The sequence below is a fragment of the Mustela lutreola genome, chromosome 6 (genome assembly GCF_030435805.1).
Source record: "Mustela lutreola isolate mMusLut2 chromosome 6, mMusLut2.pri, whole genome shotgun sequence".
NCBI lineage: Eukaryota > Metazoa > Chordata > Mammalia > Carnivora > Mustelidae > Mustela > Mustela lutreola.
In genome coordinates this window covers 109,690,254-109,762,342 of record NC_081295.1, presented here as the reverse complement: position 1 = coordinate 109,762,342, position 72,089 = coordinate 109,690,254, and the positions used below count along the sequence as shown (strand labels likewise).

General features: G+C 35.8%; 1 protein-coding gene across 1 annotated transcript; it reads right to left on the bottom strand.

The window, feature by feature from the left end:
* Positions 1–37,629: 37,629 nt before the first annotated feature.
* Positions 37,630–40,684, bottom strand: LOC131834152 (vacuolar protein sorting-associated protein 4B-like). Its single transcript, XM_059178362.1, is given in 3 exon segments — positions 37,630–39,599; positions 39,602–39,705; positions 39,852–40,684. Coding segments are annotated over 3 exon segments (1,332 nt in total). The 5' UTR covers positions 40,499–40,684; the 3' UTR covers positions 37,630–39,018.
* Between the last annotated feature and the right edge of the window lie 31,405 nt (positions 40,685–72,089).

Sequence of the window (72,089 nt, the reverse complement as noted above, 5' to 3'; positions counted from 1 at the left end):
CATTCATCTTTATTTCTTACTAATGCCGCAATGACAGTTTGACATTTTTTTTTCTTTTTCTCTTGTTGATATTCCATTATTTTTACTTTTTTAAAAGATTTTATTTATTTATTTGGCATAGATCACAAGTAGGAAGAGAGGCAAGTGGGGGGGGGGAGCAGGCTCCCCGCTGAGCAGAGAGCCCGATGTGGGGCTCGATCCCAAGACCCTGGGATCATGACTTGAGCAGAAGGCAGAGGCTTTAACCCACTGAGCCACCCAGGTGCCCCTATTTTTACTTTTTAGGGAGAGCAATCCAAATTATAAATCTGAGGTCTCGTTAACACCACATGAAATGAAAGAGAATAAGTTAAATTACATTTCTGTTTAACTTAGAACAATATAATTCCCAAGAACTCATCTTAATCTAAGTAAGTTATTTATGAGAAATATATTGACCTATATTGACTCTAAAAACTTTGTAACTAAATTTACAGTTTTGAATTTATAAAGATTTATATGAGATCAAAATCTAATTCACTTCACAGATGGAAAGCCAGCAAACAGAAACAAATGAAAATATGTTACAAGCAGGTCACACTTTGCATACTTCTTTTTCCATTTCATCTTATTTTACAGATGTTTAACTTTCATCTTCTCATCTCCTAACAAATTACATTCGTGAATCTTATCAAATATATAAATTATAGTTTCCATATAAACAGTTCCCAAAGTCATGTACCAATGATGTGAAAGTTTTGATAGTAAGATTCCATTCCTGAATTTGATTTCAAGAAAAATAAAATTAAGGTGAAAGCTGGGATAAAAATGGTTATGTTTCTTACCTGGATATATTTAGGAATGTACATTGTATTTGACAGGGGAACTCTTTCTGCAAAACAGAAGGCATGTAAATCTGCCCTTCAAGCAATATTTATTGAGCATGTCACATAGGAAAAAAAGGTTTCCTGAGACCCTACAGTGTAGAATAGAGGGTAGAGTGCCGGCACAAATTCTCTGCTTGATATCTCCATATAGTGTTTAGACTGGTGCTTATTGGGAAAAAGCCCGAGAGCACCTTCAAAGACAATAGCTGGAACTTTGCCCTAGAGATTTTCCATTTGAGGGCCAATTACCAGCTTGCTATCAGACACTAATTGAAACTTCCCCTATCACTGAAGGATATCAAACTATCTTGAAATCTGAAACACATACGATGTCTTGGGTGATACTAGAAAAAAATTCTAACGGGAAAAACAATGCCCAGAATATTTCTATAATAAAATGAAAATGGTATATGCAGGATCATGCTACCAAGGGAAAGCAAGGAAGAGATTATTTATGAGTATGGAGTATCTTTTCCCCTAAGACTGACTTTGGAATGGTGTGAGGAGCTGCCAGATTCTATCATTTGGACTATACTCTATAGACAGCACTCAACTGATCAACAAGAAGCTGCTTGGTCTGTGGACAGCAGTTCCAAGGTATATAGACACCACTCTAATCAAAGAAGGTGGGCTAACTTGCATGCTTTTTCATATGTTGTCTTGGTTTTTACAAACTTGTGGGAAATGGCCAAGGATCTGACCATATTGACAGGCTGAAGGGGGTTGGAAACAGCCCCATAAAAATCACTATGGGAATTAGTAAGATGTGTTAAAGTAAAACATGCCAATGTTCACCAGGAAAAACCCCTTCAGTATCAGAAGGTGATTGAATGATACAATTTATAGTTACTGTATCAAATACTTCCCAAAGTTATGTACCAAAGATGTGAAAGTTTTAATAATAATATTCAATTCTAATTTAATCTCAATGTATGAGAAAAATAAAATTATCATACTTAAACATTAATTTTGTTTCAAATTTTTGTTATACTTTAACATTAGTTTGGTGTATTTTAATTGTATGATAATAGAACTTAGATCATTATTAAAGTTTCCTTTATTTAAAAAACACATTATTGGAATAGAGATGCATTTTATTTCAGAAATGTCATAATCATGACAATTCAGTTCCATCCATAACTGAAGTTTTGCTTATTTATTCAAGAAGCCTTTTTGAGGTACAGTTATGGGGAATGTATTTGTAGGCAATTGACTATAGATATATAAAAATGGTGACAGGAAGATCAGTTATTAGATGATTCAGATATGACTGTCAGGACAGTATCAGAAAAAAAAATAAGTTTTGGGAAAACAGCAGTTTCATATATGTACTGGGTGCCATTCTTGGCACTGATGATTTCTCATTAAAAAAAAAAAAAATCCTAATTGCATGGAGCTTACATTCCAGTAAGAAAGAAAGATAATTTAAAAAAATAATAAGCAAATTAAAATAGATGTTAAGATAAAAAAAGTAACAAAGCAAAATACAAAGCAAGGAAACTGTCAGAGATTGGAGAGAGGTGGTAATTTGAATGATATGGTCAAGGAAGACTTTATCCATAATACTGAGTAAAGACATAAAGTAATGAGGAGATAATCCTGCAGATATCTGAAGGGAGAACATTCCAGACACAGCATACAGTCAGTGCAGAGGACCAGAGGCAGAAGTATACCTGAAGTTTAAGCAACAGTGAGGAATATGTGAGCCTTGATAAGAGTAAGCCAAGAGTAATAAATGCACTCAGGAAGGTTGTAAAGAGTTGCGCCTGACTGGCTCAATGGGTTAAAGTCTCTGCCTTCAGCTCAGGTCATGATCCCAGGGTCCTGGGATCAAGCCCCACCTTGGGCTCTCTGCTCAGCAGAAAGCCTGTTTCCCTCTCTCTCTCTGCCTGCCTCTCTGCCTATTTGTGACCTCTGCCTATCAAATAAATAAAATCAGTCTTAAAAAAAAAAAAAAAAAAGGTTATAAAGAGACAGAGTGGTTGCTTTAAGTCTGTAAGATTTACTGTTAGTGATAGGGTGTCCAAAGGGAGAGGTTTGAGTAGAAGGGTTAGTGATGTGTGTTTTAATCAGTTTTAACTACTAATTTGTGAATAAAGTATAAAGGCAAACAAAAGGAACAATAGGTTATAGCAATAACCTTGCCACAAGATAATGGTAACTTGGACCACAGGGGTATCGACTCAAATAATAAGTGCTTCAATTTTGTAATTTAAAAATAAATAAAGATGACCTTATTTCCTGACTAAATAGATGTAGATTTTAAGATAAGTCTTCATTTCAATTCAACATTTTTTGAGTACCTACGATACATAAAACATTTTCCAAGTCATAGAGATATATCAGTGAATAAAAGACACAAAATTTCTGCTTTCTTGGAGCTTACATTCTAAAATATAAGGATCAGTTTTGACTCAAGAGATATTTGTCCTGAGCAACAGGATAGGTGGAAGATCCACCAAAGAGGATCCACTAACTGAGATTGGGGAGGTCATAGGTAGACATCTTTTGGAGAGGGAGTTTAGGATTTTGTTTTCAAACATATTAATTCCAAGATACTGCAATGTGGAGGAGGCAGTTCATTATAAAACCAGAAGCCTGAGTTTAGGAGAGAAGACTAAATTGAAGTTTTAAACTCACTAGTCTGGAGCACCTAGGTGGCTCAATCTGTTGTGTCTTCTTAGGCTCATGATCCCAGAGTCCTGGGATTAATCCCCGCATTGGACTCCCTGCTCAGCAGGGAGCTTGCTTCTCCCTTTCCCCCTGATGGCTCCCCCTGCTTGAGCATTCTCTTTCTGAAATAAATAAGTGAAATCTTAAAAACAAAATAAATAAATAAATTCATGGGGCATTATCTATAAAGGACAAGGAAGGACTTAAGACAGCATAAAAATACCAAAGAAGTGAATACAGATAGAAGAAAGAAATTAGTTCACAAAGCCATGAGAAACTCAACATCAGAGGTCTGGGAAATGAGGATGCCCCAGTAAAGACGAAAAAGAAAGAAGCACCAGTGTATTAGAAATAACAAGAGAGTGTTGGTTCCTAGTAGCCAACTGAAGAAAGTTGCTAAGAAGATGAAAGTGATCAAATGTATCAAATGCATCTGTAAAGTTAGATGAAAATTTGAATATTGAATAACTGGGTTTCAGAAAAAAATAAGAAAGAAATATAGATTATAAGAATAGATCATTCCTTCAGTTTGTGGTAAAATAGATGAGGTAGATTGAAGGGAAAATACAGGCAGGAGAGTCCTTGGCTTATTTTTAATAACTATCTAGAATGTATCATCTGCAATGTCTCTGTGCTCTTTGCCAAATGTACATGTTTTTGGGTTTCTTCTTGGTTTCCATTTCGTCTTTGCCTCTCGTAGACATTCATTGACTTCAAAAGAATGCTTTCGGCTCATCAGCCGAGGCTCTTCACAATCTGTTCACTCTACATTTCTCCAGCGTCTGGCCTTGATGCCCAATCCCACCCACTCCACCCCACCGTGATCAACTCTTCATGTATCACAGTCCAGAAATTATGAGCAATTGTCTGTGCTTTCTTTCATTCCTCTGTGTTGGCTCATACTATTTCTTTCAGCCAAAATATTATTTTTCTCATTTTTTTTGGTTAAGCTAATCCTGCTTCAGTTTTGCAGGAAAGCTGAAGAACAGGTAGCTTTCTCCACACCTCAGTATCAGTTTTTCTCTTCTGTGAGGTAATAGCACCAAGCACAAATTTCTGTTATAATGTACATTGCAATATAATGAAACTTCCCCTTCAAGTTTACGAAATCCTTTAACAAATTAAGCTTCCTTTGATGAAAATGGCTACATCCTCCATTTAGTTAATATTGGCATCTGGCACACATAAGACCTCAATAATGATGAATGGATGAATGGGAAGAGCTAAAAATTACTCAAGGAATCATTCTAGAAAGATTTAACCTTTGGCCACCCTGAAACCTCAATGATATGTCCCAGAGCAGGAGAGCTGGGACTCTGAGAGGGAATTTAAGCTTAGTTAGAATATAATATTTTTCATCAAAGTCTGTGCATAATATCATATTGGAATATGATGGGTTTAATGAAAACGGTATACAATCTTATCAAAATACAGGTGCTTTAAAGTGTGCTTTAACATATATAAAATAACACATATATATGTACAGACATAAATGTATAATTTTCAGCATTCTATTTGTATCTATTTCACTAAAGACTTATGCTCAGTAAGAGACTATAGAAACATCAGAATTGTAATATGTACTTTAAAAATGAAACCTTAAATAATGTACCTTAAAAAAGAAAAGAACATACTTGTAGCAGTAAAGTGAGATAAAATGTGAATTTATTTGGACTGAAACAAAGTTTTCCAGACAGACTAATAATATGGTGTCATTCAGAACTAGTATTTTTTCAATAAAATGTTGATTTTTGTTTATGTAGTTTATTTCCTCTCCATTTCAAGTTTTCCCTAACTCCAATGTTTAGGTTGCAGACTAAAATATTTAAAGTTTTGGGGCACCTGGGTGGCTCAGTCAAACATCTGACTCTTGATTTCAACTCAAGTCATGATCTCAGGGTTATGAGATAGAGCCCCGCACCGGGCTCCTCACTGGGTGTAGAGCCTGCTTCAGATTCACTCTCTCCTTCTCTATCTGCTGCTGCCCACTCCTGTCTCTCTTTAAAAAAAAAAAAAAAATGTTTAAAGTTCATAAAAGAAAATAAGTCACTCATTCACTATAAGCATCATTAAACAATGAAATATTCATCCAGAATGAAGGAGCTTAAAAAGGAATCACAATTTAATTTTAGACAATAAATAAGGGAGAATGCCTCTAAAGGAAAGAGGGATAAAACATTAGTGATAAAAAGAAAAGAAATGGGGAAAATCCAGAAAGGATGTAGCTTAGAAAAAACAGAGAGAAACTGAAAATAGATTTCTTTTAAAATGACCAAGTCTCAGGAGTTGTATGACACCATCTCTTGTGTAATGGGTTGTATTTCAGGTACATATCAGGACTTGAAAGAGCATGAGTGAGATTAAAAGGACTATTGACATTTTATAAGGACATTCTTAATAGAAAAAGATTGGTTTTAAAAAATCATTCAAATAAAATACTTTATTGTAAAATATACAAAGTTTTAGAGGAATATAAAGAGATATTAACATTTTGATATATAATATAGTCTTTGTTAACCCAGATGAGAACTGAATACAAAAGTGTTCAGCTCAACTTTTAAAAGACCATAATCAATAAATCCAATGTTAGATAAAAGTTTTATTTTTCAATCTAATTCTCTCTCTTTAGAAGAATATACCAGAAAATAAATATATATCTTCTTTTGGTATATGGAATTGGATGAGCAACTGCTGATCCAGTATTGGAACCCTATTTTTGACCTGGAACAACTGAGAGAATATTAGCATGTAGAAATCCATAAGTATGTGCAAGATTCAGCAGTATCTGTGCTAGCAATGGTCTGCTTTTCTTTCCTGGTTAAAGCCTATGTCAAGTCTTGTCCCTCAGTCCATAGCTCAAATGCACAGAAATAGGGAAAGAAGTGTGCAAAGGATCCTTGAACATCCCCCTTGTTATCCTCTAGATGATGAATGCAGCCTGGACTGAATGACTATCCCTTGTCCTCCATAGCATAAGTAAGCATCATTATCAGTTAATTCCGCACATCTGTGAGAGCTACTCAGAAGTAATACACCACAAATTTATCTTTCTCCCTCAGAAGGATTAATCTCCTTGAAATAAAACCTACAGTGACCCATGGCAAAAGATGCTTTCTGTAGTAAAATAACCCAGAGCCACAGCTCTTTTATGCAGTTGCAGTCATTCAGAAGAGGCTAGTGCCCTCTGTTCATCCATCAGAGGAAAAATAAAGATGTTAAAATTACTCGTATCAACAATGAGGGCATTTGATTTACCCCCTGTAATATGTGTGGCTGAGAGGCTGGGCATAGCCTCCCTGATGCTGTACTTGAGACGTTTCCCAAGGGTTTCTGAATAGACAGGCAAGAAGGCTGCTGAAGAGGGACAGGAAGGTCATCACCATTCTTATGCACATTAACGTGCCTGTCATTATCAACCTAAGACAGTAAGCAGAGAACCAAGTTGTTTGTAAGCTTCCCTACCATTTGTCTATTTATTCTCTCTCATCTATCTAACCATCTATCTATCGTCAATCATTTCTCTATCTTCTATCATCCATTATCATCTGTATCCTGCTCTCTTTTTTCTCATTCCAGTTCACTCTCTCTTTCTACTCTTCCCTTCAAATCCCTTTTTATGACATCATTGTTAAGAGCACAGATTCGGACTGGATGGTCTAGGACTAAATCTAAGCTCCTACCTTAATAAATATGTTTCCTTGTACAAATTACACAACTTCACTGCCCTCAGTTTTCTCTTCTTTAAACTGGGATTGGTGAAGAGTCTTAAGTTAAGTTAGGTACTTAGGTACTTAGAGTTTTATTAGGTACTTAGAGTTTTTTTTTTTTTTTAATTTATTTATTTGACAGACAGAGATTACAAGTAGGCAGAGAGGAAGTCAGAGAGAGGAGGAAGCAGGCTCCCTGTTGAGCAGAGAGCCCGATGCGGGGCTCGATCCCAGGACCCTGGGATCATGACCTGGGCCGAAGGCAGAGGCTTTAACCCACTGAGCCACCCAGGCGTCCCAGGTACTTAGAGTTTTTTAAGAGCTATGGAAGTGTTTGTTACTCTTACCAGACTCCATTACTCACTGATATATAACAAATTACTACTTCTCTTGTTCTTTTTTAGTAGCATTACTACAATAAAAGTCAGACCTTTATATATGGTTTATAATTAGATTTTGAGGAATACAATTTGCAAGTAAAATGGTATATCACCCATGACTTATTTAATAATATAAATGAATTCTAGTTGTTGAGAATTTTATTTCCACAAATGACTTTAAATATTCTCTATAAAATTTCATTTTTTGAAATGTGAATAGTTCTTTTTTTAATTTAAATTCAATTGGACAACATATAGTACATAATTATTTTCAGATGTAGAGTTCAATAATTCATCCATTGCATATAACACTTAACTCATCAAAGTACCATAAAAAAAGACTTTAGGAGCTGTGCAGAATACACAGAACTTTTCTTTCTGGTCAAGTCAACCTGTGGGCAAAGCTTTATTTTGCTTCTGTATAGTCATCTTCATTGATCTAGTACAAAATTAATAAGGCTATGTGAAGGCATATTGAAGAGAAGAGGCAGATATGGAAGAAGGTAGCACACTAGGATATGCTCTAAATTATAATTATCAGTGATGTAATTAACTATCTTTGTCATTCTTTGGTTTACCATGTTATATCTCACACTCAAATTTTGATTTTGGATTTTGTTTTTCATACTCACAGTTATTTTTCTCTGAAGCAGCTTTATTTTCCTTATATATTTTGTCTTTCTTTAAACATTACAGTGGCCAACATGTGTTATAAAAATATAAGTAGATAATATTAATAAGTATAATAAAATGTAATTTCTAAAGAATAAAAAAGAAGGATATCTTATTATGATATTATTTCAATACTTACAAACTCCATGGCTAAACTGAGAGAGGAAGTGTCAGACTAATATTGGCCAGCTTCATCTAGGATTTTATTTTTGTCATGCCTCTTGTTTAAAACAAGTTACCAAATGATCTTAAATGCCCTTTACTATGTGAAATGAAGAGTTATTTTAATTTTTTCCTGAAATGTATGCCTTCTTACAATCAGCAACCATATATTAATCACATTTCTATATTCTATACCTGTTTTTACTTTATATGCACACTAAAGAGTGATATGAGAATTCTAGTGTCTGCTTAGTAATAATATATGGGTTGGGATAAGTCTGATAAAGTTCTGGATACAGGACATGGACACAAGTGATGACTGAGTACATTCATGACCCCAAGCCCTGTTTTGTATTTTCTCTTCTTCCTACTGTATTTTCAGAGAAATGTGCCAGGTTCTTCAGCTGCAAACATTAAAGAATCTTGGAAATTAAAAAGAAAAAAAAAAGAAATTTCAACTAAAATGAAGGAAAGCACAATGAAATCATGTAGTATTATTCAACATTCACTATACAATGCAATGACTGTGCATGGACTCTATTTTGTGTTTATTTCAGTCACAGACTACCTTTGATCAAAGCTAAAAAGTAAGAATGGTTATTGAAAGATTAACTAAAGGTGTTTTTCTTCTTGGTTTTTAGTTGATGATCTATTCTTTAACTAAAAGTTGTGACATTCCCATTGAAGCAAATAAGAAATTTTAGATAGCTGATTCCTATTCAGGATACTAAATAATAGGCTTTTTTGTTTCTTGATTGTTTTTCCTAAGGAAAACCAGTTTTATTACACACAGCTTTAGAATACTTAAATTTTCCTAGGTGAAAATTTGACTGTCACCATTTAAAGTGATAAATAAATCTATTTTCATATGAAACATATAAACATGACATTTTAAGTACGCTCTTATAAGATATTCTTTTTTTGCTACGTGATGAGATGTTGAAATCAGACATTTTTTTGTTGTTGTTGAAAGTCAGACCAGTAACAATAATAACCATTTATGAGATTGTTTTCTTTTAGTAAAAAACCTATTGTGAAGTTAATATAGTTAGCTTTTGACAGCTATGTAGTTCAGACTTTTGTTTTTGGTATTAATTAAATTATCATATCATAATTTTTGAACAAAATTTACTTTACTTAACAATCTCCAACACAATGACTGACCCATTGTAGGCTCACAAATATATTTCCTGAACGATAATACTCAAGCTATGTGATATCCACATCTATTTTAAATAACCAATAGTATTAATCTATAGCCCCATTAAATAGAAAATTAAGAAATTTTTTAAAAAGACCAGTGTCGAGGGCAGATGCTCCAGGGACCCAGAGATCCATCAACTGCAGAGCTTTGCAAAATGGCGCCTGGCGATTTGCCAGAAGGTGTGTCTAGAGTGACCGATCGTAAACAGGAACTACTGCCTATTGGCTGTTGAACTATTGCTATGCTGTGGATACTTGGTAACAAGCTCAAGATTGGTGGATGCATATCACTGTCTATGCTGATTGGCTTAGCTCCCCTATATAAGTGATGGCCATATGAAATAAAGGAGTGCCCTTTTTTGAAACCCAACCGCATGGAGGGTCGTTATTATCGCTGTTGGACGGCAATAGACCAGAAAGTTTTCTCCATGAAACTTTAGTTTATGTATTATTATACACATGACAGGAAAAAAAAGAAAAAAACAAACAAACAAACTCCCTCCCCCACACACACACAGACCAAAACCCACTAGCTAAATGTCTGCTAAATTATTACTACTTGAGGACAACTCTAAAATAAGTGTTTTGCAGAAAGCAAAGAATTTAAAGATTTTGTAGCACAGACAGGGGAAATTTGGTCAGAGTACACCTTGTTCTGAAAATTGTTTCTCATTGAGTTCTTCAGTAGATTTAGGAAAATTGAGGTTATATTAATCATGTGCCAGGATAAAAAGGTAGCAAAGCTAATGTCTCAGATAGACATTGGTGGGACAATATGAACTTAACAAAAGTGTTATAAATTAACAATTAAGGGCAGCCATGGACTGCATATTTGTGTCTCCCCCCAAATTCATATGTTGAAACCTTAATCTCCAATATAATGGTATGATAGGGCTCTCAGGAAGTAATTAGGTCATGAGGCTGAGCCCTCACAATGGAATGACTGCACTTATAAGAAGAGACACCAGAAAGTGTGTTTCTCCCTCTGCTCTCCTCAGTGTGAGGAAATAACAAAAAAAGAGCCATCTGCAAATAAGAAGGTGAGCTCTTACCAGACACCAGATCTGACAGCACCTTGATCTCGGACATCTCAGCCTCTAGAATTGTAGAAATCAATTTATTTTATTTAACCCACCCAGTCTGTGTGTGTATTTTTGTGATAGCAGACAGAACCAACCATAAGACAGGGTTAAAGTCCTCTAAGTCTCAGTGGAAAGTTTTAGTCCTTCAAGGTCTTTCTCAGTCTTTCTTTCCATGCAGCATTGGATTCAGGGCCTACATGCTTAAGCAAAAGTCAAAAGTCCAGATTTTTGCTTTTGGATAGCATATACGTTTGAAAAAACTGATGAGGTCCATAAGCTTAAGAATGGTTGAGTTTTGAGTGAGATCTTTTTTGTGTTTGATTTCATTTGTGTGTGTCTGTGTGTTTAACTTCAATCATATGTTGTATTAGCTGTTGTGTAGAAGCAGAACAGAATGTGACATGGTACTAAGATGTCAAAGACAGCAAGAAATTGATTTGCTAAAAAGTTCTAAAATGCTTCTCTTAGCCACACACCTACATTATGTGTTCTGAGCAAAGAACACCAACTCCATCCTTCATCTGAACTTATTAACCAGATGACTCAGTTGTCAGTTTTCCAAGCTTAATTATATTTTTGTTTTAGTCTTTATCCTATTTGTTGGATGTTGACAAAATACCAAAGATTAGACTTTGAAAGTCAAATCACAGAATTAAAGGTAAAACAACCTAAAGGTTCATATCATTGATAAATGATAATCTAGAAATCTAAATTGTAAAAAAAAAAAAAAAAAACTAAAAGATACCTATAAAAAGGAGGAGATAGACACAAAGAAATTGTGTGATAGATGGTGGCTCCTGGCATTGGAATGTCTTTGTCTGGGAATCTTGGGTGGAAGCTGTCTACATATGGGTGTCTGCTGCTTAATTTGAGTTTTTTGGGGGAAATTGTCTCCTTCATGATGCCATCTGTTCCCAGAGAATCTTGAGAGAGCTTCAGCACAGTCATACCTCATTTTATTGCACTTCACAGATATTGCATTTTTTACAAATGAAGTTTCAAGACATCAGTGGAGGAAGTAAGTGCAGATGTGGTGGAAATAGCAAGAGAACTAGAATTAGAAGTGGAGCCTGAAGCCGTGACTGAATTGCACGATAATGGATGAGGAAGTTGCTTTTTAAGGATGATCAAAGAAAGTGATCTCTTGAGATGGAATCTAAAACCTGTGAAGATGCTGTGAACGCCATTGAAATGACAACAAAGGACTTAACGTATTACATAAATTCAGTTGATAAAGCTGGGTTTTGAGAGGGTTTGAGAATGGTAGAGTTTGAGAGGATCGACTTCAATTTTGAAAGAAATTAAATTATTGGTAAAATACTAAAAAATAACATCTCATGCTACAGACGGATTATTCATGAAAGGAAGGATCAATGAGGTGAACTTTATTGTTATTTTAAGAAATTGCCATAGCTATTCCAATCCCAGCAACCACCATCCTAATTAGTCAGCAACCATCAATACCAAGGCAAGATCCTCCATCAGGAAAGATTGCAACTTGGTAGAAGTTCAGATGATGGTTAACATTTTTTAACAATAAAGTATTTTTTTTTAATTAAGGTATGTATATTGGGACTTTTTAGACATAATGTTATTGCACACTAAATAGACTACAGTATCATGAAAATATAACTTTTATATCTACTGGAAAACCAAAAAATTCATTTGACTCACTTTTTTTGGGTTGTCTGGAATTGAACCCGAAATATCTTTAAGTTATATATGAAGTTTGTGAGCAATGAAGATATCATGCCATTGACTCATGTTTTTTAATTATGAAATGTGAATCCAAAGATGTCTGTTTTTAACTTAATTACTGGTTAGTAGATGAAAATCCCTGATTTGGGTCGTTCCAATAAGGTTCAACAGCAGTCTAAGAGCTGATGGCATGCAGGAGTTTTTAATACCTAAATATGGAACAAACTGTCTACACCCAAATTAAAAAAAAATAGTATATTGCTTTAATAATTTATAATAACTCTCCAAATAAACTTGCAAGTTTGATTTCGTGAAGTCATTTGCTCTTTTAATTTTCAGTGATGACCTACAGTGATAAGGGCAATTCCTTTCTGTATGATGAACAGTGTCTTACAAAGCTTATTGATCATAGTTGCTATCAATGGACAATACTCTGACTTGATAAGGTAGTTGGTATAATGGAAGTTGAGAACACAAATTTCAGAAAAATCTTTTTTAAGTTTGTTTACTTTGGTCGTTTTATTGTTCTGCTATCTGTGTAGTTGTGTTTTGATGGGAAAAGCTTTTAGCCATGCAAAATATGGACAGACAATAGCAAGAACACATTAATATCTATTCAAGAGATAATTATAAAAAAATCCATCTGCAAATGTTTAAATAGATTTTAAAGCTTTAGTTCTTACCCATGTCTCACTTTTATAGTTTGGCCAGGGTTACAAGTTTGGCGTAAGGGACCTGAGACAGAGACATCCTCAGCAATGTTGAGTAAAATAACCCCAGCAAGATGAATTTATATTTGATGTCAATCTCTACTATGAAGATAAAACTAACAGTCTTGGGCAATAAATTATGTTAGCCAAAATTATTAGAATGTAGGTGGGATACCCTCTTGAGGTCAACGTGAAAGGATTGAGTTCATGATTACCCAGTGAGGATATTAGCAATTTTTCGTGGCATTTAATTAATACGATATCACATATCACAATTTTCTCTTATTAATTGACAGGTGCATTCAAATCAAGAAACAAAAATAATTTGGAGACAGTTATTATATTTGTAGACAACTATTTGTTAATTTAATATAAATATGTATCTTTAATTTAGAAAGAAGCAATTATACATATGTATAATATAGACATGTAAAATATATAGCTTACATATATATATTTATATATATAGTGAAACTATGAAGACTGGATTTGCAATATGTCATTTTTATCATTCTTATCTTATTTTGTTAAACAAAGGATAATCACAATAGTTATGAATTAATTATAACTTGTATGGCCCCATACTTAATTATTTTTATTGTTCTTTCTTCTACAAAATGAAGAAATAAGTTATTATGTTAACTGGTAGCCATTCCAAGAAACACAGAGATTTTTTTTTTTAAGATTTTATTTATTTATTTGACAGAGAGAAATCACAAGTAGATGGAGAGGCAGGCAGAGAGAGAGAGGGAAGCAGGCTCTCTGCTGAGCAGAGAGCCCGATGCGGGACTCGATCCCAGGACTCTGAGATCATGACCTGAGCCGAAGGCAGCGGCTTAACCCACTGAGCCACCCAGGCGTCCCACAGAGATGGTTTTTGCAAAGGAAACTATAACTTACAAGAAAATTAAAATAGGAAATTTAGAAAATTTGAATCATTAAATTTCCCTGTAACACAAAAAGAACAAAAACACAAAGAGTGTGAGATTTTTTCTGGCAGAGGCAGCAATGGATTTCAAAGAGACCCAACAAAACTCTCTTCCAGCATGTTTTTGTAATAATGTGTTAGAGAACTAGGATGGACAGATGGCCTAGCCGAAGAAATTCTCCTTGACCCAGTAGTTTAGATAATCAGAGTAGGGAGGGCTGTGAAAAGAATTGCCCAATAGCTCCAGATTTGTAGAAGAGATCCCATCTACATGATAACAGAAAATAAGTGAGGTCTTTGTATATTCTATATGTCCTGCAAAAAACCAACAGTGCTTTATTTGTGGAGAGGTAAAGGAAATATCAAGCTCATTCTAATTCTCTCATTCTAATTATTCTATATGGAATAATAAAAAAGTAGAAATAGAAAAATTCTGGAAGGGAAAAATAAAGGAGGATGGTAGAATCCAAACTGACCTGAGAAGAATTTATATTACAAAACTTTTTCTTAAGTAAAAAATATAGTGAGAGAAAACAAAGAGACCAAAGATACATAATAATACATTTAGAAATTGACACTGATAATAAGGCAGTATACAGTATGATAAAAGTAGCATACCAAATTCCCAAGAAAAAAATGGGATATTCAATAAACTGAGATTGGATATCTTGGTAGCCACAGAGAAAAAAAAAATAATTTATATCTGTATCTCACGTATAATATCAGAAATACTTCAAATTGATTACAAATTCAAACTCTTCCCCATTTTTGAAATTAGAGTACTTTTCTATATACTACAATTTCTATCAGAAAAATCAACATGAGATAAAGCTCTTAAATTAAGGAACTTATATGTCAAGATAAACTGTACCACGAAAAAGGAAAAGTGTATTTATAGAACCTAAACAAAATAAATAGTAAAGAATTCTAAAATGCACTATATGATTGTTATACCTATAAAGACTAAATTAGAAAAGCAAAGAATGTTTGAAGAATGTTTTAGAAGTGAATAATAAGCTTAAAACACATGAAAATAGGATGTAAGAAAGGCAGAACATTTCTAAAAAGGAGAAAATACATTTTAAAAGAAATGTATGTATATGACTAATATAGCTATTATATAACTAGTTTTGCATATTTTAGCATTAGGAAATTTTCAAGAGACGTAAATTTATGATCAGATTCCATATTTTACATATATAAGTGAATATACACATACACACACTAGACACATATATATGCTGACTGCTTTCATATTTAAAAAATATGAAATCATATTTAAAATTTAAAATCATTTAAAAAATATAGTCATATATTATGAACTGATATTTCTAAGTTTAATTTTACATGTTTTCCTCTGAAGGGGGAGAGAGGGCGGGCATTGAGCATACATACTTGAGCAATGAAATCAAGGGACCATAGAATTTGAGTTAAGTTATTAAGGTTAGAAAGGAGAAAATTAGGAGAAAAATAACAGGAAAAAGGTAACAAAGACAAAGTTAGTCGATGGATTAGACAACCTGGTGGGAATTTTTTTTTTTTTACTTGATAGAGAAAGTGAGGAAAGGAACTAGAAAGAGGAGATGATGGTCAAAGAAATGGAATGATGAGATGGGTGCACTTATTGCCAATGACAAGGCCTGTGGCATGATCTCGACCTGTAAGGCTGAGTAGGTAGGGGACAAAATCATTGAATGCAAATCATTATGAGAACAAGAAGTAAGAAATTAGGGACAGAGTATGCAATCAGTGCTTTTATAATGAAAATGAATTAGATAATTTTTAAAAAATTAAAGGATGTATAATGGATTAATAAATAGTGAAAATAGTAAAGTATTTTTATATGTGGAAGACAATAAAATAGGATAACAGATTGTTGGAGAAAGAAAATGGTTAGAATAGAGAGGCAGCAAAATATCTGGACATGAATGGGGTCAGCAATCCTTAGAGAGAGATTAAATTTCCTGAGGAGTAGGCTAGGCCTAGTGGAGTACAGAGGATGGGGGATAGAGGCAAGTGATTTATTCACTTATTGTAATGGTGAGGAAAGGAGGAGGGTTCTACTGATCAGACAAGTATACCAGCTAAAAGTAGACAATGATTAAAAGTAAAGAAGGAGTGATTAAAAAGAAACAATGTTATATTTTCCTTAGAAAATAAGGAAATGTTCTCATGGGAATATTGGTGAAACATTATTAGATGTTAGAATTATTAGACAATTCTGAGTTCAAGATTGTGATTAACTTAAAACACTTTTTGTCCCATTGTCTTATTGTTTGCTGCAGACACTGAGATAGCAAAAGCTTAGATTCATTCAATGCTTTGGAGAGGGCTGGTGAGGGGTGATGGAGTGAATATACTAGTAAGGAACAGAAGAGATTATGTTGGATAATGAATAAGGTAGAGACAGGACGTTGGTGAAGGGTAGGAAGAAAGTGGTGAAGTCTGTTGATAAGTTGCAGTGGTTTATTTATTTATTTATTTTTAAAAAGATTTTTATTTATTTATTTTGAGAGAGAGAAAGAGAGCACAAGCAAAGGCAGAAGCAGAGGGAGGTGGAGAAGCAGAGTCCCCACCGAGCAGGGACCCCAATATGGGGCTAGATCCCAGGACCCTGGGATCATGCATGAGCTGAGCTGAACACAGACACTTAACCAACTGAGCCACCGGGCACCCCCCAGTTGCAGTGGCTTAAACAGCATCCCCCTACAACTTCATGTTCATCCTTTCCTCAGAATATGACCTTATTTGGAAATATGGTCTTTCAGATGTTGTTAGTTAAGATAAAGTCATACTTGTTTAGAGTAGGCCCTATATTTAATAAATTAGGGTCCTTTAAGAAGAGCAAAGTACACAGAGGCAGACACAGCAAGGCCATGATCACACACAAGCAGAGATTGGAGTGATGTTGCCGCAAGCCAAGGAAACACAAGGAGCCATCAGAATCTGAAAAAGGCAAGTAAGGATCCTCCCCTACAGCCTTTTAGGGAATATAGCAAGGTCAACATTGTGGTTTCAGACTTGTGGCTCCAAGAATGGAGATAATGAATTTCTGTCATTTTCACCCATCCAGGTTGTGGCAATTTGTTACAGCAGTCCTACGAAATTAATGGAGCTGTTTTTGTTGGGTTGACAATCCTGATATTTGACAGATTTATACTTTAAGCAAGTATATGAATCAGAAGCTTGTAAACTTACAGTGAAATATTTTTTGAGGGCGCCTGGGTGGCTCAGTGGGTTGGGCCGCTGCCTTCGGCTCAGGTCATGATCTCAGAGTCCTGGGATCGAGTCCCGCATCGGGCTCTCTGCTCAGCGGAGAGCCTGCTTCCCTCTCTCTCTCTGTCTGCCTCTCCATCTACTTGTGATTTCTCTCTGTCAAATAAATAAATAAAAATCTTTAAAAATAATAAAAAAAAAAAAAAAAAAAAAAAAAAAGAAATATTTTTTGAAAATGTGATTTCAGGTTGGTACAGTTTCCAATAATGTCCAGGTCCACAGAGAGGTAATGTTGAGGTAATGTTGACTGAAGAGCGGGAAAAAGTCAGATGATCACAGGTACGTGAAGGAACCAGTTGGAGAACTCAGATGTGGATGAATTTTCCAAGAGTGGGAGAAAGAATTAGCCTAGAGAGTTTGAAGAGGAGATAGGAAGTAAATACCTCAAAGAATGAAGAAGAGCAATTTGAAGCTCAATAAATGGAAACAGTAATGAGGAGCCATTTTACTCCTGGAAGATGAAGGAGAAAGAGTTTAATGATGGCATTTTGTAGTTTTTATTAAAATCCGTGTTAGTTCACATACAGTGTAATATTAGTTTCAGATATACAATTTCCATACAACACACACTATCAATCACAAGTGTCCTCCTTAATCCCCATCACCTATTTCACCCCTCCTCCACCCCACCTCCCCTCTGGTAACCATCAGTTTGTTCTCTGTAGGGAAGAGTCTGTTTCTTGGTTCGTAAAGATGGTGTTTGTTTTACTCTCATTTTCATTTTATAGATAAAGCACAGAGAAACAGTATCCAACTTAGAAAAATAGGTTCTTTTTTTTCTTTTTTCTTTTTGTTGTTAAAAAACCTACTGGCTAAGTGTAGCTGATACAATATTCCAAACACAGTGTTCTATAGGCCTTTTGTTCCCCCCTAATTTTTTTCAATCTCCTTTGTTGGAAACACTCTCCTTTTTGATTATTTTGTTAACCCTTTCCAGCCTAGGACACAATTAAGTAAATTTAATTAGGTGGTTTATTTTTCTCTATTCTATAAATTCATTTATGTTGTATTCATTTTGAAATATAAGTAATGATATCACCAATAAAAAGACACCGAGTTTCAGAGAACAGAATCATTCTCCCTTTTGAAAAATGTTGCTTCTTTTTAGAAAACATTTACACATGTGACAACTCAATTATTAAGTATCATTTGACCACTCTTCATTTGAGATCATATATTTAGAAACTGTTATATAATGGGATCTGTTCAAGAATTATCAACTAGGGCGCCTGGGTGGCTCAGTGGGTTAAGCCGCTGCCTTGGGCTCAGGTCATGATCTCAGGGTCCTGGGATGGAGTCCCACATCGGGCTCTCTGCTCAGCAGGGAGCCTGCTTCCTCCTCTCTCTCTCTGCCTACTTGTAATCTCTCTCTGTCAAAAAAAAAAAAAAAAAAAAAAAAAAAAAAAAGCATTATCAACTAAAAGATAACAAAGAAATTGTCCCTGTCTTGAGGTTGTTAATAGAAGCAAAATACAGAGGTTTGTTTGATTAAACAAACCTCTGCCTTGCTCTTAGGTTATGATCCCAGGGTCCTGGAATAGGGTCCTGGGATTGAGTACCACATCAGGCTCCTTGCTCAGGGGTGGGGCTGCTTCTCCCTCTGCCTGCTATTCTCTCTCTCTGACAAATAAAATAAAAATAAAATCTTTTTTTTAAAAAGAAGCAATATACAAGGATATATAAATAGTATTTAAAATGCCAATATTAATAATCGTATGTATGAGAGTTGTGGGAGCAGAGGAAAGGTACTAGTCATTCAGTCTTCATGCTACATAAGAAAAGTAGTAAGAAAAAATATACAGTGGAAAAAAGACAGTCTCTTCAATAAATAGTGCTGGAATAATTGGACAGCTATGTGTAGAAGAATGAAACTCGACCATTCTCTTACACCATACACAAAGATAAACTCAAAATGGATAAAAGACCTCAACGTGAGACAGGAATCCATGAGACTCATAGAGAACATAGGCAGTAACCTCTTTGATATCAACCACAACAACTTCTTTCAAGATATGTTTCTAAAGGCAAAGGAAACAAAAGAGAAAATGAATTTTTTGGACTTCATCAAGATCAAAAGCTTCTGCACAGCAAAGGAAACAGTCAACGAAACAAAGAGGCAACCCACGAAATGGGAGAAGATATTTGCAAATGATAGTAGAGGAAAAAGGCTGATATCCAGGATCTGTAAAGAACTTCTCAAACTCAACACACACAAAACAGATAATCATGTCAAAAATGGACAGAAGACATGAACAGACATTTCTCCAATGAACACATAAAAATGGCTAACAGACACATGAAAAAAATGTTCATCAACACTAGCTATCAGGGAGATTCAAATCAAAACCACATTGAGATACCACTTTACACCAGTTAGAATGGCCAAAATTAACAAGATAGGAAACAATGTGTGCTGGAGAGGATATGGAAAAAAGAGAACCCTCTTACACTATTGGTGGGAATGCAAGTTGGTACAGCCACTTTGGAAAACAGTGTGGAGATTCTTTAAGAAATTAAATATAGAGCTTTCCTATGCCCCTGCAATTGCACTACTGGGTATTTACCCCAAAGACACAGATGTAGTGAAAAGAAGGGCCATCTGTACCCCAATGTTCATAGCAGCAATGGCCATGGTCACCAAACTGTGGAAAGAACCAAGATGCCCTTCAATGGATGAATGGATAAGGAAGATGTGGTCCATATACACTATGGAGTATTATGCCTCCAACAGAAAGGATGAATACTCAACTTTTGTATCAACATGAATGGGGCTGGAAGAGATTATGCTAAGTGAAATAAGTCAAGCAGAGAGAGTCAATTATCATATGGTTTCACTTATTTGTAGAGCATAAAACACAGAGGACATGGGGAGATGGAGAAGAGAAGGGAGTTGAGGGAAATTGGAGGGGAGATGAACCATTAGAGACTATGAACTCTGAATAACAATGTGAGGGTTTTGAAGGGGTGGGGGGTGGGAAGTTGGGTGAGCCTGGTGGTGAGTATTATGGAGGGCACGTATTGCATGGAGCACCAGGTGTCGTACATAAACAATGAATTCTGGTACAGTGAAAAGAAATTTAAAAAATTAAAAATTAAGTGGTGCTTGGGTGGCTCAGTGGGTTAAGCCACTGCATTCAGCTCAGGTCATGATCTCAGGGTCCTGGAATCAAGTCCCGCATCGGGCTCTCTGCTCAGCAGGGAGCCTGCTTCCTCCTCTCTCTACCTGCTTCTCTGCCTACTTGTGATCTCTCTCTGTCAAATAAATAAATAAAATCTTTAAAAAAATTAAAAATTAAAAAAAAAAGAAAAGGAGCACAATTTTGAAAAAGGAGGGATCTCTCAAAAAAAATTAGATTTTTCCTTAGACCTGATAAATGGGATCTCAGAAAAAGAAATTAAATTGATTTGTGGGAAAAAGAAACCCTGATAATTATGATACAGTTGAGTTTTTGGATTAAAATATATATCAACTTCTCAGTTGAGATCATTATTTTTCAGATCTTTTCTTTCTATCTTCTGATTCTCTAAATTACTATTCATATATTTCTCTATATATCTGAAATTATATTCCATTTAACTAGTTGTCTTTTTTTTTCTTTCAGATGTTGAACCAAAAGTAACCATTGAAATATTTCCCTAACATCTATTTTTTTTTCCCCCTTAAGGTTTAGGTCCCGAGTAAAAACTACATGGAAACTTGTTTTAAACCTCATTTGATAACCAATATTGACTTTAATAGACTAGGTGATATTTGTAATCTTCTCATGTAAATCACCCTAGTCACTGGTACTACACCTTTCTTACGCCCTATTGTGGGAAGGAGAAGAGAGACTGACTACCAGCACAGGCATCCTTTGCTCATTCTAACCCTATACATAGCTCTGTATTAGGCACTGGTGGCACAAAAGAAATATAGTCATTCTTATCTTAAACAGACACACTAGAAATCCTTAGTTGTTGCTGAGATAAGCTGTGAACCTAAAATAAGAATCAAATAGCAGTAGAAAAAAATAGGAAAATCTGACTTATACTGAATTGTCCCAAATTTTGCAATTCAAACATAACTACTTCAGCTAGGAATCTTCTAGGCAGCATTTTGCAAAATGTTCCATAAATGTCATAAAAGAAATCTCCAATCAAATATGTTTGAAAATACTAGGTTTAGATAAAACTAAGTAAGTTTGTTAATGGAATCACTTATTTATTTACAAAGAAATATATGTATATGATATTAAAAGGGCAATGCTAAGGTTTCTTCCACAGTTTGTGTGTATTTCATTAACTTTTTATGTTGAGATAATTGTAAATTCACATTCCCTGTAATAAATAATACAGATAAGATCCATACAGACCTCATACAGTCTCCCCCAACAGTAACATCTTACAAAAGTTTAACATAATATCACAACCAGGAAACTGAAATCATAGGTTTATTTTCAAAGATGGCTCACAGTCTAACATTCCAATGACTTTGTGATGCTCTGTGAAGGGGGGCAATAGTGTGTAAAAAGCCCGATTTTACTTGCATGTGTAACCTTTCATTGTGTTATTTTTTCTTCTTTTAAGTAAGCTGTGCCAGGAGATTTGTACTCTATGGAACATGCTCTAGAAAAAGGCTCCCTAGAAATATTGTAATGAGGTTACATCTTTAAACTCATGTCTCACAGTTGATCAAATACAGGTAACAATATGAGCTTTCTGGGTTAGAATGTAAGAGGTCATCTAGACATAAAAAGAAGTTGGTTAAAAAAAAAAAGAGGTTGTTTAGACACAAAATAAATCAATAAAATGTGCAAGAAGTAATGATACATCAGTTTACAATATTCAAAAATGAGCAATGTTCTGATTCTGAGGATGACAAAATGCTCTAAAAGACAAAAGGAAATTTTGAACATATTATAAATTCAATATAATCTTCTTTTTTCAATATAATGTACCTTGATGAATGGAATTCAAAATTATCTGTTTCCAGGGCACCTGGGTGGCTCAGTGGGTTAAACCTCTGCCTTTGGCTCAGGTCATGATCTCAGGGTCCTGGATCAAGCCCTGCATCAGGCTTTCTGCTCAGTGGGAAGCCTGCATTCCTCTTTCTCTCTGCCTGCCTCTCTACTTGTGATTTCTCTCTCTGTCAAATATATAAAAAAATTTTTGAAAAAAAAATCCATTTCCTTATTGTCAAGTATATATTTGACAAACATTTTTAAAGTAGCTAAACTTTGTCAGACCTGGTAGGGACTAATAATACAATGAATAAGACTTAATCTTTACCCTTAAACACTCACAGGCTAAACCAAGTGGTGTTCAAAAGGATAGTTTTATGGCAACCCCTAGGGTCCCCCCCCTCCATGGGGCTTTGTACTATCACTTTGCTATCCCTCAATAAACCTTGCTCTGCTGCCCCAATAAATAAATAATACTTTTAACAATTCCAGAGATATATGTAAAACTATTTTTTCTGTACAAAATTTTATTTTGTTTTATCTTAGGTATGGAGTAATTATTTGACAGTGTATTAGAATAAATTAGTGGTCTCAATGATATCACTATCTTATCTACCTCTAAGGAACTACTTTATAAGAAGAAGTAAAAGGAGCTTGAGGCAAACAAATATTCAGAATTAGTGAAGCATACGTCATTCCTACACTAAACAATCCAGTGAGAAATTTATTGATATATAGCTGGATATATCAATAATTAAATAACCCATTGATATTTCCATAGTACAGAGAACATAATTTGGAGGTGTCTTCTGTTAGAAAAAAGTCTTTGTGGCTCTAGCTAACTTGAGAATAACCCTACTCCTTAGACTCTTGCCTCACAAGCATTTTTTTTCATAACACCTTTATTGATATATAACTTACATTCTATCAAATTCAGCCTCTTAATGTATACAGTTCAGTGGCTTTTTGAAGCTATCACCGTTATCTCATTTTAGACTATTTTGGCACCCTCAAGAAGCCCTACACCCATTTAGCTGTCACTCCCTATTTCCTCCTTCCTTAAGTCCTGGCAACTACTAATCTACTTCTTATCTTTCTGGATTTGCTATTCTGGACATTTCATTTAATACAATCATACATTCATATAATTTTGTGACTGCTTCTTTTACATACTATGTATCAGTGGTTTATACCTTTCATGTTGAAAACTATTCCATTGTACAGATATACTATATTGTATTTATCCATTCATCAGTTAATGGTCTTTTGTGCCATTCATCAGAAATGCTCTTGTGCCTTTCGCAAAAAGGGCGAGTTTTGGGCTGTTATTTACCTTCCCAAACTTTGTAAGGCATCTTTGCCTAGACATTTTTATCCTAATGCTTCAAATCTGAAACACAAGATTTCTCACACACACATACACACACACACACACACACGCATGCACGCACACAATAAAATTCCTGTAAAACAGATTACAAGGAGAAGGGGCTGATGCGGTGTGGTGCTTAACCGATGGCAGTAGGTTCTGTTGATCCAATACTTAAGATTTCAAATTTACATGACAACTCCAGGCCTGATTTTATTGTGACACCACTGTGTTTTCAGACCAGCCTGTTTATTTAATTGCGTTCATGTCTCTAGAGCCCAATAAATGATGAAGAAAGTTATAGTCTAACCCACACTGGAGAAGAAAATGCCATCCAAAACGTGGAACTGCCGTCCTCTTTCATAGATGGTATAAGTGCTGTAATTTGCAAAGAATGCTTTGGTGGGTTTTTGGTTCAATATGGGGACATTAGAAATAATTACTTTCAGTGGCTATTCCATTTGTGTTAGGTCAAAGCTTACCATGCAAAAATAAGGCAGAAGGAAGGGACTTAGATATGGTCTTAAATTCTCCCAGTTACAGTTTAATAAATCACGCAAGTCTAATTACACAAGGAATTTTTGAGATAAAAGAATCATAGAGTTCATTTTATTCAATCTTTAGCTAATAACTCAAACCACACCATAATGTCTCTAAGGATATATTTATTTATTCATTTAGTCTCTTTTCTCTTTTTTTGGAAAATATACACACACCTGATCTAGGCAAAAAGATCACAACACAAATATGGTTTCAACCCATACAGAACACATATTTTTTGGGGGAAATTAACTGAATAAATAAACAAGTTGTTGGTTTTGTAAGATACTTTAAAAAAAAAATAAAGAATGGTAGCATGACTAGAAAAGCCACACAGAGGAGATCTTTAAGCTGATATATGAAGGATGAGAAAGAATCAGCTATAGGAAGATGAGGGGGAAAAGAATATCTGTCAGAGAGTAATTCCAATTACACTACATGAGAATGAGATAGGCATGTTGATCGCACAGAAAAAGTTGAAGAATGTGGTTCAAGTGTAATAGGAAAGGATAATGTGGCACAGAGATAAGATGAAGAAATGGTAGAGGATCATGCAGGGTCTGGTAGGGAGTTCGGGTTTCCATCTAAGTGTACTTGGAAGTATTGGAGTATTTTTTAAAAAGAGATAAAATGAATCAACAACTTTGCAAAAAGCCATTCTTGCCACCATGTGATACATAGTTTAAATGATGGGATGTATTTAGTGGCTTTTAGAGTCTTCCAAGCAGAAGGAACAATGGTTAACTCCAGGGATACAACAGTGGAGATGAAAAGCAATAACTGGCAGCCACTAGTTGAATACTCCTGGAAATAGTGCCTCCGAAGTTTTCTTATTTATTTCAAAGAGGTTGGATGGTTAAAAGGCTTTTCTGCAGAATGATTCTGGTTTTTTTCTTCATAATAAGCACCCTCAAATCTCGTAATGACAGCAAACCTTTATTTTCTTCTTACTGGTATGCAGGTCAGCTTGACTTTGTTAAGAATTGGATGGGCTTGGTCCCAGGCTTTGGGTGGGAGCCAGGTATGCTGTGTGCATTCCCAGTGTCTTTGTAACAGTGACTGCTCAAGAAATGTTCTTCTCCTGGCAGTTGCAAAAAGTACCAGAGAGCAAGGCAAACCACGTTAGTGGGTTGGAATCTTTCATCAGAATGGGAACCCTGTTTCTTCAGACCACTTCTCTTCCAGTGCAACTCAAAGAGGCCTGTCTAACGTCAACGTGGCAGAGAACTATGCCATCTACTTTAAGTGGAAGGGCTGTACGGACACACAGTTTGGAGTATGGATGTACAATTCTGCTACAGAATGTAAAGAATTGGAAACAATATCCCAACCTACCACAGTGAATAGCTATAACTTTTGCCTCCTAAAATTCCTAAAGTTCTCTCTGAAGCCACACAAAAAGACCTATTTCTTTAACAAAATAGATGTGTAATTATTAAAAATCAGCTTGCCATATACAAACATTACATATTTCCCAAGGAAAAGTACTTAGTTTATTTCTCTAGTGTTAAAGCCATATCAAAATAATAGAGACTCGGGCCCCAAATGTCCTTCCAAGTCTTATCTCACACCATGCAAAAGGTTTTGTCCACCTTTTTAATCACATAGTCTGATCCATGACTCCCTAAATACACCATAAACTTTCAACTCGCCATGCAGTTATTCTACCTATTTCTTTTAGCTAAAATACTCCACCTCCACCAAGTCATCCTGATAAAATCCTTTTTCTTTTTTTTTTTCAACACCAAATTCAAATGTCAAATCTACTGTAAATCCTCTCTGATCCCAAAGGCAGAATTAATAGCTTCTTCATCTCTGCATTATTGTATTCTTTTAATGCCATTCATAATGTAGTCATTGGAGGTAGGATATTTTTTCTTCTCTCACCCTCTCATCTGTCCAAGACATACATAGAAATTTCTTCTCATTTATGGCATTAGGGAGGGTATGTCTCTCAGTGTGCTATTATTTTGTATTCACTGAAGAAAATGGACAAAATTCTATTATTTCAGATAGAAAACAGCATAATAGAAATAGATGCTTAAAAAGGGTTGGGCATGCTGGAGTAGCTCACATGATTAGGTATCTAGACACAGTTACCAGAACATCACAAAATTAACCTGCCAAAGGCTCTACTCCCTCTGCCCTAGGAGGAAGGAAGGAAATCAGGAAGATGCCACCGGGTCTATTAGCTTAAGAAGGCATTGCTCTAGCTGGGTTGGACAGAGTTGTGGGCAAGAGGTTATCACCTGTTCCCTCAACACTCCAACACCCACACACTGCAGCTTGGGTCTACCAGTCCTGCTTCAGAAAATTGCGCATCTCCGCAACCTGGCTTGCCAGCAGAAACCTTCAAAAAGCAGTGGAAACATTGCTTTCATCTGTGTTCTGCCTTTCAGCCCTTGCATCAGTGTGTTTAGCTGCGGAAGCCAATTTACATTCATGTACCTAATCAGAGGGAAGTCAGAAAAATAGAGTTTTAGCTATGGGAATTCGTGTTGAGTGTGAAATACACCATATATCTGATAGTTTATTCCACTTACTCTTCCCGTACTTTAAGAGGAGTAGGCAGTAGCTGATAGATGAGCGTGATCGAATCTGACAAACCCTGGTCCACATTTATCTGTCTGTGTAGACTTAAGGTGTTAAAACAGTGAGAAAATAAACCATCCTTTTGTGCTTTGAGTCTTCACTGAAAAGGGTATGAGGCAGCAGCTGCCCAGCTAAACATTCTCTATGTATATATGCCTCTTTCCTTGATCCAATTCCAAGTTCCAGTTCAAAGGAGAGAGTTCCAGAAATCTAATCCTATTTTGCCTCAAATCTAAGCAATTTTTTCAATCCTTATTTATGGGGAAAGAAAAAACAAAAACAAAACAAAAAGCAACACAAAGCAAAACAAAAACAAACAAAACAACATAATCAAAGGGGAACAGATTATCATTATAATATCATTCCCTAATTCCAGGATTTATATGTTTGAAAGTCAGTACCCAGGGCAAGCTCTCTGTAAAGGGTATTTTCAGTGCTTAGAACATGATACGCTTTGAAATATTTTAATTAAATTTAAGGGGGTATGATTCTCATTTAATATTTTTAAATTTCATGTAATAATGGAACAACATAATAATGTCAGTAACAGTCACCAACAATCAGACCGGTACATGTTCAAACTTGGCTTTAACTCTTAACAAATCTGTGACCCCACCCATTATCTCAACTTCCTATATCTCTGATTTTTCACCTATAAATAACATACAGTATTACCTATCTTGTAGGCCATATGCAAATATCAGGCATAATGTTAATGAGAAAATGTGGTAATGAGTAGATAACCAGCGAACATTAGTTTCCTTGTTCTCTGCTTCCCCTTCCTTGTCTCTGCTCTCCTTAAAATCATTGTCACTAGTCTCAAGAGAAGATTAGTACATTATATTTCTTTTCAAGTGTAATGCCCAGAAGTGAACAAAATGCTTCCAGTGTGGTTCATCTAACACAACTATAGAGGGGAGACTACCACAATAATTTTAATTAGATATACCTGACATTATCATTAGGTTATTTGAAAAACAATTTGCACTATTGATTTATATTTCATTTAATCAGACCCTTAGGTTTTCATACCATCTGCTTTAGGAGCCTGCCTACATTCTTGTTGTACTCAGTGTAAAGAATATACTTGCCTTGTAGTATGTTTCATGGATTGTTTAACCTATTGCCTCTTATTAACCTACTGTCTAGAAATTCTTTTATGCTGATTCACTACTTCTACATACTTTTAATATTTCAAAACTTTATGTAATTTGTAATCCTTTTGCATACCGTGACTATCCTCACTAAAGTATAAATAAAAAATTATTAGTTAGGAAAAGCCTGAGTCAGTAACTTGGATTGTCCACTCGAGATTACTTTCCAGAATGACATCAACTTTACAGGTACTGATTACCTAGTTCATCAAATTATCAACTTCCTTAATTATGTTCATTCTCCTCACTTCCCTCAACTTATTTCACAAGGATGTCATGATATATTTTGCTAGATAATTTGATGAAATAAACTTGCACTTGACATAAAATATAGCTATCATCCTATTTGGAGGAAAGAAAAAAAATCCTATAACATCTTGATCAGCAGAATATTGATTTGAATTTACTATTCACATTTCCTGCATTTTTGATGTAGTAGAGCATGGATCTTTATGCCAGCTATAGTGGCATAGTTAATCAGTTATCCCTTTGATACATATTGTGCTTCTAGAGTTGAATTATATAGCTGTTATCTTTTGAAAAAAGTACAATTCTTGGAATTTTTGGATGTAACACAGGTTGTTGATAATTAAATAGAGCCACTTTGGTCATAATTATCATAAAGTAAAAATTGTCCAGCCACGTAGAAGCCCTTGATTTACAATGGCTCAAATGATTATTTTTTGACTTTGCAATGGTGCAAAATTGTTATACATTTAGTAGAAACTATTTAGAATTTTGATCTCTTTCCAGGTTAGTAATATGCGGTATGATCCTCTCTCATATGCTGGCCAGTGGACAGTTAACTCTGGCTCCCAGTCAGCCACGCAAACCTGAACGTGAACAACCAGTACTCCAAAAGCCATTCTGTACCAGATAACACCCTGTTTTTCAGTTTCAGTACAATATACAAAAATTACATGAGATTTTCAACACTTTATTACAAAACAGGCTTCGTGTTTGATGTTTCTGCCCAACTGTAGCCTAATGTACATGTTCTTAGCACATTTAAGGGAGGCTATTATATACAGTAGGTTAGGTATATTGCATGCATTTTCAACCTAATGATATTTTAAACTTACTGTGAGTTTATTGGGACCTAAACCATCATAATTCAAGGAAGGTCTATATTAAACTTTGAAAGGCTAGAACTCTAAGCTTGGATTTTTAAAGTTGAACAAAATGAAATATTGACCAAAGTAGCTTACTACCAGTACTTAATCCTGCATAACAGTATGAAGAGAATCAGTAGTAATTTCAAGAAAAATGCAAACATCCTAGTAATTTTTAAGTTACCTGAACCCAGTTTAGTTTACAGACCACACTTAGATATTACGCAATGTGTATCTGATGCACTTAGGGAATAGGGTGACCCTTAAGCATCTATTTCAGTAAATTAATTATAGGAGTTTAAAGATCCGCATGCTAGAAGTAAAGAGAAAGGCAGAGATTATTTTTTCACATGTGTCACATGCCAGGTCCAACCCTTAGAGTCTTACAGAGCCTCGGGGAGAAAGATCTAACATGGAACCTGAAATGGGAAGCCTGGGTAGCACAGTATATGAAGGGTCTGCCTTCGGCTGGGGTCATGACCCAGGGGTCCTGGGATGGAGCTCCACGTTGAGCCTGCTTCTCCTTCTCCTCCCTGCTCATGCACGCTTTCTCTCTCTCAAATAAATAAATAAAATCTTAAAAAAGAAAAAAAGAAAAAAGAATCTGAAGTACCTTTTGTCACCCTGAACACTTCTATTTGTTCCGCTGCTTTGCTGCCGTAGTCTGTAACGTGACGGTTGATCTACTTCTGAACAGGCCCAAAAGCTTTAACATATTGAGTATGCCAAAAACGTAGTGGCAATCTGGTACTTTTTGAGCTATAAGCATTATGTGTATGAGGAAGCATCATCTTCTTATAGCCATCAGTGTTTATAAAATTGTCAAAAGTTGAAGCTAAAAGGTTGAGGACATTACAAGCAACAGATTGAAATGAAGGACTAGAGCAAGAGATTAAGACCATGTTATACACTCTTGCTGAAACAATAATCATAAGCATTCTTTGTATGTACACATGAGACAACATTTGGGAATGTTCAGAAATAACTAAGATTTTGAGGGTATCTGGAGATATTATATAAGTAGCTACAGATAGAAATTAGCAACAAACAGTACTGTTAACACAGTTTGTTATTTATTCACAGACCATCACTTGCAGAAGAAACTAGGTTTCAATTGTAAAGTATTATTTACCCTAACATAAAGTTGTTACATGGTTTTTGCTTTTAGGTTATATCTTCTGGTCAATCTTCTAAAGCTCTTAAAAATATTTAATGCATTTTAAATGAATATAAAGCACTCTGACACTTTTTTTTTAATCTTTTTCAGAACAGGGGCCAGATTTTATTCACTTTTGTTTCAGTCCTTACAATATTGTGAAATATAGCATATGTTAGATAACACCTTCTTTATTATGAATATCGAATTTATGGCAAAATTTTTGAATTCTTTTTTTAATTAATTTTTTTAATTTTTATAAACATATATTTTTATCCCCAGGGGTACAGGTCTGTGAATCACCAGGTTTACACACTTCACAGCACTCACCAAAGCACATACCCTCCCCAATGTCCATAATCCCACCCCCTTCTCCCAAACCCCCTCCCCCCAGCAACCCTCAGTTTGTTTTGTGAGATTAAGAGTCACTTATGGTTTGTCTCCCTCCCAATCCCATCTTGTTTCATTTCTTCTTCTCCTACCCACTTAAGCCCCCATGTTAAATCACTGTGCTTAGGTTAACTTTTGATCAGTAACTCTGTTTAAAATAAGCCAGTAAATTTTTCTCTGAGTCTACTTTGAGATAGACTATTTTGGGGATATTTGATAATCCAAGCTTTTCTACATCACAGAATCACTATATTTTAGAGATAATAAATGTGTATAATCAAGATTCATTAAAAAACAAGCTAATGGAGACTGGCTTTTCAATAATACGCAGCTCAATTTGAACTTTGACATTTACATTTCATAAAATAAGTTTGCATTCCTATGAAAATAAATGTGAGCCTATAATGCTGAAATAAAAATACAGACAAAAATTATGAGACAACTAAAAGCAGAAATCTCAGCCTTCCTTAACAGATTTTTTTTTCTATATTGATAGATCTATCAGTAGTAAAAAACAAACACACAAACAAACAAAAACATATTGTTTCCTCTATATGACTATACTGACATGTTGGGTGAATTCCTATGATCCTTTTCCTAAATGTCTCATAATAAAGAATCCCTCATGGTCACACCAGGATTTCTCCATTGATATCCTCATTGCCTTTCTCTTTTTATTAACAAAATGAAACAAACAATATATGCTTCTTTCAATTCCACATTTTATTTTATTTTATCTTATTTTTTTTAATGAAGTCACTTAGGATGTCATTTGCTTGAACAATATTTTCCAAACTGGGAAAAACATAGTAAGACTAGACTATGTGACAAAAATAATAAATCCTTTACTTCCCTTTTAGAATCTAAAGGTTTCTTCTTGGCCCTAGAACTCTCTGCAGTTTTGCAGGACAGGTGACCTGCAAAAATAAATAAATAAATAAACAAACAAAAGCAGAGAGACGATGGTTTCTTAAGGTAACTTCTCTTTTAGAAAAATGCTTTTGAAGAAATAAAACATCTTTTTACATAATATCAAACCATTTAAAATATATCTTGACCATAATAATAGTTTTTAAATATTCATGAAATTCATTTAAATTTCTTGATAGAAAAAATAGTTAAAAGTTTCTAGAAGCTACACACTCAAGCCAGCGCAGTTTTTGAAGAATTTGAAAGTCTAATGGTAAATCTAGTTAGTGAGATATACAATCAGTATGGCAACAATAAAAAAAAAAAAGGAATTGGAAAGAACAAAAAAATTGGATGTCAGAACAACAATTGAGAATATGTCTGCAGTCCAATCATAAGTCTGTAAACACTCTGGATGTGTATGGATGATGTATTCAAACAATCAATCCATCTTTTCATATGTAATTTTATTCTTTGTTTTTTTTTTTTTAAGATTTTATTTATTTATCAGAGGGGGGTCAGAGAGAGAGCACAGGCAGACAGAATAGCGGGCAGAGGGAGAAGCAGGCTCCCTGCCGAGCAAGGAGCCCGACGTGGGACTCGATCCCAGGACGCTGGGATCATGACCTGAGCCGAAGGCAGCTGCTTAACCAACTGAGCCACCCAGGCGTCCCTGTAATTTTATTCTTTGATGAAGAATATACAACTTTAAAGTAGCCCAAATTTACTTGATTGAATTTTAATATTGTTATACAAAATATCTGACACATTGTTTTTAAGAAGAGGAAATATTTTTAAAGGATTATAAATAATGCAATTTTCATAATTAAGATTATAATATAATACCAAAGAAAGATTTATTAAATACCAAAAGAAAAATATGATGCTAATAAATTCAAGGAAGTGTCATTATGAATGGTGCTTGCAATTATAAAGAAACATATTAACAACTTAAATTGTTACTTAAACAGGAAAAAAACTATTAACAGTGAAAATAATAAAATAATCATTTCTTTCTGTCATTTAAAAAATTATATATTGACTTTCATATACATTTCCAAATAAAAATGATTTTTATTTTAGTAAAACATGCATGCCTATATAAAATATTCTTAAGATGTTGCATTTAGCTAATTTTGGTTTAAATAGCACCTGACTTATTCAAATTGATCCATTATACTTGTTTAATGTAAATATTAAAATATTACTTATTAATTTTGAAGCTATATTCAGGTTATTTGGGACAGAATTAAAATATGAAAAAGACTACCCTTTTTTCTATTTTTTTATTTATTTGACAGATAGAGATCACAAGTAGGTAGAGAGGCAGGCAGAGAAAGAGAAGAAGCAGGCTCCCCAAGAAGAGACTCCAATGCGGGGCTCAATCCCAGGACCCTGAGAACATAACCTGAGCCAAAGGCAGAGGCTCAATCCACTGAGCCATCCAGGCATCCCAAAAGAATACTCTATATGACATTGAAGGCTGATGCCAGAAATTTTAAAGTCCAACTTCAAAATGTACTAAGAGATGTAGAAAAAAAATCATATAAATATTTGAATCAGGGACAAGCCTTAAGACAAATGATCTTTGATGTTTTAATCCCATTACACTTTACCAATATTGTCTCACAAATGTACTATTCTTCAAATGTGACGCAGACAAATTTAGAAATGAACTTAAAGAAAGGCAAAAAAGGCACCGTCAGGAAATTCAAGAAGTTAAATGCTTTCCTAACTTGTCTTAATTGTCATTGATTCATGACTTATAGAGTTTACTCAATGAAAAACTAACAATAATGAATACTTTTAAGAAATAATAATTAAGAAGCTAATGGAAAAAAAATGTGCAAAGGAAGTAATACTGACTTAATTTAAAAGTATTTCTTTCAGGCAGCTGGGTGGCTCAGTGGGTTAAGCCTCTGCCTTTGGCTCAGGTCATGATCTCAGGGTCTTGGGATCGAGTCCTGCATTGGGCTCTCTGCTTCACAGGAAGCCTGATTCCTTCCTGCCTGCCTACTTGTGATTTCTCTCTCTCAAATAAATAAATAAAATCTTAAAAAAAAAAAGTATTTCTTTCAAAAACTAGGCTTTCAGGATAACAGATCCTGACTCAGGACCTCCCTAGATTCACTGGACCATGGTTTTCTATTCCATCTTGCCAAAGATCAACAAAAACTGATCCTAGTTCAAGTGCTAAGTTCAGAGTTTAATCAGTAATATTCCATTGCAATAGGAAACAGAGTTCAGGGTAAACTGAACTCAACTTCAAATTTTATGAAGATGGCAGAAAGTTTTAAAGGGAGAATGAGAGAATAAGAAGAGGGCTGAGCGGGGGCTCAGTAGAGTCAGGAAAATGAAAAGTTAACACAAAGTGGAAAGGAGGTGTTGGTTCAGGTGAAAGCCATCTGGGATTGTTACATGTTGCTTATGGAAGTTAAGATCCTATCCTCTCACAGAGACTGGGAGGTAGGGGCCCAGTCTCTTCAGGTGTTTGCTATAAAGAACAGGAAATTCTTTTGGTAGCCTCGAGTTTTCTGAGGCAGGCAGTTTAAGGAGGTTCAGGTCTTCTGAGGAATGTGACTACTAAAAAATATGTTTGTGTTTTGTTCAAGTCCTCATAGGCCAAGGTTAAGGCCTAGTTGAGGAGACAGTTCTGAGGAGCCTGGTTAGTCTTTGGTGAAGGACAGAATCTTTGTCACCCTCCAGGAAGATCCCCTGGCAACCAGTAACATTTGCATAGACCATGGCAGAGATGGCTTCATGCATGTGTCACCAGTGCAGTCCCACAGGGCTGTGTCCTCAGAAGGGCCTTGGGCAAGGTTCAGAGTCTGCTGTGCCACTATGAAATTCCTAGTAATTTTTCAATGAGAGGTCCACATTTTCCTTTCACACTTGTCCCCATAAATTATGGAACGATTCTTGGGCCATGGAGTGGAAGTTTGGGTTTCCACTACAGAGGGGCTTATGGAGTTCTGTTACTGCCTTCAAACATCATGTGTTGTAGCTCTGCTCTTAACCCTCAGAGCATTTCTTTTTTCATGCAGGTGAACTTTGATGAACAGGAAAACAGTAAAAAGAATGGTGGGTACATCCTCCTCCCTTCTTGGATGTTGAGGGAATGATTTCAGACAAGGTGTTTCTGAATGATTCCTGCAGCAGATGTGTTTTCTGACCAAGCTAAGCATTGGTAACACACTTCCTTTTTTTGTTTTCCTTCCTTCCCTGCCTAGCTCCTTTTTATCCCTGTCTCTAGTATTAGACTGTGTGCCTGCCTCTTGCAATAGAGCAATTGCATGCATATTAACTTTTTAAGTACCCTAAAACTAAGATATTTAGGAACAGTAAAAATTTTCACATAATTTTTCTTCTTTTTAAATGAAATATTTAGGCATTAGTGAAATTTATTAAATAATGATAAAATGATAAAAAGGCAAATAATGATAAAAGAATAATTTTTGATATTATTAGGACTTGGCTATGGTAACAAGCCAAATATTTGTCTATGAGTTCATTGAGACCATTTAGTTGTTCAGTTCATTGAGACCATTTAGATGTTCAGTTTCTGAACATCAGCTCTTTTCAGAGATACTCTCCTTGGACATAACCCTGATACCTCTAATCATTCAAATAAACTTAAAAAGACAAATATTAAGTATATGCCATAATTTAAAATATTTCCATAGGTTGTATAACATTTGATTAATATTTTTAAAATATTAAGTAATTTAACAATTTAGATATGCAAAGTATTTAGTTAATGGGGCAAACCCTATTCATGATAACTTTGAATATATAGTCTTTTTTTTTTTTTTTTTTCCTTTTTTATTTAATGCTTTATTACCATTGCTCAAATGGACATTTTTTCTATTATTTTTATTTCAAAAAGACTATATATTCAAAATATATGTATATAATGAATATATAGTCTTTTTGAAATAAAAATAATAGAAAAAATGTCCATTTGAACCAATATATATAAGACAGTAAAAATCACTTTAAAATTTGAACTAAATTTCTTAAATATATATATGTGTGTGTGTATATATATATATGATATGATATATATGAAATGATAAAAGTAGGCATAGCCTATATATATAAATATATATCAGTTAGTATTGGCTATGCCTACTTTTATCATTTCATCTACACTTATAATATGGCATTTTTTTCTAGAGAACAGTATTCTCTATTCTGTCTCATAACTTTATCTTAAGTAGTATCATGGTATCATGAGGTGTTTTTTAACTCAATCTGTCAAAATATTTACTACTCTAGTTCCTTTTCATTTCAAAATTGTACCAAAATTGAGAATGAAGGCTAGTACTTATGTTCTTTTTGAATTGTGCCTATTTGTGAACATTTCTTTCCTTTTTAAAACAGTAAGATGTTCCAGACTCATCTTGAACTTTCTCTGCCCCAGACCTGCGGCCATTTAATAAGGAATGGTGTTTAAAAGTCAATTTCTAACCATTGAGGCATCATGGCAACTGTAATTTCATGCCTTTTAATTTCTTTTAGTGAGTAGTTTTGAAATATGTGTGCACTTCGTCTGGAAATAAATCTAATAATGCCATTAAAACTAATATTGCAGGGATCTTCTTCACCATTCTATACCTCATATTTCTGTCTCTTCATCATAGTTTGCCCTCAGGAGGGATGCAATTAAAATACAATATATTTTTAATATCCCTACCTAGAACTTGAATACAGTCATTATGATACAATCCAGACACATGGTGTGAATAGTAAGAACTCTCCAAAAAAGCAAACAAACAAACAAACAAAAACCACTGAGTTTGCTGAGTTTGCTTTATATTAATGAAATCTAAAAGAGCTATGATATCAAATGCAATGAAGGATCCTTAAGAGACTCATAGATTGCAAAAGATAAAAAATTAAACAAGCATATTTAACTATGAAAATAAGTGAAATTTGAACATGATGAGTATACCACAAAATATTACTGTATCTTTGTGGTGATAATAACATTAGGTTATATAGAAGAATGTCCTTGTTTTTAATATTTCATAATACACATGCTTAAATAAATAGGGAATATTGTCATGACGTCTAACATTTTTGTTCAAATTGTTCAACAAACATGTATAGACATAGTCATATAAGAATAGATAAAGCAGGGGATGCCTGGGTGGCTCAGCAGGTCAAGCCTCTGTCTTTGACTCAGGTCATGATCCCAGCATCCTGGGATCCAGTCACACATTAGGCTCCTTGCTAGGGGGGTAGCCTATTTCTTCCTCTCCCTGCCACTCACCCTACTCATACTCTCTCTCTCTCTTTGACAAATAAATAAATAAAATTTTTTTAAAAAAGAATAAATAAAGTAAATATAGCAAATGTTAACAACTGCTGAATACAGGTTAAAGTAATGCTACCGATTTTTCACTTCTTTCAACTTTTCTCTACATGTTAATTTTTTCAAGGTAAAAAGCTGGACACCAAAATGAGTCATCTCTATATGCACTAATAAGAAAGATACCCAAGATACATCATTTAGTGAAAGATACATGCTGTAAGATGGTGCAGACAATATGCCACTATTCAGCAATTCAAAATATGTGAATGATTGTATGTTTACCTATGTTTTAGCTATAATCTCTGCCTTCAAAGAACAAATATATAAACTGAGGAAAAAATAAATATATTAAATTCACAAGGCATAACAACTATTTAGAATAGAAAAGCAAGACAATTTGTAAATTCAAGAGAAGAAACAATGTTCCCTTGTTAGGTTGAACAATGGAAATAAAACTTTAATTCTAGAGATTAGTGTTTGAGACAATATAGAACTATCTAATAACAGAATTGTTTATTATATTCTACGTCTAGAATAATAAGAATGATAAAGTGAAATTACATGGGTTAGACATTACATGACATTCATTTTCAGATGAGGAAACTGAGGCACACTTCTAGAAGCTAAGCAACTTGTTCAAAATCACAGTTATAAATGACACAAACAGGATTCCAATAGAGAGAGTTTGCCTATGAAGTTAGTTCAAAACTACTATTCTAAATGACTACATTAACTATTTGCTTTACAACCAACGCACAAATTATATAAAATTTGAAATATTGCACTTAAAGTATTTTTTTGTTTGTTTAGGTTATATCAATTTACTTCACATAAGAACAGCGGATTTCAGGCCTATGATTTCCATTTAGTATCAACAAAAACAATCTGTACAGAAAACTCAAAGGCAACCATAGAACTTTATATGTAAAATGTGAAAATATACTTTAAAATGCAAGTTATTCTATAGTATTTGCAAGGTAGAACTTTATAATCATTAAGGAATCTACCTCATTCCAGCTAACTGAATCATACTTTTGCATATAGAGCCAATGCTAATGCACAAGGCACAACTTAGTGTTTGCGCTAAAGTGTGTAACATACACCTTCAGATTTATTTGGAGATATTAAAATAACATATCATGTTTGTTTTTTATTGTTTAATGAGACATTAGCTCATTTCTAAAGCTTCAAGAGCATTACATTTGATAACATATGTGTGGCAAAGACAAACTTCCCTGGACTTAAAAGGTAAAAGACAAGACCCTTGGTAGCCTATATTAAAAAAAAAAAAAATTCTATCTATCTATCTATATATATGTACACACACACCCACAAGAAATTTCCCATAATTCAAAGGGAGGCCATTCCTTTAGCAAAGGTTCCCATTATAGTATCATGACAGAATTATTTAAAAAGTATGTTATTTGCCATCTGTTTTGGTCAATCGTGCTATAAAAAGATACCGAAATAGACAATTTTCTTCTTCAAGATGAAGACAACGCCAATTTAGAAAGTCCTTCTTTTGAGACTGCACAGTGAAAGGTATTATTTAATTAACTATAGAAGCTTGTTGCTTTTAAAGAAATTATTGAAATCGACACAAAGAAAAATGTTAGCCTATCAAAACTCAATGAGTCTCGGCTAGAACACAATTCAGAAGCTTTCAAGCCCAATCACAGTGCTCTTTGCTGTTTTACCGCCCATCCCTGAGAATTAAGATTCTATCATTTAAAAATTTTTAATAAAGTAAATAAATTTTGCATTGATGAGAATTAAGAATTATTTTTCAAAATATATAAAATAAGGCCTGTTTCATTTTTGGTTAAAAAGAAAAAAAAGAAAAAGAATATAAAAAAAGAGAAATACTCTTTGCAAATACCACCAATTCTAAATACTGGTATCTCAATCAATGTTAATCCTCTTCTGGGTAATTCCTATTTTTTGCCATTCATTTATCACTCATTTCCTTATTATCCATTATTTTATAATTTTTGTTAACAGGAGCATTTAACTGGTAATGGAACAAAAATATGGATAAAATTAAAGGAACTCTGGAGTGAGATCTGTATTTCCCTGTGGGAAAAGAGTTTACTGGAAATAATCTGAATGCCATCCAAGAAAGGCAAAAGTACCTATGAAAGAAAGAACACACATGGTAAATGTCTTCTTCGTTGTCTTTGGTTTAGCCTTCTTGGCCAAAATCTTCTGTAAACTTCTTTAACTTCAACAAGTCATGTTCATTGACTGTGGGTTTTGTGTTAGACAGTGACCGCAACATATCCGACATGCAAACAACTGGCTCCAAAAGTTTATCCCCAGGGACATCCATCCATGTCATTTCAATGGCACCAGGGTCACCAGGAGAACAGGGTGTTAGCAGATCATCTACTATCTTGTTGGGATCAGCTCGTGAAGGTCCGCGCACCTTTTTAAAGTGAGTGGCTGACTGCACTTTTCCAACAGGCTGCATAAGTGCATCGCGCACAATGATACTTGTGTCCGCCCGCGAATAACCATCCGTTTTCTTCCCGAGTTCCCGGAAGTCTGTTTCTGTGAGACTGTTCTGAGGGGTCCCCGGGTGCAGTTTAAACACCGCTGCTCAGGCGTGGGCCTCAGGCAAAGGAATATAAATTCGTTTCTCAAATCTTCTTCCAATGGCAGAATCCAGAACCCACGGTATATTTGTAGCTCCCAGAACCAAAACTCCATCATTGTCTACACCAACGCCTTGCATTTGAACTAGGAACTCCGTCTTAATTCTAGGGCGGCTTCGCTTTCATTTTCACTTCTTGAGCCGCACAGGGAATCAATTTCATCAATGAAGATAATGGAAGGTTTGTTCTCTCTAGCAAGTTGGAATAAGTTCTTTTATTTATTTATTTATTTATTTTTTACTTTTGATTTTTTATTTTTTATAAACATATATTTTTATCCCCCGGGGTACAGGTCTGTGAATCACCAGGTTTACACACTTCACAGCACTCACCCAAGCACATACCCTCCCCAATGTCCATAACTAGCCTTTCACTTTCACCTAGCCACTTAGAGACAAGGTCAGAGGAAGATATTGAAAAAAATGTTGAGTTGTTTGCTTCTGTTGCTACAGCTTTGGCTAAATGGGACTTTCCTGTTCCAGGTGGCCCAAATAACAGAATTCCCCTCCAAGGTGTTCTCTTGCCTGTAAAAAGATGAGGGAATTTAATAGGCAGTGTCACAGCCTCTTTAAGTGCCTCTTTGGCTCCTTCGAGGCCAGCAACATCACTCCATCTCACATTTGGTCGCTCTATAACAATGGCACCTTGAAGTTGATTCTGTAGTTTCTTTTTTTCAGGATCATGAGATTCTCCTTCCCCATCACTGTCATTCCCCTTCTCGTCAGCTGGACTCGGCTGTCCCTCTTTCACTGATTTCTGTGGATTTTTCTCTTTCTTTTTCAGGTACTCCTTTAGTTTTTCTGCTCTATCGAGATATTCTGTACACTTTGCCCTGATACTCCGCTTGGCTTTATCGCCCTGCGCTTCATATTTAACTACATGAAGAAAATACTGAACGGCATGTTAGTAGAGTTGAAGCGCTTCCTCATAGTTCCTGGCTTTGTCTTCCTGAGCTGCTTTGCCAGCAAGATCTATTGCTTTCTGGAGGTTGGGCGAGGTGGATGTCATGGCGGAGATCGAGGCGGTTCTCTGGAGAAGAACGAGGGCAGAGGAAGCCAACGGCGCCAACGTCGAGTCGCGCCCGGTGCTGCCCGAAGCGTGCGCAGGCTGGTGTCTCCTGGACCCCGAGCTGCGGCTTCCTTTCTGGAACTTGTTCCAAAACCACACGGCGCTTCGAGAACCGCCCGACCCTTCTCACAAAACTTCCGCCCCACTTAAAGTATTTTTGAAATAGAAGTTCAAAATTGTAAAAAATCCAGTGACTAAGAACAGTCACCACAATTGGCATATGGAACTGAAATAAGATATTTGAAGATCTTAGATGCCTACTGGGGGGAGGGGAATATATATATATATATATATATATATATATATATGATGTTATTGATTCATCACTTACAAAGAAAAAAATATATAGATTACATGAAGAACATTTTAATTTTTTTTCAAATTATGTCATTTATCTTTCTTAGTTGTCAGTGTTTCTACATGTTACCTGATTTCAAGCTTTACTACAAAGCTGTGATCACCAAGTTGTCAGTGTTTCTAAATGCACATGTTATACATGCTATGAGTTCAGTAGGTCTTTCTTCTACTTTTATAATTAAAATTATATGAATGTGAAACAAGAGATTTGTTACATAAAAACCTGCTTCACTTACCTTGCTATATCCTTAAATCATATTGTTAAACAACTGTGTTAATCATGTCAAACACTAATTAACTAATTGCCAAAATTTCAGGAGAAAACTCCAAATCTGAGGATTAAATATATAGTCACTAAAAAAAGAAATTAATAAGAAACCCTACAGGTTATAAACAAACTATGGGAGGGGGAGGTCAAGCTTAAATATTTACAATTATGACTGTTGCTAATTATTTACTCAAAATCTCAAAAAAGAAGAAAGAGAGGTTTTTCTTCTTGTGTGCAAATTCACCTAGGCAGAGACCATATCTGTGAGTCTTTCTTACATTCAAATGTGTTTATGATGATACGTTTTTACCTATTTTCTGTGAACCAGGAGTACCCAGCTAGCTCACTTTGAAATCAGGACAAAGATTTCCCTGAAGCCTGAATCTGTACTTTAAACAATTTGTAATATTCTTCCTTACACAAGCCATGAAAACAGCTGCTAAGATTATATGTTTCTTACTTGTGTATTTTATGGAATCACAGCAAATGCAACCTCAAATCCATCCCATTGATGTGCTGGGAGAAACATCCATGGCTAGTGCTTTAAATAAGTATTAGAAAGCTCATGAGACATTATGAAGCTATAAACATCATTTTAAAAAGCCAACAAAAAATCTTATTAGAGGAAATGTAAAATATACGGCAAATGACTTAAGATCATCCAAAGAGATAAAGAAAAATAATGTATTTAAGAGACCATGAAATAAATACGTGAAAATGTGAAAAGGAACAAATCTGAAATTTCAGGAATAAAAATATGAACATGGTATTTTTGTAAATGAATAGTTTGCCTTTATGAAACTATAGACTGGATGAAGCAGAGGGAAGACTATCTAAGTGTATGACAAGACTGTGGAAAATTTTCCAAACCTGGTAGAGAGAAGGGTTAAACATTTGAAAGTTACTCAAAATAAATCATGGATAATCCCCAAAATATATGTTATTGGCTTCCAGTAAGAGAACAGAGAGAAGATTTGACTATAGAAAAATGCAAGATGAAAAGCATTTATGAATCTCTTTTATTTCTCAAAATATGACTAGTTTTAGTAACTTCACAATCTATCTTGAATGGCAGATACCCCACTGAGTCCTAAAGATGTTATACCTGGAATAGATAATTTCATTACCAACCCTGCTCCTCCTTAAAACAGAGAAGCTTTTTTTTTTCCTAAGGTTTTTTTTTTTTTTTTTAAGATTTTATTTATTTATTTGACAGAGAGAGATCACAAGCAGGCAGAGACAAAATGGGGGTGGGGGAGGGCGGGGAAGGAGGCTCCCGCCAAGCAGAGAGCCCGATTGCAGGGCTTAATCCTAGGACCCTAAGACCATGACCTGAGCCGAAGGCAGATGCCTAACTGACTGAACCACTCAGGTGCCCACAGAAAAGCTTTTTTGAACTAACCAAATTATCTTTATCTACAATTAACCAATATAAAATAAGAATTTAAGTTGATGTGTTTTTGAGTAGTTATAAACGTATTTTCAGGTAAGGTTATCTTCAGGTAAGGTTAAGTATTTATGTCAAATGTTTGACTAATAGGTTATAACTCTTAAGTTGTGCAGTTTTTTGTTCTTTTTTCCTGGGCAATATTAGAGTATAACATTCTTTTCTTACCCCCAGGAATGCAGACTTGTACTGGGGTACACTCAAAGCTTGTGAATTTTTCCACTTAAACGTGGTCCTAATTACTTAGAAGACACTGGCAATTGGTATTTACATTTTGGCTGTATCAGAGATCTGGATTGGGCAGAGTCCCTTCAGATTATCTCAGAAAATTGAAAATCACAATCATCCTTAGGTGTATCCTCAGTAGATTGTGTTTGGCTCTTCTGAATGAAATGGGTATATTACAATCTATTGTTCTTGTCTAGGGAATTTAAAAGTTACTACGCTATGGATGCCTGGGTAGCTCATTCTGTTGAGCATTGCCTTCAGCTCAGGTCTTGGTCTTGGGGCCTAATAATGAGTCCTGGGTCAGGCACCCTGCTCAGTGAGGAGCCTCCTCCTCACTCTCACTCTCCATCTCCCTCTGTGTGTGCTCTCTCTTTCAAGTAAATAAATCTTGAAAAAAAATAAAAGAAAAGAAAAGAAGAAAAATAAAAGTTACACTTTACAACATTAACAGAGAGTAGTTAAAAAAATAAAAATACAATCTTCATTATACTCTTATTGTATCACTTACCACAAAATAATTAACTTGTAAACCACAATTTGCTCTCTACTCTCAAAGTTTAAATAGATACCTTTCTTGAAGTTCTAAAATATGCATTAATCAATTATGTAATAGATGTTGAGATACTCTTAAAACTACTTAAATTTTGTCATAGGCCAATGGTCAGCACCCTTTACATATGTGCCAGAGCATGTCAAAAAATGACACTTTTTCTCTGGAAAACTCACAGAGCCCCTTGGTCTCCCTTTCACTCTCTTCCCATGTACTATTCTATTCCTGAAATCTTGCTGCCCTTTGTGCACCATCTTTAGGAACCTCTGTCCATCCGCTGCTAAATCCACCCCAATCTTTCCCTCTACTTGACCACCAGAGACTATGCAATGTCAGAAACCAAGCATTTCCTCCCAAGTATGCACAGATTCCACTATACCACGATGTTTTTCATATTTTGAAGTGATTGTAATATTCTCGAGGTAAAATTTTCACCATGTGGACAAAGCTCTGTGACTTCATGGAAGACCTTTGATTTTCTAGCAAGAAGCATATTGCTGGGCCTGGCTTCATTTCACTTGTTTTTCTTCTTATGCCTTGCTTGTTTGATTCTCTGTTTCTTTGATTTGGCATTCTTATTCAACTTTTAATCTCAGTTAAATAGAAGGATTAAATAGATACTTCAGACTGCATTTTTGGCTTATTTAGCAAAAGTGTACATACGTAATATACCCATGCATGGGAGTAAAAACAGAATTTATTTTTCATTATATTCATGACACCTTTCCAATTAATGATTTTAATTAGGTGACTCATAAATCTCCTTCCAAACTGAATGCTGTATCTATTGTCTGTGAATGTGAAACATCATGTGTCTGCCTTTGGGGGGAAAAATCCCAGAAACATGTCAAGAATGGAAACTTTATAAGAAAATAATAGACTGAAAAAATTCATGTGTCAAAGTTGTTAACATTCTTATAAAGAAAAGGGTGACATGAAACAGATTATTGAGGTCAACAAGAGAGATTCTTGACAGATGAAGAACTTTGATTGATTTAACTCCAGACTTTCTAATATAAATATATTTCATAATCCTTACTAGATATGCCAGAAGAGTTATGGTTTAAATATTATCCTATTTAATTTCCTTTGGATTTTCAGAGTTATTTATTTCTCAAAAGATGTAGGGTCCATCTAGTTGTATATATCTAATCATTTTTTATGCCAGAATCAGCATTTTTCTTCCATTGGAACCACATCAAAATTTACCATCTACCAATACCAACTCTCATTCTCTCTTTTTCTTCTGTAATACATAAATTGAGATACTAATGAAATCTGTATTCCTGAAATAGAGTCATGAGATTATATAAAATGGAACTATTTTTCCTTCCTAGTCCACTACTGCTACCAAGTGTTTCCAGTTTAAAGAAGTATGACACACTCTGGATTTCCTTGACAATTAGGTGTCAGGTAGATCTTTACATTTAACAGGTGTATCTAGCAATCACATGCAAAACTTGACAGCATATTCAAAAAATGTTAATCAAATGTTTTTACCAGTTTGATTGACTAATTATGAAATCAGAAAATTCACACCTCATTTTCAGTCTTAGACTTAAAACAATGAAATGAAGTGAGATGAATAGAAAAGATAGGATAGGAAGTAAGGACATGGCTATCTGCCTTGTTTGTGGTTAAGTAACCTTTCACTAATGAGGAAAATTTGCCCCAAGAATTTACTCATTTTATAAACCATTCACACTTTCTGAGAAAAAAAATGTCATACTTTATTTAAAATATACAGTTAATGTTTCTGGCAATGAACAACAATGAATATTGCACTTGGCAGAGTTCATGATTAATTAACAAAATTTTCCATCCCCCTACTTGTTAATTGTGTTGGTACTTTGCACTTTGTACTGACATTGGAGTGGTTTTTCAGTACCTAAGGTTTTTGAAAAGCAAGGGAAAAATCTAACTCACAAAAGAAAATAACAAGCCAGAAATCAGAATAAATTTCTTATTAACTTTAACTGTGGAAGGAAAACAGATGGTTGGAAAATTAAGGCTAATTCATATCTGTTCACTGGAAAAGCACAAAGCAAATTCTAAGTAAGTGTACTAGCTTACACGTCCTTCAATGTAATAACAGCTTTAGGAGAGTGATTCAGAGCACCTGAGGGAAGTGAACCAAAGATCCTCTTGACTTTTATTTATTGCACAGTAGAGAATGACCACAGATGGAAAAAGAGAAACAAGTCTTTCCTGCAGGGTAAAGAATGAAAAAGCCAGAGAATTTATTAATCTTCTGTCAGACCAATAGCTAGCACTTAAATTTGGCCAACATGAATCTTATGAGAGAACAGAATTTGTTCACTTAACAAAAGTGCATACATACACACACACACATTCCCTCTTCCAAAACCAAGCAAGACCAAATGCTACTTTTCTATTCATAAAGCTCTATATTTTAGTAAAACTTGTTTTGGTTGACTTAATAAACTTTGAATAAATAACTACATTTATAAAGATAGAAAGGAAGATGCTTACAGTGCAAAAGATCCAAATTTTATTTTTAAAGATCTCATGTGTAATGATTTTGCATTTAAGTTCCCAAACATAGTCATGATCTGCAATTTTTTATGCATTTTGTTTAAAACGCTTAAACCTTACCTTGTGTTCCCAATGCATCAAGTTTATAGACATTTTAAACTCAGATATTTTTAGACATTGCCAGCCCAGTATGATAATTTTCTGGTCTTAATGACATTGTAAAGCAGCTGAGAAAAAGCACTGATTATATTCCATTTCTCCACCCTAGCCTTACTTGAGATAGTCATTCTTCTGCCATATATGTTCCATCAGACTAAGTGATGCTGTGTTGATTTGGGATCATTACAGGGACATAAGACTCTATTTAAAGTCTGCAATATTTGTTGCCTACACTACATTTTTCTTGGGTTGTAAAGTTAGCCAATACCCTCTGAGGATTTGGTATCTCCCATGACACTGTCTACATGTGCTGCCTGTGCTTCTGGTATTAATGGAACTCACTATTTTGTGTCTTTCCATTTGAGACTCCTCTGAAGAGCTTTAACACTTCAGAACATCTTTTAAATCAAAGTTCCTAGCCATTTTTGTACTATAAAGCCTTTTGACATCCTGATGATGTGTATAAATCTATTCTCAGAATAAATGTTATAAATGTATTTTAAAAAATGAAAAGAAGACCAATTATATTGAAATACACTAGCAAATACTCTAAACAAATTTGTGATATAATATCTGAGTATCATGATTAACATCTTAATAAGTGTGGTCAACATAAAGATGGTTTTTATAGTGATTTTGATATTGTGATAATCATCAAAATTATTTTGAGGTATCTGTAATCAGTATGACACGACAGAAAATATCTGTAATGTCTATTGGTAACAAAGTCCCAGGTACCACTGGTATTGTATACATTTGTAATTGAAAAAAATGCTAACTCATAGTTGGGGCGAATTGAGAAAAAAAATGATGCAATATTTATATTTATACTCACAGAACCCCTAAATTCTCATCTATGGTTCCAAGATTAAGAATTTCTTCTTAAAGGGGTACCTGGGTGCCTCAGTGGTTAAAGCCTCTGCCTTCGGCTCAGGTCATGATCCCAGGGTCCTGGGACAGAGCCCTGCATCAGGCTCTCTGCTCAGCAGGGAGCCTGCTTCCTCCTCTCTCTCTGTTACTTCTCTGCCTACTTGTGATCTCTGTTAAATAAATAAATCAAATCTTAAAAAAAAAAAGAATTTCTTCTTAAAAAGAAAAAAAATAATTTCCTCTTTATATAGTTTATGCTTTTACAAAATGCAGAAATCAGAAAATTCCTGTTGTTTCACCTTGCTGCTCTGAAAATAGTACCTGGGACAAGATATTACAAAGCCTGGCCCTCTGATTAATCGGTAAAAAGAGAATTTCAATGAAGACAAAATTGGTTTAATGGTTTGCTATATAATTTTGCCATATATATTTTCATTGGATTAAGAGCCAATCTGCTTTATTCTCTCACAAAACAAACAAATAAATAAATAAATCCTTCTGTTGTATGGCTCTAAATTCTGAGATATGCCAGCCTCAATATAGCAAAATAGGTCTTTAGAAAAAGTCAAGGAAATAAGCCATATTAAGCTCTCAGCACAACACTGTTGCATAAATCCTCAAAAATCCCATGTCTCTCTAATTTCTCAATGTGCCTATTTCTCACATGGCTTCACACACGTTTTTTGTAAGCTATACTTTGTCTCTGTTGCCAGATTCCTTGTCACCAGCTCCATGTTATTTTCTCTGCACCTATATGTCTCTTTGACTGGAGGAATTACCACTGAGGAAGACTTTAACTCCATTAGAGATTTGGCATCAGCAGGGCCTCGGTATAGAAAGAAGGAAGCTCTCCTTTTTTAGTCTTATTTTATAATTACACCTCAACTGCCTGCAGATTCAGGCAAGGTTATAAAATTTATTGCAAGTTCTTGAAATACCAGTGGCCTTTGGCATTCAATGTGTGGCTTGCATTATAAGAATGGTAATAGCTTTCAATGTTCAGAAATTTCGTCCCTATCTTGGTGTTCCACTTTTCCCATAGTAGTCAATTAAGCTCTGTTTCTTCATAGAACCAGTTCTCACTTAGATATATGGAGGGGCCCAGAGTTGTCACTATCTGGTTTTAAATTTGTAGAGTTCCCAGTGAGAGTTTTCCACATCCATTCCTCTAGCCTAGATGAAATGTTATTCTAATTTTCTATTTAACTTAGCACTTCATGAGCGCCTATATAATTTCATCTGAAATGTAGATGGGAGTGGGTACTATGGATTGAGGTGAGAAAGACAGAATGAAGATGTCAGAACTAAGAATATTAAAGCAAAGTTTACTTTTCTCCACTAAATATAAATGTAAAGAAACAGAGAATTGATGTTGGGGATATTTTTTCGTGAGTCAGATGTTGACTCATTTCTTTTTATATTCATTGGCTTGAAACTATCACAAAATCAACAGTGGAGAAAATTTTAAAAAGTATTTTAAGTGTTTTTTCTAACAGAAAATGGAAAGTTTTTCCAAAAATAATGGTAGAACTAAGGAATGTGCATGATAATTAACTGTCACGGAATGAAGAAGATGATTTGAATGTAGAAATACTAGATGTGAAAAAATAAAATAAATGAAGAGTTGGAATACTGATTGTTACTTTGTGATTTTTCTACACAAAGTAAGCCAAGCTGAATATCTTCATCTTTAGAGACTTTCTTTTTATATTCTATAGAATAATTTTCTTTTCTACCCTCTAGACTTACATTAGTTTTGACTTACTCAAGTGTAAGGGAACTTCACTCTACCCATAAGTTTCATTAACTACAGAAGAAGTCTCTCACAGATGTATTTGATGGTTGATTTAAGTCATGTCTCCATGACACACAGTACTCTTCCCTTATCTGCGGTTTTACTTTCTGTAGTTTCAGTTACCCATAGTCAACTGCAGTCAGGAAGCATAGTATCCTTCTAATGTATCATGGGCAAGAGTAGCCTAACACTTCGTCACAATGCCTACATCATTCACCTCACTTCATCTTACAATGTAGGTTTTTATCCTCACATCATCACAAGAAGAAAAGTGAATACAACACAATAAGATATTTTGAGAGAAAGAGACCACATTCACATAACTTTTTATAGTATATTATTATAATAAATATATTTTATTATCGTTATTGTTGGTGATCTCCTGCCCTGCCTGATTTATAAGTGAAATTCTATCGTAGGGATGTTTATCTAGGAATAAAACATAGTATATATAGGTTTCAGTTCAGGCTTCTTCAGTTCAGGCATCGCCTGAGGGTCTTAAAACATATTCCCCATGGAAAGAGGGGACTATTATATGTAAATGCTACAACTACACCTGATGATGAAGCATAAAACAGTCTGCACTTTTTGCTTCATAAAACAGACATGATAGATGTGCACAATCTCATTCACTAATTGTGCCTTGAGTTTTTTCAATACCAAAAAAATATTGGAAATAGAAAGAAGGGAAGTGAAACAGAGCACTATTTGCAGGCAAACGTGGAATGTTCTGAGGTGATTATGATTCAGCACTCATAAAGCAGAGTGTCCAAGAAACTGTCACAACTAATAGCAGCATCCTATGGAAACAGATCCCAGGAGGTCAAAGACGTGTCCTCTGACTCCAAGTTGTTTACTCTGTTTAGCCTGTAATTGTTCCACCAATCAGTATATAACCAAACACATCTAAAAAATGAAATTTTGTAATGGCTACCGTTTATAGCTATTTTAATTGCTAGAAATAATGACATTTAAAATGATAACAGTGATACTTCAACAATTTTTTTAGAAAAAAACTTTATTTTGCTTACCTAAAATGCCTAAAACTAATATAAGGATATTAAGAACACTTTTATTATCATTCAACACAATGAAAGATAAAGACAGCTAAATGATGTGAGGGGAAATGAAATACTTCATGAATCCTACACAAGTTCCACTGTTTTAAATTAAAAGGGGAAAAATAGAAGAAATTAAAATTTCCATCTGTAGTTTTTAGTAAGTTCTAGAAATTACATGCCTAAAGCTAATTAATATATAGTGGCTGTAGTACCTCCAAAATGGACATTTATAGTAGCAGAGCAATCTTAAAAGTATTTTACAAATACAGAAGTAAACAATTTTCATCCGTGATATTCATCAGTAAAATTGTATCAAATGCAATAATTTTTAAGATATAGGCATGATATTTTGAAAACAAATCCGTGAGATTCACTATGTAGGAACTAAGCACATATGACAGATAGGATGAGAAAGAATCTGATGTACATCATATTTCTTTTCATTTCTTTTCACTGTCTTTCTTTCCTTCCTCCAATTCTATTCTTCTTTCCTTCCATGTTCCTTATTCCTTCTTTTTCTTTTTAACTCAGATTTCACTAATTAATTTTTTTTAGTCTAGGCTCTAGACTAGTGTTTCAGAGCAACATAAGATATAGTGTCCAATTTTGAATAACTCAATATTGTGGTGGAGTAGGACTTACAGAAGAGTATTTTTGAAATCTGTATGCTATATTGAAGCTATCTGCAGGAAGCTATGGGTCACCGAAAATGAAAGGATGATGAAGTGTTAATGGTTGAGAAAATTAGTATTCAGTGCAATGATTAGAACTCTGGTTTAAGATGTAGCAGGTAGGTTTGAAGTAAAATTAGATTGTTCAGATAATTACAAAGAGTTCAGCATGTTGAAAGTATTGTGTGCCTGGGGACTGCTGATCAACAAAGATGTGAAGACAGAGGTAGGCTGCAAAACATCTGGAAGAGAACTGAGTAAGTTTGAAGAGTTTTAAGAAAGGGAGCTCCACCCCTGGACTAAATTAAGTAAATGAGTCCACTAGAAACTCAATTTAGTCAAATGATTTTATGTCCCTGTTAGGTCATTTTCCCATCCTTCCCCCCCCCACACACAAAATGTGATTACATGTTCAATAGTGTTCAACAGTCATTTGCTTATTAAGTGATGGACTATAATTGAGTTTATTTTTTTAATAAAAATGGTAACATATTTATATTATGATTGTTGTATCACCAATACCAACTGTAGTACCTATCACAGGATAGATGTTCTATACATATTTACTAAATGAATAAACAGATGATTTTAGTCTGAGTCTATGAGAGCTTTATAGTTACATCCTTTAGAGGTACTATTTATTAAATCCAAGTTTTGACTCTGTGGATGACAAGACTAATGTGGAAGGCAGAATTATAAAGATCCCCCAAGATTTTTGTTCTATGATTATTCAGTCAAATGCTAATCCTTAATAAACCTGTGAATGGACTTTGCAGATATCATTAATCCAACTAACCAGGTGACCTTAAGACAGATTATTCTGGGTTACTGAAGGGAGGTAAATGTAATCACATGGATCCTTAAAAGCACAGAAAAATCAATCAGAGACATATAGCCAAAGGAGAAGTCTTAGAGATTCGAAACTTGAGGGAGACTCAACCTACATGTACATGCAATATGTAAGGAAGCCAGATGGAAAATATGATAAGTAATATAAGCACTCTCCAGCTGCAAAGGCTGACCCCTGGCTGACAGCCTCCAAGGAAGCAAAGACCTAAGTCTTACAATTGACAAGAAACTGAATCAGTACATCAACCTGAATGACCTTGGAAAGAGATTCATCCCAGAGTCTACAGAAAGGAACATCTTGAATTTGAAATCCAGAATAAGGAGCCAGCTACATCCTACTATACCCAGACTTGTGACTCACAGAACTGTGAGATAATAAATGAGTGTTAGTTTAAACTGCTAAATTTGTGGTAATTTGTTATAACTACTAAAACAAGCAATTATAATATTCTTTCCTTAAAATAAATATTATGGGAAAGCAAACTTTGAATGATGTCTCAGACATTTAAATTTTACTTCATTAACACATATTAAATAGCAATCTATTATGTTCTCTTCAAAGTGAGAGAGAAGAAAATATTTGAGTGAGAATTAGGTTTTAAGAACTCAGGGGAAATCACTACTATTCCTTTTAAGCATTCCATCATGGACTTATAAGCATCGTGACTATTGAAAAGAAAGGTGAGAGGGGTATCTATTTAATGTGAAAAGGAGGGTGAGAAGAGAGAGGGCTTGTCTGTTGGTCTCAATGGTTTCAGTGAAATACAGGATTTTCTTTTGAGTATGAAAGAGTTGGAATTAAATATGGGATAAGCAGAATCTGAGAACATAATCGAACAATGACAAATAGTAAAATTTGCTGAGAGTTCCAAAGAATAAAATTATGACAAAATATTTAACTGTTGTCCTTTTTGTACTTCTCTCATCCCAGAAAACTCAGGTCAGTTCATTTCAAGAATTTTCTGCAAAATAGCAGTTGTTTTTCTTTCTTTCTTCTTCTTTTTTTAAATTTTCTGTTTTTGTTTTGGCAAAAGATGCATATGCTCTTTTAGAAAAAGAATTCCTTAGATCTTCTATGTTGACCTAAATTGCTGAGGCCAATAAATAGTCTGAACAAGTACAAAATTAGGATTCAACTCTTAATGCTTAACATATTAAAAATTATGGAACCAAATCCAATTCACAAAAATTTCTGTAAATACTATATAAAAAAATACAATGTAAATTAATGGCAAGCTTGATGTGATTGATCATGTTCCTTTGCTTAATGGAACAATCTACCATAAGATGAATTCGGCACACATGCATTCTCATGTGTTCACTCATTCTTCACAGCTTTGCAAAAGCTATATGGGACTTTCCTTGGCTGAAATATATTATTGACAAGCAACCTTGTCATTTTATTATTTTCTTATCAGCTTATCATAATTAAATACAGACTGCTTTACATCGACATATTTGTAAAGGTACAGGCATTATATCACCCACATATTCCAAATATGCTTATAATTTTAAATTATAAATTATAAATAATTAATTTTAAATTCAAATGCTCTATGTTTTCACCTCAAAATAAATTAATAAGGAGTAATATGTGCATGATTAAACAAAGAAATGAGAAACTGATATGCAGCATGGAGATTACAGAGTGACAGAAAAGTCTGCCTCCTGCCACTGGTACCCCAGTCCTTCATCCCCTATACTGAGGCAACCATTGTGACCATTTTTAATTACTCTAGAAATCATTTGTTTATATATATGTACTGTGTGTGTATGCATATGCAAGTGAATGTGTGATTAGTAAATACACATTTCTTTATTATACAACTAAAAATGGCTCCAAACTTTGTTATCTTCATGTAATAAGAAGTTTTAAAGATTTTTTTCTTATTATTTCCTGAAGATTTACTTTATTGTTTCAGTGGCTACACATTTTTAATGATAACGTCATAATTTCTTTAATTCTTTACTGATGATTCTTTAGTTGTCTGCTACAGCAAACAGCTCTGCATTAGACATTTAACTGTTATATTTAAAACTTCACATTTTCCTTTATCTGGTACCATTTTATTTTTTATTTATTTATTTAAAATGTTATTTATTTATTTGACAGAAGGAGACACAGCAAGAGAGGGAGCACAAGCAGGGGGAGTAGGTGAGGGAGAATCAGACTTCCTGATGAGCAAAGAGCCTGATTCAGGGCTTGATCCCAGGACTCTGGGATAATGACCTGAGATAAAGGCAGATGCTTAACAACTGAGCCACTCAGGCACCCCTGGAATCACTTGTTTAAAAAAATAGACTTTTTTTTTTTAAAGCAATTTTAGGTTCACAGCGAAATGTAGCATATAGTACAGAAATTTTCCATATGCCCCTGATTTATACATAGCCTCCTTACTATCAACATCTCCCACTAAAGTGGTACATTTGTTACAATTTATGAACACTTGACACATTATTTACTTAAAATCCATAGTTCACATTACAGTTCACTAGATATTATACATTCTATGGGTTTACAATTATATGAGGACATGTGTCCACTATTATAGTATTATACATAATGTTTTCACTGCCCTAAAAGTCCTCTTGCTCCACCTATTCATCCTATATTAATTTTCATGTCATCTATAGAATGAAAAATAGTAAAAACACTAGTGCCTCAGGAAGGAGTGTCTGAAAAACCCTTGTCAGGTTCTCTAGTGGGTGAAGTAAAATTTCACTTTCAGTGAAAGTGATCCCTTTCTTAGCAGAGAGGGTGCAAAGAGAAATGGGTGGGCAGAACTGGCACTAAGACCATGGGTTTCCCCAGAGACTGATGGATCCAGCTGAGACCTCTTGGCCCACAGCAATTAGGAAGAAAGAAAGAAAGTATGTAAAACTGTTCTCCCCTGGAAAACACCAAAGAAGACAGAAAAGTTATTTATTTAGAGGCTTTTGTTTAATGTAAATTATTGAAGAAAGGAGATGGAAGAAGACTGAATTAAATAGAGGACAAAGAAAGGTCATTGTTCTAAAAAAGTAACAAATGCAGGAGAAAGGAGAAAGCTAAATAAAGAAGTATAGAGGAGTGACACAAAAATTGGATAAGAATATTAAATTCAGGGGCAGAGACTTAGGATTTGGTGGTTATAAAAAAAAAAGCAATAACAAAACATTGGCCAGATTTTAATATTCAGACAGCATCAAAATAGTTTTCACTTACACTTTTCATAAAAGTTATGGTTTGAATTCAACATCTTCTGTAATTTGGCTGCAACAGTTTGGAGTTTTTAAATTTCCATTTCATTTACAGGTTTTAAAGTTGGCTGTAAAAATCTGTTCCCAAACAAACTCAGACCTACCAAAAGAATTAAACATATTTTATGTACTCTCAAGACAGTTTTATCTCTCCTGAAAAAAAAAATTAAAAAATAAAAGTACAATATTACCAGCCTCCTACTCTTACACATGGTTAAGATGGGAAAAGATTTTGATATCAAGTGTTATGTATGCCACTTTACCCTTCAGTAAAATAAAATAAACATTTAACCAGATTGAGATACTGATGTTTATAGAGCTTCATATAAGTTGGTATTTTTTAGATGTGTTTTATGATGTATTCATAAATAATGGATCTATAGCATGCAAATATACTGCTGAAGTGTAATTCTAACATGTTTGGAAATAAATGCTGTGCTTTTAAAGTACTTATTTTGAATTTTATTAACAATAACACAACATGTGGCGTGCCATGTATTATCTACTTCATAGAGGGCACTTACTTGAAATCTTTTATTCCTACTTTATAGTTACATAAAAAATTAAGTTCATGCACAAGAAATAGTCTAGCAAGTTACCCTGTTTTATTATGTTGGGTTAAAATTATAATCAATATCACTATATTTAGAAAAAAATAATAGAAGTTATTGATAGGTAAATGATAAACAGGTAAAGATATACAGATTTATTTAAGTATTGGTTGATATATACAATATATGGTTCAGATTAAACAAAATATACTGCACTTGATTTTGTTTAGTAATATATATTCAAATAGATATTATGACTCAACAGTGCTTATTGAAACAATTATGATTATTAAGTAAGAATTCCATTTTCAATAGGGACCTATCTACACCCTTGCAAAGTTTCTGAAGTATAATGAAAACTAAATAAACAAATTTTTAAAAACTGAAATAATAAAAATATATTATAATAGTTGTCTCCCAAATTACACTATTCCTGCTAATGCATAACCATGTATTATTAAAAACTGCAGTAGAGCCTAAATGTCTCATAAATGAATTTTCATGAAATAGATAAACAGATAATTACAAAATAACACATATTATTAAGTCAGTGTCCTTAATGCATACAGGTTCAATATAATTAATATTCTATATTATAATTAATATTATGTATTATTGTTTATTATATAAAATCTATTTTAAAATGTAAAACATAAATTATTTAAATTTCACATTTTCATTAATGTTTTATACTTTACTTCATTAAAGGGAACAATATTTTATAGGTGCTTTTTGATCATTGATTTAGCTAACCTAGGTATTATATCATGGCTTGTATATAATTAAGTGTATAGATTCAACAAAGTCAGTAAAGTACCAGAAAATTAGAGATCCTGATCAGCTGATTTTCATTGCTTTTAAAGTATTCTCATCTCTTATAATATGTTATAATTTCTTATTTAAATTTTATTCATCTATATTCACAAATATTTTCCTTATAATTGTATTTTCTTGGATTCTTCATATGCAATGTTACATAGATGTCATGAATTTTTTAATATACAGCATGTAATTACTAATATCATTGGATTTCTAAATATTATAATATATATTTTATCTAGTGCTTTATATTATCTTTTTCTGTTAAATTTACATATTATCTACATCATTCCTAAATTAGGTCTTTGCATTTTCTTTATATTTCTCTATATTGTTATTATATTATTCTCTGTATTATTATATATATTTACTCTTTATGAATGTGGTATATATTTCTAATATCCAAGAATGATAATGCTCTATGATTCATATCCATATGATATCTCATATCCTACATTAAGCAAATATTTATATTTTTGTGAAGTTTTTATTAGAAAAAATAATTGCAGTAAATTTATTAGTCCTTAAGTTTATCATACTAATGTTTTTATAAGGTCATTTATGTTTGAATTTTTCAGAGGATTTATAATTTATTAAGATAGATCATTCTTGAAGGAATAGTAGTCTATATTGGTCTACTGTAAATATATGATTTTTCTTTTGGATATATTAATGTAAGTATATTGGTTACTTAATTATAATGATGAACACATAAGGGTCTGAATGTACATTCCAAATTGACTTCCAAATAAGTTAAATAAAGCAAAGCATGAGAGTTTCCCTTAAATCATTTCATTGTCTTTTATTAACATTACAAAAATGTTTTCAAATTGAAAATATCAATGAGAAATTTTTGTTCTAATTAGTATTACTTGAATTATCAATGGGATTAAAAATGGTTTCTTAAGATTTCCTATTTGTCCGTTTTTGAAAATTTATTCTGCACCTTAATTAATTTGTTCGTTTCTTATGTGTGGTGTACTTCTTATAGGAACTAGCCCATTCTTTTTAGCAGGACACTCATAGACATTTCAAAGTAGATACGTGCCCCAGTCCTGAACACATAGTATACACCCCGTATAGTGCAGAGTAGGAACCTGTTAGGAAACAGGGTTAATCAAAACTGATCCCTGTAATTAACATAATGTTGGTAATATAAGGACTTCCAGGGGTTAGTAACTCCAAAGGATTAAAAACTGGTACTTTTGATGGCCCAGTTTCAAGGTCAAGTGGAGAAGGTTAAATGTATTATGAGAAAGTGAGGGCGACATAGAAGGAAACAAAGCTGAGAGACGGCAAAGGAGAGGAACTACAAGCACAGGTAGGAGAAAAAGAAAGGAATGAGAGACAGAGGCTTGATCCCACTGTTTAAGTTTTGCATTCCTCTGTCTATGAGGCTACACCAGTTGTTGCAAGGATGGTCATAGGAATCAATCAAGTCCCTTCTGCCTGAGCTAGTTTTATCTCAATGTCATATATGTGTAACAACCAGTATCCTAAAAACATACAGAAACTGATAGCAGAGGCCCTGTGTGGTAACAGTGAGCTAAATTGTACAACCAGCAAATTCAAGTTCTGGAAAGTAACAGAAAGGATTTCCTATTTGACCACAATTATGATAATCCTTTTAAATGCCACAAGCAAGGTGGTGAATTCCTACCTTCTTCTTCTTTCAAAATGAGATGGTACTAAAGTCCACCACCACCTTCTTCTCCTTCTTGTCCTCCTTCCTCTTCTTCTCCTTCAGCTCCTCTACCTCCTCCTTCTTCATACATCTTCTCTGGATTAGAGTTGACACACAATGTTGCATTAGTTTCAGGTTTATCCTTGGTGATGTTATTTTCATTTAATCATTTAAATGTCTCAGTTACTTTTTGTTAAGAGGACTAACTGGATAGATTGTTAAGAGAAAGAGGAATACCAGAAGATGGGAATTTGATGCAATAACTACAAATGACTTTGAGGTGCATCTTTGGAGGGGTAAATTTTCATCTCTTTTTGCTTTTTTAATAATGGGCACTGGCATTAAGATAGGCATTTATTTTTGAAGTATATTTCAGGGAAACAGAGTCCATTGCTAAAGGAAGGATTTTCTTTGAGACCAGAATTTCCTCATTGTATGTGACCCCACTAGAATTTTCAGCCATATAAAACCGTGCTCCATACATGAAAGTCAGGGGTGAACATATAACTGAAGTTTTCCTAACTATAATACTCCCTGTCCCTGGTAAGTGTGATTGTTTTTACCAGTGATCACAGTACATAATACAATCTTTCACTAAAAATATAGAAACTGAAGTTAAAAAAAAAAAATCCTCTGCCCAGGATAAAATTGGGTCTTTTATCTAAAGCATTATCCTCATATTTTATTGAAGCATTAATCTTATTATTGTTTTAAAGATTTTATTTATTTGAGAGAGAACGAGAGTGAGCAGAAGCAGGGGAGGGTCAGAGAGAGACTGCCCACTGAGCATGGAATCAGAAAATGAGAGCAATCTCAGGACTCTGAGATCATGACCTAAGCCAAAGTCAGATGTTTAACTGACTGAGCCACCCAGGTACCTGGTCATCTTATTATTACTGATTTCTTGTGAACACTATATTTTAAATGGAAAACTTTACTCTGTTTTTTTTTAATATTTTTTTAATTTTTATTTTTAAGTAATTTCTGAACCCAGTGTGGGGTTCAAACTCACAACCCTGAGATCAAGAGTTGCATGCTCTATTGACTGAGCCAGACAGCCATGCCTACTTTGTTGTGTTTTCGTTTGTTCCATCATTTAAGAATTAGTTTGAAAAGTTTTATAAAATATAAAAATTTTTGAAATTTTCTTAGGTCTTTATATGAAATTTCAAAGTTTATGTAATCATACAGTTCATTTAATGTACAATTATAATCATGTAATCATACACATTATGATTAACATATTACATAGAAATCTCTCTTTGAAAGGTGAATTTTTCCTTGAAATAGAGTAAAATTTATAAGGCCTCTTAAAATAAGTACAAAGCTCCATCCTCTAGAAGTAAAACCTTTATATTAGCAAGTAATGCATTTTCAAATTAAAGAAAAATTCATTGTCATTTTTAGTTCACTGTTGTCACACCAGTCCACGTCCCCATAATCTCTTCCCTGGACCACTACCATGATCCCTTTACTTGCCTCCCTTCTTCCACTTTGCCGTCTTACACTATTTATCCATTTTTCCAGAGTTATTTTTGCTTAAATTCTTCTAGTACCTTCATACCTAAAAAGCGACCAAATTATATTCAATAATCCTTCCTGATATGGCCCCATTGACATCTAGGGCCTCATATTTTATCACTTTTCTCACTCACTGCCATAGAAACATGGCTTGCTCTCTGTTTCCCAGAACTTTTGTTACTTGAAATACTACCCCATCTACCACCACTAAGCAAATGTCCTCTCATCATCCAGGTCAAATATCATTTCCAGAAAGAAGCCTCCTCTTACCTACTAATTAACCCCCTCTGTAAAGAGTGAAATCAGTGTAATACCTGGCTTGCTAAAATGTACCACCAGGGACGCCTGGGTGGCTCAGTTGGTTAAGCAGCTGCCTTAGGCTCAGGTCATGATACCAGCGTCCTGGGATCGAGTCCCACATCGGGCTCCTTGCTCAGCAGGGAGCCTGCTTCTCCCTCTGCCTCTGCCTGCCATTCTGTCTGCCTGTGCTTGCTCTCTCCCCCTCTCTCCCTCTGATAAATAAATAAAATCTTAAAAAAAAAATAAATAAATAAAATAAAATGTACCCCAAGTCCCCTGAGGGCCGGAAACGTTTCAAAGAAGGGTGTGGGCCTTTGGAATTCCAAGGGAGGTCTGTGTGACCACTCTGCCCTTGGAATGCCCCTGGGAGTTGCTTTCTTAGCCCAAACAGCTGCCCTGTGATCTAAGAAATGTATGCATGGTCCCTTAGGCTATGTTTAGCAGAACTCAGAACATGCAGATTAGCATGTCATATTTTTCTGGTAAACAGATCCTCCCAGTTTCATTAAGACCCCTTGTCACTCAACACGTGCTTTAGAAACAGTGATGAGGATTGATGATTACCCTGTAGGACCAGTAAAATTGGAAGCAAAGAAGAGCAAAGGGTCTCTTGTCTGTGAGCATTGACCCTTGGCTTCTTCTCATTCACAGCAAAGTTTGGAGTAATCTTTCTTCCATTGGTACAGGGATTGCTGGCCATCCCTGGCACCCCTCTTTTCAATCTCATACCATGTAATTGATTAAATCGGAAATTGACAGGTCCCTGGTACACCAAACTGTTTCTCACCAAAAACCGTTAAAAAATTACCACCTCTTGCTACTCATTTGACTAAAATTCATGTTCATTAAAACTCCCAATAATTCTCATCCAATCCATTGTGACTTTGCATTTATCACATCACGCTCACACACACCACACTCACAAACACACACACACACTTTAGGTTACCTGCAGACTAGATTAACCTGCTCACTGTGATCACTGTATATCACATATGTAACCAATTTACGTTTTAATCCATCAGCTTATGTGTTTATATTTAAATGCTACTTACTCCTTTATTTTGAACAATACATGATGTTTGAACATGGTGGTTGGTGGATGGATGAACGTTCCGTTCTATTTAACAAAAGAATTAGTGGACAGAGTTCTGGGTGCTAATGTAAACAATAATATCATAATTCCTTTCTCTCTCACTGAATTTTTAATTTATGCCACATTTTTCATCTCATTGTTCAGATAAGTCCAATCACCTACCTATTATTTACTATCTAACCCCCCCCTTTTTTTTAAGATTTATTTATTTTTATAGAGAGATGGAGAGACTGCTAGTGGAGGGAGAGTGAAGGGGATAAGAGAAGGATGGGGGAGGGAGGTATGGAAGAATCTCAATCAGACTCTACACTAAGTATGAAGTCCAACACAGGACTCCATCTCACGTCCCTGAGATCATGACTTGAGAGGAAATCAGGAGTTGTATGCTTAACCAACTGAACCACCCAGCCCCTCCTGGTAGTATTCTTTTATACACTGATAAACATGTACTCGTTCACCCACTTTCTGATGACTTCAGTTGTTTAAAAAATTTGCTATACACAGACTTTCCACCCTCTCCAAGAGTTAACTCAAAATAGATCACCTAATTAAAAAACAAAACTATAAAACTTCTAGAATGATACAACACAAAAGTCATGATCCATGAAATAAATAATTGACAAGCTGGACTTCATTAAAATTAAAACTTCTGCTCTGTGAAAGACAGGCTACAGACTTGAAAAAAAATATTTGCCAAAGACAGGTCTGATAAAGATGATGGAAGACTGTTTTCCAATATGTACAAAAAACTCTAAAACTAAACAATAAGGAAAATAACCCAATTTTTAAAAATGGGGCAAAGATCTTAACAGAAACATCACTGAACAAGATACATAGATGGCAAATAAACATACAGAAGTATACTACACATCATATATCATTAGGGAAAGCAAATTAAAATAACAATGAAATATAGACCTTATTACAATGGTAAAAATCCTGAATGCTGACATTACCAAATACTGGTAAGAATGTGGAACAATGGGAATTCTCATTCATTGCTGATGGGAGTGAAAAATGATACAGCAGTTTTGGAAGACAGGATGGTGGTTTCTTACAAAACTAAGCATCCTCTTACCATGTGATCCAGCAGTCACACTCCTTGGTATTTAACCAAAGGAGGTAAAAACTTATGTCTACACAAAACATGAACAAGCATGTTTATAGGATATTTATTCATAATTGCCAAAACTTAGAGATGCCAAAATGTCCTTCAGTGGGTGAAAGGGTAAAATAAACTGTTGTATATCAAGACAATGGAATCTTATTCAGCATTAAAAAATATGACCTATCAAGCTATGAAAATGCATGGAAGAATCTTAGATACCTATCACTAAGTGAAATAAGCCAAGCTTAAAAGGGTGCAAACTATATGATTACAACTATATGATATTTTGGAAAAGGCAAAATATGGAGAGAGTGAAAATATCAATGCTTGCGGGGAGTTGAGGTGGAGAAGAATGAAAAGATGGAACACCCAGGATTTTGAAGACAGTGAAATGCTTTGCAGGATACCATAATGATGGATACATAGCATTATACATTTGCTAAACCCATAGAATGTATAACATAAGAGTGAACTGTAATGTAAACTATGGTTGCTATTTATATGGTTTAAGAGCATTTTTTTTGTTTGTTTGCTTGTTTAAGATAACTCAGTGTCAGTACAAAGAATATAGCAGAAGAAAAATAAATTCGTAGTATGTTTACAGCTCTGTTCATAGGATTGATTTCCTAAATTCCTGACGCTAACAAGAGAGAAAAGTGATGTTGTCTAGAGAAACTTGAGGATGTACTCAGTTATCCTTTCTTGAAGACTATTAATCAACAAAGCCTTGAGGAACACCATGCCACTGAAGCACATTGAATAGAAAGCGTAAATATTATTTTCTCCAGACATTGATAGTTTGCATCTTACATAGTAAAACTAAGTTTAGCTCTATGTGTAATTCCTGAAGAGTTTGGTTAATTTCACTTCATTACCAAGTCCAGAAACCAATAAATGGAAATGTTTAAACATATACATTTTGGTGTGATAAACCTTGGTTTTGAAATCTCAGATACATATCTCATAAATTCTATTGCCATTCTATACTTGTTCTTCCTTAAATGAAGATAATAATGGTATCTACTTTCTAGGAATACTTTTAAAAATGAAAGTCTCATGTTCTTAGCACAATGGCTGGCCCACAATAACATCTCAATAATGAATGTTGGTTTCCATTACTTCTCAGTTTATTGGCATAGTTAATATGTGATCTCTGGATGTACTGATATAGATATAAATAAGGTCTGTAAAACTGAATAACCCTAGATTGTAGCAAATGTGCAAAATAAGTGACTCTCGAAGTTCTTTTGGAGGATACCAATGACTGAAGCCGCAAATGTGTGTTTGAGGAATAAACACTAATGTTATAATCAAAATTCTGAGTAATATCAAATTCCTCTGAAAATAAAGCAGATCTTTGATTCAGCACTTTGGCATTTAATACAGTAATTTATATGGTCTTTATTGATGTATAAAGAGGTAGCTTCTGGGTGCTAGTTCAATTTTACAATCTTAGAAACAAAACTACTATTTTAGTAGTAGGGAACTGAAGTGTAGAGAGTTTGGCTAACTTGCCTTAGTTTACAATGCAATAAGAGTATTGGTTAGCTACATTTGTTTTTTGTTTTCATAGAAAGAAAATAGACAGCTATGTATTTCTTATTTTTTCAAATAAAATCGTACAAAACTAAAAAGTTAGACTTGTTGGGGCATTTTGTTTCACTAAAAGACATGCTAAACATCATGAAATATTGGGATTATAATTAATACACCTATTGTTTATTTGTATTACTCTGTCATAGGATTGAACTATTTGTCAGTTGAGATTTAAAAAAAAAAAAAAAGGGTGTCTCTTCACACTGCTGTATGGTTAAAAAACATAATACTTTGTCATTTGTGCCTATCCAATCTCCACAGGAAAATGTTTAATCTAACACAATTAATGGCATTTTAAAATACGTAATATTGTCTTCTCTACTGTACTTGTCTACTGTACAACAGATAGAGCTTCTAAGTGTAAGAAGCTTATTTTTGGTTGCATTAGGAATAAATGTTAAGGGCACCTGGGTGGCTCAGTGAGTTAAAGCCTCTGCCTTGGGCTGGGGTCATCATACCAGAGTCCTGGGATAGAGTCCCACATCGGGCTTTCTGCTAGGCGGGGGGGGGCGTGCTTATCCATCTCTGCCTGCTTGTTATCGCTGTCAAATAAATAAATAAAATCTTAAAAAAACATGTTAAACTTCATACTAAAACAACAAATAATGTCTCTGAAAATGGGAATGGTTTTTTTTTTTTTTTTTTTTTTTGGCCCTGTAGCAACAATGCCACTACATAACTTTTTAATTTGGACCTTATGAGTGGTTGTGACCTCACCGAAGAATACCAAGCAGCAGGAAGTTGAAGTTAAAAACAATCAGCAGGTTCAATTTGAGTCTATTAAACTAAAGTTTGCTTTTAGGTATATCTCAAATCATTATACACATGTTTCTTATAAATATATCTGGATATATATGCAAATGTAATCATATAACTATAATTAATAAAATATTTATATTAGGAAAATATTAGAAAATTAGTTATTGGATAAAAATTATAAAGGATTGAACTTTATTTAGCAACTCTCTGAAAGATTTTTTTTTTTTTTTAAGACTACTATCCTGATGGAAACCTGGGACCTAAATCAGGATTCAGCTTAAAATTTTTTGTTTACTAAGTTGTATAAGAATTATAAGAGTGCAAGTACAAGATTTGTACTAACTTGTGCAAATTACAAGAAATAGAAAATGGGGGAGGAGCAGTTCTTGCTTTCAAGAATTTTGATATGTAAGGGAAATGACACTTAACCAGTGTCAGAAGATAATTTCAACTCAAGTCCTATTCACATTGAAATTCTATTTAAGTGGCAGTCACTGGGAAAGTTTTCTATGAACGAAGGAATATTTGAAAAGGATCCTGTGAGCAAGATTAAGAGAGAAAATGATGGAGTGAGAAAGAGACTGAGGTGGAGGAAAGAGGCAGAGAAAGAGAATTAACTCTGTAGGAGGAGACCTAATGTAGCAAGAGTGACTGAAATGAAAAAGGAGAAGATTAAAAGGAACAAAGGCAAGAGAGGCTAAGTTACAGGGAAGGCCTTGTTAAGTGCAAAGAGCATGAATTTTACTCATCCCACTTACCAACACTCATACTTACTAAAATACCTTACCAAATAAATCCACAAGAGATTTTCTGATAAACTCAAATGCCCATCCATTAAATCTGTTAAATATATCTAAATATTTAACCTGTTTGAAAAATACATTATCATCATTTCTAAAAATTCTTAGGAAATCAAATTAATTTAAAAATATTATTGGTAACTTTAAGTTAAATTAAATAATGGATCTTAGACATTTGAAATACCATTAGGTAACATCAGAACAGAGAAATGGGCCTCATCACAAAATAAGCCTCTGGATTGAAATGCTCTCATTGGTATCATTAGTGTCCTGTCTCTTGGTTGTTTCAAAAATTAACTTTAAATTTTCTAATTTTTGACACTTTATTAGGGCTTAAAAATGTCTTTCTTCCATAAGCATTTCATATATTATTAATTCAGAAAAGTGATTACTAAATAACAACTTTTTTCACTTTTATTAAATTCCTATTTTTCTGTAACATATTTTATATGTAAAAACATAATAAGTTAACAGATAATGAAGAAAAGCAAGAGAACATGTTTATACAGTACAAACTGAAAATAAGATAAGAGTACCTTTGGAGCTCCTGGGTCTACCTCTTAAATCGAAAAACACTCTCTGTCCTCATGCCAAGAGTATTTACTAGTCTGTATTTTCTACTCATTTTCTCCTTCTTTCCAGTTTAGTTTTATATGTCTTTATACACACGTTTCTATAAGTAATGCATTATGAATTTTTTAGTACTTTGGAAGTGCATGCATGATATTATAATGCACATGTTTCTCTGCAACTTATTTGCTTACTTAACATCATGTTTGTAAGTTTTGCTACATAACTATACTTCATTCACTTCCATTTCCAACAAGTATCTCTTCAAAATATACTATAGTTTATGCATACATTCTTCTATCAAGGCAGGTACAGTTATTTTTAACTTGTTCTATTTTTCTATTTGAAAACAAGCTGCTCTTAACATTTCCAAATGCATATCCAAAACATCTGAAGTTGCTTGGAAAATAATTTTTCTAGGACATTTTCCCAAGAATGGAATTTGTGGGATTATATCTTTATATGTAATATGAATTTATTTATTTTTTATTTTGGGGTGTCTGGGTGGCTCAGTCATTGAGTGTCTGCCTTTGGTTCGAGTCATGGTACCAGGGTCCTGGGATCCAGCCCCCCATCCAGCTCCCTGCTCAGCAGGAAGTCTGCTTCTCTCTTTCCCACTCCCCCTGCTTGTGTTCCTTTTCTCTTTTGTGTGTGTGTGTCTCTCTCAAATAAATAAAGTCTTTTAAAAAACCCTTTTTAAAAAATTTTATGTATTACAAAAAGTTTTCCCAGTGTATGATTTATTGTTAATAGTCTCTTTTGATGATAAACACAATTTTTACATTTTAACATAATAGTGTCGGAGGCAGGCCCCTGGCCAGGGTGGCCTCCGCCATTAAAAGATGGCGCCTGGCTAGTTGCCAGGTTAGGATTGCCTCCTTAGACTAAGCAGAACGCCCAAAGAGGAAGTAAACAGCATTGGTTGCGAGCGAAATTGTTCGTTTAGGTGCACAGCCTGATTCGCTCCCTCCTGTACCCTGCTTGCTGATTGGTCATGTAAGCATATATAAGTGTGTAGACTTGCGAAATAAAGAGAGAGAAGATGCATCCGAACCAGGATTCTTGTCATCCTTGTGCACTGAGGGCGATAAATGGCGCCGGCACCCGGGAACTAAATAAAGGAATCTTGCAAGGTAATCCGCAGGAAAGCAGGGACATTAGCCACATTCAAAAGTGGGAATTCCGCGGTAAAGCGGGGAGTAAAAATAGAAAAACCTTGCAAGGGAGAAGTCCGCAGGTAAGCGGGGTAAAACGACGACAAAGGTGGTGGGAAACTTGTACAAGACCGCAACAAGAAGCGGGGCGGCCATAGAGCCGGGATTTTCTTATCGAAACCGCAGGTAAGCGGGGAAGGGACCACGATCAAAGTGGTGGGAATCTTGTACAAGTCCGCAATAAGAAGCAGGGCGGCCTTAGAGCCAGGATTTAGTGAGTCCGCAATAAAAAGCAGGGCGGCCTTAGAGCCGGGATTTTACAAGTCTGCAATAAGAAGCGAGGCGGCCTTAGAGCTGGAATTTAGCAGCGAGTCTTTAACGTCTGTGTAAAAGCAAAAACTGCTCGGGCCTTTTTTGAATACAGTGGAAAAGGCGGCTCCATGTGTAAGGTTTTTTTCCGGCGAGATAAACACAATACCAGGCAAAGTGGGTGCAAGGCAAGATTTATTAAAAACGCTCTCCGGCGAAGTTTCAGGGCTCAGGAGAAGGGGAGCCAGGAAAGTTGCGCCGGGAGGAGGTGGGCACCCTCGGGCGAGGTTCCGCCACTCTGGAAAGCAGAGTGGTGGAAGTCGCACCCAAGGCAGGGAGGAGGGGGCTTTTAAGGGGTCTCGGAGGAAGCTCAGGGGTCTTTTGGAAGTTTCCCTTATTTGGATATCCCGCCTGCTCATCGGGATCCCATTGGTCCACAGGAGCCCGGGGCGGGGGTCTCAGATTCCTGCTTGGGCCTTTGTTCTCCTGTCCGAGCTCAGGTCTTGTGGCGGGAACTTTCGCCATCTTTGGTAGCCCCCTTCCTGCCAGCCCAACATTCCGACCTTTTGCTTAATATAATGGTGTCAGGGGCGTCGACTCGGTTCTGGCTACTTCCTGCTGACAGGGGGCGTCGTCGTAGGGGTAGTCGGAAGTGGGCAGGCGAGAGTAGGGCTGGAGGAGGAGTTGATTGACAGATACTCAGGCAAGTTCTTGTAGGCGACCCTGCAAGTACCGGAAAAGACAGGGAGCAACTGAGATTAGGAGGAGGATTATGCTTACAGGTCCCGCCAGAGGGAGCAGCCAGGTTACCCAGTTGTAGGGGTCCAGGCCCCAGGAGGATGTGTCTCGCCACTGTGCTTGGATCCGATCCCTGAGTTCTTTGATCCTGGAGGTAACTATATGATTGGTTAACAAAGTAACAACATTCTTCATTTAATAATAGGCAGGTCCCCCCTTTTTCGGCGGTCAGAAGGTCTAAGGCCCGTTGGTTCTGTAGAGCTAAGGCTGCCAGGCTGGTGACTTGCGTCTGTAGGGCTGTGAGGGAGTCAGCAACCCGTTCCGTGTCATCATTCAGGGCTTGGGAGAGTTTGTAAGAAAAAGTCTATGGAGGTTCCTATCCCCGCTGTTCCAGTTGCCACCTTTGTGGCTATTCCTGCCCCTGTTATGAATGGGAGGTGGGCAGCCCTTCCTCCATGGTGTTGAGGAAATAGGATGGACAGCAGCTGGGATTCAGAGTAGATGGTGGTAGGAGATAGTAGAATGAATATACAGCCCACGGAGTCATTAGTGGTCAGGCAGCGATAGATTCCCTGAGGGCACAAGAGAAATATTCCCGAGGGAGTACAGTACAGGAGGGAGGAATTAGTGATATGGCCACTGCGGTGGTAAGGGAGGACACATTAATAATAGGTATGTTTCCCCCGATGGGGCCCATATGGACCCTATTATTTGTGGCCCTGAAGTTGGGGAGTGGCCAGTCAATAGGGAGGGGTATCCCTAGGGCAAGGAGTGAGGTAAGGTAGATAGGATAAAAGAGGCGGGGAAATGGCTGGAGGGCTGTGATTTCTAAGAAAGGGCCGGACGTATAGTAATTCAAATGGGCTTAAGCCTGAAGACCCGAGGGGCGTAGCCAGGAGTCTGGTGAGAGCCATAGGCAGAAGTGTAGGCCAGGAAAGACGGGTTTCTAGAGTAGGTTTGGTGAGTTGGGCTTTGAGCAGCCCATTGGCCTTTTCTACCTTACCAATGACTGTGGGTGGTATGGGATGTGAAGTTTCCAGGTTATGTTGAGGCTCTCAGCTACCTGTTGGGTTACACTGGAGATGAAGGCAGGTCCGTTGTCCGACTGGAGGGTCTGGGGCAATCCGAACCTCGGGATGATGCGCTCGATGAGTATTGTAGCCACTATGTCCGCTGTTTCCCGGGCCATGAGGTATGCTTCGATCCAGCCTGTGAATGTATTTTATGGCGAGGCATGGGAGTGAAGTCCAGGTGTCAGTCTTCCCCCGGCTGATGACCTCGGAGCTGTTGGTTAGGCCCTGGTCTGCGGATTCCTCCTTGTGAATTCACGGCGGAACAGGTTTTGCAAGTCCTGTGGACAACTTCGATTACCTTAGATAAGGAAGGATGATAGAACAATGGCTGAAGAAATTAGTGGAGAGCCTATGGGCCACTATGGAGGGATTGGTGGATGTCAGTAATCAAGGTGTGCACCAGATTGCCTGGCAGGGCAATCCTGTCCTGGATGTAGATCCACCCCTTATCTGGCAAGGGTATAGGCAGTAAAGTTGCAGGGTTTAAGCGGGGAGAGGTAGAGAGAGAGAGATGCGGGTTCTCTAGGAATAGCAGATGGAATAGCTGGAGACAGATGGAGTCAGATGGGCCAGGGATCGGTGGCTAAGGAGCTCTGTGAGTCAGCAGGAGAGTAGACCGTGATGGGCTGCCCTAAGGTCATGTTGAGGGCCTTAGAGGGGGGTACTTGATATCCCTTGGCCCCCAGAAAGCTAAGTAGGGTGGAGGTGTCGTCTTGGGAGACCGAGAGGGAGGGGCTACAGAGGAGGAGGTCATCCACATATGTAGTAGAGTACTGGCCTTAAGGACGCACTGCTGTTAAGTCTGTAGGCCTGGCCGAAAATGTGAGGGCTGTCCCTGAACCCCTGGGGTAGAACAGTCCAAGTTAATTGTCCAGAAGCATGCGTGTCAGGATCCTCCCAGGTGAAGGCAAAAAGAAAATAGGAATCAGGGTGCAAGGGGACGGTGAAAAAAGCGTCCTTTAGTTCCAGTACAGTAAAGTCATAGGTGTTTGGGGGAACGCGAGACAGTAGGGTTAGGAACGACTGGGTGGAGGGGGACCACGACCTCGTTGATAAGCCTAAGGTCTTGTACCAGTCGATAAGCCCCTGAGGGCCTGCGTACTGGGAGGATGGGGTGTTACAGGGGGAAATGATGGGGATCAGGAGTCCCTGACATTAAAGCCGTTCTATGATAGGTTTCAGGCCCCAGCGGTGGGCTAAGGAAATAGGAAACTGAGCTCTAGAGGGAAACTTAGAGTTATCCTTAAGCTGTACTTTAACCGGGGTAAGGTGGGAAGTGATGATGGGCTCTGGGGTGTCCCATACCTGAGGATCCACAGTAGGTAGGTCATCTGGAGTGAGGGTCGAGGGAGTGGAGAGGTGTAGGATGAGACGGGTTGAGGTGGATAGAGGGGAGGAAGGGGAGAGGCAGATAGTTGCCCTTAGTTTCTGGAGAATGTCCCTACCCAGTAGAGGGACCAGGCAGGAAGGAATCATAGGAACGAGTGGGGGAAGGGAAACCCATCCAGGCTACAGGTAAGGGGAAGGGTCACCCTAGGATTGGAGGAGGCCCCATCGATCCCCATAACAGTAATTGGTGAGGTTCGAGTAAGTCCCGAGTAGGAAGGCAGAACAGAGTAGGTAGCCCCCGTGTCCAGCAAAAAAGAGATGGACTTACCCGCTACCTGGAGCATAACCCTGGGCTCGGCCTGGGTGAGAGGGGTGGCTGAGTCTGGGCTTCGTCAGTCATCCTCCAATCCAAGCAGTTGAAAGACCAGACTTACTATCTCGGGGGGTCCCCCACGTTGAGGCGCCGAAGATACCCCGAGGTTAGGGCAGTCGGATTTCCAGTGGCCCATCAAATGGCGTTGAGGGCAAGGCCGAGTTGGCAGCTTTGGATTGGGGCACTGGCGAGCCCAATGTCCCTCGGCCCTGCATTTGAAACAGGCCCCCCGGCGGGGTGCGATTGGTTTCCCCTCTCTGCAGGCTCCCGGAGCCGGCCAGCCGCAGGGCTGCTACCAAGGCTTGGGTCTGCAACTGAACCTTTTGCTGGAATATGGCTTGTCGTTTAAGCTCAGCCACCTCCTCATGGGAATTAAAAACCTTAAATGCCATTTTCACCAAGTCAGAAATGGGGGTCTGAGGGTCCTCCTCAGCCTTCTTTAACTTTCTCTGTATATCCGGTGCCGATTGAGAGATAAAATGAGTAGCCAGTACCGTGGCCCCCACAGGAGAGGCAGGGTCCAAGCGAATGTACTGGGTTAAAGGTTAGGTCAACTGGTTAAGAAACATGGTGGGGTTGTCATAGGGGCCTGGACAATATCCCTAATCTTGTCGTAATTAACGGCCTTATTAGAGGCTGGCCACATGCCTGCTATGAGACACTGGACCATGCGGTCGCGGCGCCAGTGGCCATCTTGGCCATCCTGATAATCCCAACCTGGTTCTACAGCTGGGACCGCCTGGGCTCCAGCATCAGTGAGCTGGACCTGATCAGCGTGCTCCCGGGCAGCAGCCTGGATGTGTTCCCTCTCCTCTATGGTGAGGGTGGTGGTCTGGACCACATGTAAATCATGCCAGGTGAGGTCATAGGCTTGGGCCAGATACTGGAATTCTTTAATGTAGTTATCAGAACTGGCCGAAAAGGAGCCCAAACGTTTCTCAATTTGGGAAAGGTCCTGTAGAGAGAAGGGCGCATGAACTCAAACTTCCTCAGCTCCAGCAACCTCCCTTGGAGGTCAGACTAACTCAGCGGGGGGCTTTCGAGCCCTAGTGCGGCTGGAGCCACACAGACACATTCACGCAGTCAGGCACTCTTCAGATTCAAACAGATTGGACACCCTCCCCTTTGGGTATCCCTGGCTAATGGGAGGTGATCAGTCTCCCCTTCCATTCTTTACGAAAGGATCTAGCTCAAACAGTAGCCCTGCGGCTGTTACAACAGAATTCAATTAAGCACAAAAGGTGTTTACCAACAGATTTCAAAAGCGTAAACCTAGTTCTGGCGACCAGCGCTCAGGTATTTTATCCCATTCTGTTAAAGGTTACCAAAGACTTTGAATGCTACCTTAAGAATGACCCATTAAAACTCTGAGACACAAGTAACCAGCAGTTCTAGTCATCTCTTTGCTAGCAGATTTTAACAAATAACAAGAGCCTATTTGACCTTCAGTAAACTTTGATTGGAGTTTCCCGTTTACTGCGGATAAATTTGTCAGGAGTTCGGATAGGAGTGGGGAGGGGGAGAAGGAGGGGTAGACGAGAGAGCCGGTTCAGAAATCCTGAGTTTAAGGGACCTTGGGGTAAAGGATCGCGGTAAAGAGGAGGAGGAGGAGGAGGAGGAACCAGAGGCCCTCTTGTCAGTGGATGGGTGAAGCTCTCCGGGGGTTCAGAGAGAGGAGATGGGGAGGAGAGGTCCGAGTCTTTGGGAGCAGTGGGTGGCAGGGTAGGGGGAGGGGAGCGGGCCAAGAGGACCTGTGAGGT